The 57,750-nt window shown below is 36.2% G+C and overlaps 3 protein-coding genes across 4 annotated transcripts; 2 read left to right on the forward strand and 1 right to left on the reverse strand.

The window, feature by feature from the left end:
- The first annotated feature begins 478 nt into the window (after window positions 1–478).
- On the forward strand, window positions 479–30,374 carry LOC121415591. Its single transcript, XM_041608860.1, has 4 exons — window positions 479–908; window positions 5,594–5,823; window positions 25,633–25,782; window positions 28,559–30,374. The coding sequence occupies exons 1-4, from the start codon at window positions 514–516 to the stop codon at window positions 29,653–29,655; spliced, it is 1,872 nt and encodes a 623-aa protein (XP_041464794.1). The 5' UTR covers window positions 479–513; the 3' UTR covers window positions 29,656–30,374.
- On the forward strand, window positions 18,135–22,549 carry LOC121415592. 2 transcript variants are annotated; one of them, XM_041608861.1, is made up of 4 exons: window positions 18,135–18,297; window positions 18,598–18,763; window positions 19,873–19,991; window positions 20,882–22,549. In XM_041608861.1, the coding sequence occupies exons 1-4, from the start codon at window positions 18,151–18,153 to the stop codon at window positions 21,194–21,196; spliced, it is 747 nt and encodes a 248-aa protein (XP_041464795.1). In that variant the 5' UTR covers window positions 18,135–18,150; the 3' UTR covers window positions 21,197–22,549. The 2 variants fall into 2 exon arrangements, with proteins under 2 accessions (XP_041464795.1, XP_041464796.1); XM_041608862.1 differs by having other exon boundaries at window positions 19,876–19,991.
- A 6,031-nt stretch (window positions 30,375–36,405) lies between the features above and the next one.
- LOC121414917 (galanin receptor type 1-like) lies at window positions 36,406–37,587 on the reverse strand. Its single transcript, XM_041607964.1, has one exon. It carries the CDS (start codon window positions 37,585–37,587, stop codon window positions 36,406–36,408), a length of 1,182 nt encoding a protein of 393 aa, XP_041463898.1.
- Between the last annotated feature and the right edge of the window lie 20,163 nt (window positions 37,588–57,750).

The raw sequence follows: 57,750 nt of genomic DNA on the forward strand, positions 1-57,750 counted from the left end.
GTCATGGCCATGGGGGGGGGGGGGGGCTGCATGCAGGGAAACGAGGACTGCGAGGTGCCCAAATTTCCTCGTGTATTGGTAATTTTATGACCGAATGTATAATTTCTGCACGCGTAAGTCACATCATGTAAAATACTAATAGAAAAAAAATGTTCGGTCGCTTCGCTTTATCGAAAATTAAAAACTGTGCAGTTGATATTTGGGCAAGCCGATGATTATCCCCCCCTTAAAAAAATTGTGTGTACGGTATACGTCCGTGCCTATTACCCCCCCCCCCCCCCCCCCCCCCCCCTTTGCTCATTCTTGTCCTGACGAAATATGCCAGGTCCGCCACTGATGCAAAATCTATTCCAAATCGATGATCCGCGTACACCGGTCGACGAACGCTGGGTCCCGGCACCGGCCGGCCGAACGTTGGGTTCCGGCGCCGGCCCGGCCGGCGGCTGGAGGGCCGGCCGGATGCCGTGCATGATGCGATATACCGGTACGCTAGCTAGCCGAACGAATGTAATAATGGCTGCGGATTGTCAGAAAACGAAAATACTCCTTCACTGTGCGTATGACTTGTGGATAGAGCACAGGAAAGCATACGCGAGTAAACTGGATAATGCAGCGATGGAAAGTCAGAGTTTGAATGAAAAGTTTGCCTTTCATCTGCTTGAGCTTCATACACTTTGCAATTCGTGTTTCGGACCGCCAGGCGAGTCGGTCAGCAGCGGGCTCAGATTGTGCCCGGCTGCGCCGGCTCCATCAGCAGAGGTTGACTCTGATAATGATATTCTCGTATCGGCGATGAACATTGACAGGGAGCTAGAGTCGCCAGGTTCTAATCTGGAGCCATCCATATCGTCCAAATGCAGATCATCAAGCATCAACCCTTATTCTGCTTCCGCATCAGTTAAACATAGGTAAATCAGTGAGGCGTAGCCGTAGGTAATTGCCTGGCCTAGACAGCTGGCAGCCGTCTGTTTCGAGGAGTTTTTTTTTTTTAAATAGGGGGGGGGGGGGGGGGGCCTATCTCCTCTGTATTTGGTAAGTGAAGCCAAGTTCAGCTGAACCAACATTAACAGACCGAAGCTTTTGGTCTATGCCTGGCGCTGGCCTAGACCAAAACTTCAGTCTCTGTATTTTTGTTCCGCTGAACTGCATTGGCTCCACTCACCCACTCATTCAATGAACAAGGTTATGATACATAATTCATAAACCTTGTTCTCAGTTACATCTCCATGTGTGGCAAAATAAGGTTGACAATGACAATGTTTGGCTTAGTTTCTCTTTTTCTTTTGGACAAATGCTTGATTTTTTACACTGTCAGTTTCCATTACAGCTTACATTATATAACTTAACATAATATAGCTCTTTAATAAGTAAATTTGATTCTTTAAATTACTTTTTCTTCATCAAAAATAGTGCATGAAAAATGACAATTTTCTTGCCATATTACTTTTCACCAGTAGAGGGCATACACAAAAATATGCCCCAAATTTTAGTTTTTGAGCACTCTGGTGAATACAAAAATTATTCCCAAGTTACTAATGAAAAATATATTGCAACTCTATGGAAATAAGGCCAAGTAAAAAAAGAAAGTAGTTGATCGTCCGGGTTTTTCGAGAGCGGTGATGAGGGAGGTCCTTACTATTTGCTATCTTACTATTTTTTTTAAAAACAAGGAGGCATTTTCTCGGCCCGTTTTTTGACATCAGTGATGAGGGAGGTCCTTACTATTTACTATTTTTTTTGCTATTTTTCATTCAAATGGTTGTCAGGCCATGTCAAGCTTGAAATATGTGATCGATGCATGCTCAATATTAATAATAAATGAGTAGAAATGTACATTCATGATATATATACATACAATTTGATTGGAAATCTCTGGAAAATGTATTATACGATAAAAATCTATTGATGTATTTATACTGATGTATACCGGCCGTATTGTAAAAAAAAACACGTTCATGTCAAGTAAATGATTTAAACATTATTCTATATATTGTAAAGGTAAAAAATTAATGGGGGTGGGGTCATTTTTATTACAATGGAGCCATGTTTAGTTTTCCAGAGCCAATCTCTTTTTTAGCTCTGGGCATGGTTTTGCATCGCAGTTTTCCAGCTGCTTGTATATTCATTTAGCCTACATGTTGTTTAATAATGTTCAATTTTTATTCATTTTTAATTGATATCAAATGTTAAATGATGATTTAATTAATGATTAATTGTTCACATAATGTTAATTATTTCATGTTTGTAACTGTATAGTGTAAGTGTTAGATCTATTTACTATTTTTTACAATTTTCCATCAAATTGAATAGCTCAAGGAAGAATATAATTTATCAAATTTGAACTGAATTGGCACTTCTTGGAATCCCATTAAAGATTTTCAATCTTCATAAAGAATAACCCACTTGAAATTATTTTTTTTTTTGAATATTCAATGCACTGCCTGCTGACGTTAGTAAACTCGCCAGAAAATCGGGCAGAAAATTCAATTTATTTCACAAATTCACATGTTGCGTCAGCACAGTCAATAACATCATTCCAGCACACAAGTCATGCATTGCATTGAGAGTCACAACAAGCACAGTCAATCACCGTAAACACACATCGAATTACAGGTGCTATCACTCACCAAAAACCCCGCCGAAATACAAATTTACGTCATTAAAATTGATTTTTCTGCTCCATATTTCCAAAGCATGCGACAGATTAGTTCAGATTCAGGAAGCGGGGTCCCCGAAAATGCGCTAAAAATGAAGAAATCCGTGATCTTCCCCGAGTTTGCAAACTTTATTTTCTTGCTAATTTATGATGGTATCTTCAAAATTCCAATAGAAAACCAAATCAGATATTTTTTCTTTCTTGCAGTTACGGCAATATCGGACTTTGCAATTGTTTTTGAAGTTGCGAGAGAGATCCCAAAGCACATGAGAGCAAATCGCTCGCTAATTTTGTGTTTTTTTTCGCTATTCAGCAGCCATAAAAATAGTAAACATCAAGAAAACTGATGCTGCAATGAAAAAGGGAACATCAAAAAAGGAACATCACGATTTTTTTTTTTTTAGCCAATTTTTGAAAATAGTAAATATCAAAAATTTCCATGCGGCGGCCAAATCAGATGCGCGCGAGGACGATCAACTACTTTCTTTTTTTACTTGGCCTAAGTAATCTTTGTCACAAAAGTGATATTCTAATGATTTTATTAAAGTGTGTGCTATGTACAGCATTTGCATACCATAGTCCTACCTGTAGATTCCCCACAAGCAGGATGGTTGCAGTGAACAAGTACACTCACCAATGACTGGGGATTAGGCCCCATAGTAAAATGTCAGAAATCGTTAAATAAATCCCCAGAAACGACGGTTATTCCTGTCTAGGCGGACTAGGCCTGGCCTAGAAAGCTGGCAGCCATCTGTTTCGAGGAGTTTTTTAACATTAGTAATGTTTTAGACTTCTCCTCTTACACACAGACGGCTTGCTATCATGCAGCCACCATTTATTTAGAGGGTTAGCAGTGCAAAATCCCCCCAACAGGGCTTATAGATTTTTGTCTATATTTCATAAAAATATATAAAAAGAGCTGTACCAAAATAAAGATTGTCATTCCGTTTTTGCCTGAAATGCATCAAAACGTGGGAAAATAATCTTAAAAGGGGGAAAAACAGTGACAAACAGCTTACTTCGGCTGTTGCGCAACTTCACTTCCCTGTTTTACCCAAACTTAATACATAAACATATGGCCATTGCATGAGTCCCTGTACAGATCGAGCTAGAACTTTGGTCCCTGTATTTGGTGATTGGAGCCAACAGAGTTTAGCAGAACAACTAACATAACAGAGACCAAAGCTTTTGGTCTAGGCCTGGCCCTGGGTTGGGTCTCAAAATTTCCCAGATAGATCTAGTCTCTACTCTTTCTAACGTTAGGCCTAACCAGTTAGGCTAGACTCTTAGCTTAACATTAGGCTAGAAAGAAGGTCTAGACTCTAGACTATTCAATATCAGAAAGGAAAATTCATTCACAAATCACAATTGATATTAAAAATAAGGTTCTACTGGTAATGACTACCAAATTGCCGGCAATATTATAACATGAGACTAAAAATTCATTCATTGATGAAAATGTGTAGTAACTTAAGGGGCTTTGTAGGTATTGCGATCTCGAAATTGCATGCTGTGCTGGAAAATTGTTGCGAAACGTGTGGTCTAACTTCCCAGAGAGATTTAAGCAATAAATCATGCTCAAATTTAACAAAATAATAAGTGAGATAGGTCTATGTCTAATAAGAAGTAAAGTGTATGCCTACCACTTTTTGATCACATTTTTTCATGATATGTATTAAGAAAAGAGCACAGGAAAGAGCATTGTATGATTTGTATCCAACGTACATTTGTGTAAACCAGTGAAAAAAGAATTTCCTCTATGGACAATAAAGTTATTCAATTTAATTCAAAAGGAGACCCAGAAATCCTTATTCACTACTTCAGGTTAAAGCTTGTTCGATTCCCTTCAAAGATTCATTACATGCCGCCGCGCACAGAAAAATCAAGCCATAGAAGTCTTGTGTCCCGGGGGGGCCACTTCCATTCACAAGTGGATACCATGCGCGACCATGGGGTCTCGAAAAGCACCCTAAACACGTAATTTCCATATTCTGAAAATGCACCCCTTAACAAGTATTGGCGAGTGAAACCCTACCCTTAACAAGTATTGGAAACAAAACGATATACTCTTGGCAAATATTCCCTGAAATGAACCCCTAAACAAGTACAGGAATGTTTTATTGTTACGGGTCCTTAATTCGGTCGTCGGCTTTACCTTATTTGGTTTAGTACGACCCCATCTTCTACACATCGCGCAAATCGGACTCTAAACACGAAGTGTTGGGGCGAAAAGGACATCCTTTATAAAACATTTTAATTTTGTTTTATCAACCCCGCAAATTCGACCCTAAACACGTAATTTTCCTAGCGAAATAGATACCCTTTTTTCATTATTTTTGTGTTTTTGACACCCTTATCACGTTACGTACGTAACGTGCCCTATCGTGAAAAAGACATCCTTTTTACGTGTTTTTTTGGTCGCGCATGGTATCCACTCGTCAATGTAAGTGGCCCCTCCGGGTCTTGTGTTGTGGATGCCACTTCCAAATGCGGTTCTTGGTGTGAGGTACATGTACATGCATACTAACCTGGCTCAAGTGGTCCAATGTTACAGTTACATACATGTATTGTAGGCGCTTAGGTTGTGAATAAATAGTATCCCTCGTAAATGAAAAAAAAAATGTTTGCCTGATAGCCCCTATCCCCACATACAAACACACACACCCACAAACACCCAACAGTACTAGCCAGGGTTACATGTAATCATACATGTAAGGTCAGGGAGGGGTAAGATGGCATAAAAAATGATGAAGAAAAACAAATGAAATGATAAAAGAGAATAAGAATAAACTGGTTGCATACATGTACATGTACTGATAGTTCCGAAGACCTTGTTTTTCTCTCTGCATGATAAATCATAGTGCACATGTAAGGACGTGTTAGGGTGTAGAAAATAAAAGTTCACAGTTTTTCAATTATTTCCCCCAAATCAAATAGACTCGAAGCTCCAGTACACAGAGAGACACGTCCTGCAATAAAGAGTAAAACACCATCACCTGGAGGTACTAGTCCAGGAAAGAGGATACGACTTGATCAACCCTCTGAAAGTGATGATCTGTACCAGGTCCTCAACATCAAGGAAGAAGAACAAGAGGACTGGGCAGAAGACGCTGGAAACAATGAACAGCCAACAGACCTGGAAAGTACCACTTCGGATCAGTACCTAGGTAAAAAAAAAATATCAATTTACCAGTCCATAACTATGAAAATATATACTGACCCATTGATTAAGACAAACTTTGCAAACCCATTTTCAGCAGTCCTGGAATTAATCGGCGGCCATGACCATGGATGCCTCTTCGATTGGCTGTTGTGCCCTCTAGAAAAGTGATAGTGTCATGGCCATAAATTTACCTGCCCTTGTCCTTTGAATTTTTGTTTTATAAAAAAATATGAAATTATGTCAGAAATGTCACTTACCAACACTTCCGTGACAAGTAAAAGTATACTTTGCCACTGTAGAGGCAGGCAGCACAGCGAGTATACGATGCGAGAATTGGTTTGGATAATTCCCCAATAGATAGAGAAGAGTCGTGGGGAGGGGGGGTAGAGATTTGAGGGAAATTATTAGTTATTATTAATTATTATTTATTGATAGTTTCACATGATTAATACTAGAGAGATGTCTTTTTGCTTTTGGAATATATGAAAAAAGTCTGACTCAGTACTTAAGCATTCAGTTTAGCAGGGATGGGAAGATTTCTACCCTCCCCCCATGCTAGATATCTGCTCTATACTGCTATCACAGCCTGTGCATGAGTGTGTGTGCGGTGTGATTGATGCTGAGCTGTGCACATCGTGAGGTGATCTACATGTACAATAGGTTTTTTTGTGGAATGATTTTTACTTTTATCCATATTGAATTCTAGATGAGGTTGATTTACAAACAATTTTGGATATTTGTGAATGTTACTGCCCTCAATTTATTGCTATTAATAATACAACAGTGTTGAATTATTATTGCAATAAACTGAGGGCAGTATTGCATAAATTTATTTTACAGGCGCTAAAGAAAATTACAATGTTTCAACTTACCCCATGTTCCAACTAACCCCGGTTTCCCCTACATATCCATTAGGTATTACATGTAGGTAATTGATGTTCTATTTCCGAAGAACTGTGTTTTTTGGCTTTTTGCGCAAGAGTGCAAATGTTGCACCGACAGTCTCCCCACTGGTACGTAGCGTGATGCTACGCCTGATTCTCCTGCCGAGCATCCGCCAACGGCCCGCTCACTATCACGCTAGTATATACTGTGGCCTGGTATGGGTACGTCGACTTAAATTGAAACTGTTTTCATCAATGTACGAACGTGAAACTGAACGAGCGTTGTCATTACTTCTGGTGAACTAAGACTACGTTACAGTCGCAGACAATCGAAAGCTTAATATTTAAAGGACAAGTCCACTCCAATAAAAAAGATGATTTAAATAGAAAGATAAAAATAAGCAAGCATATAGCACTGAGAATTTCATCAAAATCTGATCTAAAATAAGAAAGTTATGACATTTCAAAGTTCCCATTATTTTCACAAAACAGTTGTATGCACATTCTGGTCAGTATGCAAATGAGGGGACCGATGATATCACCCATTTACTTTTTCTTTTGTATTTTATTACATGGAATATGAAATATTTTCTACTCATTGTCATGTGAAAGAAAGTTTTATTCCTCCCTGATCATGTAGAATTAAATTATTTTAACATTTTGTTGTTCAAACATTAGTAGGCCTAATTGTCAAATCTGTAATGTATAATTCAAACAATAAAAAAAAGAAAAGAAATAGTGAGTGAAATCCTCGACACTCATTTGCATATCGGGCTTCCCCTTTTGTGTCCATATAACTAATTTGAAATTTTCAAAAGAAATTGATCCAAAACAATGCTTCTAGAGACAAAAAGTACTTTGTTGGGCTTGTCCTTTTCAAAAATTTTGACAACTCGAAACATTGAACAACTATCTTTCACAAACATTTTGTAGCTTCCATTCAGGAGAAATGAATGGAAGAAGTGCAACCAAGTATTTTCATGCCTCAATGCTTAATCACTCTATTATCAACATTTCTTTGTATCTTTAAGATTAGTTAAAGGGGAAGTTTACCCTGATGTAAGCTTTGTTGTAATAATAGCAGGAAATTTATGAAAAATATTGGTGAAGAATTGAGAAAAATACTTTTAGATATTAAGGAAGTTAAGTTTTGGATTTGCTCATAAATGAGCAGCTGCCCATATGTTATGCATTTATTTCAATTCTTATTAGTTCCTGATGGCTTTTTTCCCCCTTATAATTATCGGGTGTAAAATAATTTTTGTCTATTGATATATAAATGGTACAGTGAGAATCATTTTCAATTTTCTAACGATATAACATTTCTTTGATATTTAACTGTTCACTTTGTAAGAATATGAAATCACAAATTAAATAATTGAAATTCTTATAATTGTCATTCTCTGCTGAATCTATTTTTTCTTTTGTTGCTATTTTTACATTAAACCTTTTGTCAGGGTGAACTTCCCTTTGAATCTTCATACTTAACTCAGTAATTAGAATGTTGCATGAAAACATAGTTAATATTGAGCTTTGTTCTTTTTGGTGAAGTTTTGAGTGAGGAGACAGTTGGTTATCTAACATGAGAAAAATCATGCTATCATCTTGGCTGTGCCATTTAATTCTATTTTCTTATACAGTATATATATTGTATTTTATTGTAAAATGTTGGGCTTGTCTTTTTCAAAACTTTTGACAACTACCTTTCACAAACATTTTGTAGCTTCCATTCAGGAGAAATAAATGGAAGCAGTGCAACCAAGTATTTTCATGCCTCAATGCTTAATCACTCTATTATCAACATTTCTTTGTATCTTTAAGATTAAAGGGGAAGTTTACCCTGAGGTAAGCTTTGTTGTAATAATAGCAGAAAATTTATGAAAAATATTGTTGAAGAATTGAGGAAAATACTTTTAAAGATTAAGGAAGTTAAGTTTTGGATTTGCTCATAAACGAGCAGCTGCCCATATGTTATGCATTTATTTCAATTCTTATTAGTTCCTGATGGCTTTTTTTCCCCTTATAATTATTGGGTGTAAAATAATTTTGTCTATTGATATGAAATTTCACAAACATTTTGTAGCTTCCATTCAGGAGAATTGAATGGAAGAAGTGCAACCAAGTATTTTCATGCCTCAATGCTTAATCATTCTATCAGCATTTGTTTGTATTTTTGGGATATGGAGAAAACTGTGAAGAAAATATCTGCCAGTCTCAAAGAATTGTGACGAGTGAAAAAATGCAATCTATAAGAAACTTGACCTTGTATTTTACACTGCCAGACTTACATTTCAATGATAAATTGATATTGCAGTTGCTTGCACAGTGACAAGAAAGGACCAGAAATATTTCACCAATATATTCAGTATATATGAAAATGTTGTGGACAAACAGAACATTGGAATAAAATGTCATAATGTTGACTGAAAGAAATTATGTGTTAATATTGTGTATCCTTACCTGTATGAATGTGCTCTGTATGAAAATTTTGTATTTATTATTCACTTGGTGCTTAAATCAATAGCAAATTGATAGGACAGAACTACAATTATCTCTCAATTAAAGCCCATGTAAAAGGTGTTAAAAGGGAGCCCTCCCTGACATGGTAAGCAGAATATTGCAGCTACATATGTTGTTTGTAGATAATTGTGATCCTTTAAAATCAACCCATTGGCATTTCGTATAAATTACCGAAGAAATTACAAAATAGAGAAAGGCCAAGTGCGACAGTGTTAATTTAGCAATGAAGGCGCTCTGAGAATCTGGACTGGAAAGATCGATCTGCCCTTCATGCAAAATGGTAAGTAAAAATTCTCTAACTTTAATAGTGGAATACATGTAGTTGTACCTGAAGAATATTTGTCTCCTTTGTTTTTGTGATGGACAGCATTTCACGGGCGCGTGGTGGTCTAGTGGTTCTGACTCTCGCCTTTCAAACAGAGGGTCGTGGGTTCGAATCCAAACCATGGCATGTTTTTCTTCAGCAAGAAATTTATCCGCACTGTGCTGCACTTGACCCAGGTGAGGTGAATGGGTACCCGGCTGGATTAATTCCTTGCATGCAATGAGCGCCGGTGATGGTAGCTCGTGCTAAAGCCGGGTCAATAATAGCAGCGCTTTGTATCCTCAGGCAAAAGGCGCTGTATAAATACAGCTATCATTATTATTATTATTATTTATATTACAATACAGTGGCAAGAACTGTATGTGCTTTACCATACTATGCGTGTTAGTCAGAGGTCTATTATAGTGGACATGTACATCTAGTTTGTGCGCCATTTTATGACCAATTTTTTTTTGTAATACAGGAATTCTGGGAGGTGTTTCACAAAGATTTAAGTAGGACTTAGAGTTGCACTTGAATACTGAATTGTGTCTGGTATGAAAGGCATGACCACATTGGTCAGAACGTGTCATGAGGACGCGCATTAAGTGCGCATTGATCAATAAGATTGCACGTTGCATAATCATGCACGCATCGGCATTTAAATGCGACTTAAATCTTTGTGAAATAGCCCCCTGGTTTATCAAATGATGAAAAAGGGACAATGGGATGAAAAAAATTCTATTAGAATTAGATCACTATTCGAAACTGTCCAAATTGATGCATAACATTTTACACATTTCATATCTTTTTTTCGTCTTCAGATTGAATCGAAAGAACAATTTGTTATGATCAACCCAACCAGGTCATGTCCACCTTTTCTGCAACTACTACATGTACATGTCCAGCTCTATGTAGATGTCACAAAGTGGACCAACTGATACAGACCATTAGCAATAGTTACAAGCATTTTTACAATTAATTATTTTTCATATAGATTCTAGTTTGGTCAATATTCACCTTTCAAAGAATGCATCAGATATTGAATTTTGACATATATATATAGCCTACAGAACTGAATTATTAATGGTGAAGATGAGTGTTGTATTATATCATGTTCAAAATGAGTTAATAATGTTTATGATGAGTTATTAATTACACATGGGCTGCGGAGTAATATTTTTTTTTTTGGGGGGGGAGAGGTGGCTTTGTGGCTGAAAATAAATAAAATTACAATTTGATGGTCATGTTTTTGTATGTTTGGTTCTTCTGCCCTGATATAAGTACCCATGTGTGCTTGTTATTGTGGGATACTAATTTTCCATCTACTTTTCATTATATTGACTTTCTGATAATTCACCATGGTCTCAAAGACTCCTTAAATATTATTGCTTACTCTGATGTTGGCTTTGAATTGTGGCAAAAAAAATGTATTTTCTTTAACCAGAATCCATAAGCTTTTATTACATGTATCTTCTGAAAGATGTTATTGAGTCATTATTTCATTGATATGCTTTTCAAGAGTGAAAATCTGAGTACTTGAATAGAGAACTCTAAAGATGCCCAAAAAATCAGAAATAGTAGTAACTGCATTTATCGTACAGTTTATGATGTACACACTTAAATTTATGTAGACATGAATGAAAAAATTGCACCACATATAAAGTGCAGTGTAGACTGATCTGTATGATATTAAGATGTACTGTAGGCCTATTGATTGCTTATTTATCTTTTGAGACATTGAAAAAAAATCTTTTTAAGAATATACATGTAGTTTCACCGCTTGTCTAATTATTTCTTGAGAATTTAATATTGAAATAAAAGCTCATATATTATTCATTCCAACACAAATACTGCCTGCAGTGTTCTACTTTGTTCTTTTACTTGCATTTGATGCTGGAAGAAGGGGTTAGTACTTGAGAATATTTAGTGTAATATTGACCTAAAAACAAAATTAAGAAAGCATCTATGAGACATTCAAACATGCTACTGGTGAAATATAGGTAGTTGAGCAGATTTTTTTCTTATTTGATATAAAAAAATACCTGTCATTAAAGGATAAGATTATACAGGGAATTGAGGTTTTTTCTTTCTTTTTAAATAGCAAGTTCTATGATTGTTCTTGAATAAAAAGAAATAATTGCTGTATTTTTTGTGTTGAACTGCAGACGATGACATCAATCAAGATGACTATCTCCAAATGGTTGCAGAACCAGTGTACGTTGGCTCGCATACGGGGTCTATGCCAAACAACAAAAGAAAACAAGCTCTGCAACCAAGCAGATATTCAACCCTAACAAAACAGGTGGGTACATATACATTGCTATTTGTCAAATTACTCTTGAATTTACTCTTGATGATGGCAAGCCAAATTGAGATTCTTTACTTGTTGTTAAATGTCAGCTGAATTTTGAATGTGCATTGATTTTGCCTTTACACATGGATTTATGAAATACATCTGTATATATGGCAAGCCAAATGGAAATGCTTCATAATTATTAAGGGCACACCTTTTTTTCTTCCCATCTTTAGTACAGTATAAAAGATTTTGTACAGCGTATACATTTAAAGTTCTCACTTGTATTGTTGAAATACATACCTCTCCTGTCTTTGCCCATTTTGTTTCATTGTGGCTCTTTCAAATGAAGAAGTCAATAAGTAATATATTTTTTTATTATACACATGTACAAGATGGATTTACAAGTGTCAGATGTAGATTCTAATCAAGAACTTCAGGTTCAACAGAAGAGAATGAAACAAGCAACAATACACAATGTTTCATTTGTAAGTATTTACTTTCCAGTATAAAACCTTGTTTCTAATATTACTCAACTCTCCATCCAAAATTACTATTGGTGCAGCTGTCTACAGCACTGAAATTTAGATGTACATTGCTAGTTTATTTTATTTCATTTCATACAAGTCTAGGAATTTAGGCAAAGTCAGAAAATCAATCATACACTCCAAAACAAAAAAATAAAACAGCTGTCACGTTTCTTTAAGAATTGTAAAGCCATTGTCTGTAATTAGCACACAATTTTAGGCAAATGCAGATGATTTAGAATACATTTCCAAAAACAAAAGTACAAAATCTGTCACATTCTTCAGGAATTGTTGAGCCATTGTTTATTTAGCACACTATTTATTTTCAGTTGGACAAGTCCATCCCAACTAAAAAATGATTTGAATGAAGAGAAAAATCCTACCAGCAAAACACTGAAAATTTCATCAAAATCGCATGTAAAATAAGAAAGTTATGACATTTTAAAGTTTCACTTAATTTCACAAAACAGTTATATGCACATCCTGGTCGGTATGCAAATGAGGAGACTAATGACGTCATCCCCTCACTATTTATTTTGTATGTTAGTATTTGTATATTATTCTAGTTTTCTCCTCATTGTCGAGTGAAACAAAGATTAATTCCTCCCTGAACACCTGGAATTAGCATTATTGTATAGTTCAGTCAAGTTGGTTCTGATTGTCAAATCTGTAAAAAAAGGGAATATTGTAAAATTCAAACAATAAAAAACAAGAAATAGTGAGTTAGGGACATCATTGACTGTCTATTTTGCATGTCACTGACTTGTGCATATAACTGTTTTGTGGAAAATAGGCGAAACTTTAAAATGTCATAGCTTTCTTATTTCACATCAAATTTTGATGAAATTTTTCAGCATTTATGCTAGTTTAATCGTTCTCTATTTAATCAAATCAACATTTTTTTCTGGGGTGGACTTGACCTTTTAAATTCATGCTGAACACTAAGCCAAAATTGAATGCTAGTCCCTTGTATCATTCTCATACACTGTCAATTAGTACAACCATGAAATATTTGTTTTGATCTTTAAATGTATAATGAGTAGTAAAAATGGAAAACCTTAATATTTTATATAAAAGTTCATAAATTCTGTCATTTTGTTTTTCTCAAAAAATTAAATGATTTGTTCCCAAATGATTTCATTTCCATTTCCATATACTGTACACTGTAAGAAAAATAATTTTGTGGTAAAATCTATACAAATTATAGTTATTGGTTTGAACATTATTTCAAACCTGACCCCCAGCTTGCAAAATAGAAGAGAAAGAAAAAAAATATCCTTAAATAGCCATTTCATGCTCTTTATATTAATCACTTTGGAAAAAATTCAAAATGAACAGCTGCTACTATATGTCATTCATCTATTCAGTGTATTTCATGTTGCTTTTACTATTTTTTTCATGTATTTTTTGAATTTCAGGATGTGGAGCATATTCTGCGAACAAACGCACTAGGTGGTGCAGCCCTAGTAGATAAAATGAAGAGGCAGCGAACCATTGACCGGTCTGGGAATCGATTGTTTGTTCAAACCCTCGTCAGCTACCTCATTGCAAATTATGGATATAAGTAAGTGACTTCAACTGCAAGGAAGTACTACAAGGGTCCAGAAATCAGTGTCACTAGCAGATAATTATGATAGGAATGAATCTAAGATAAGTTTTGGTCTCGCTTGCGTTGCAGAGCGAGACTACAAGTACAGGCACCGCTTTTCCGAGGGCGGGGGCGTCAACATTGAAATCTTAACCTAAGGTTAGGTTTTTAAATGTCACAATAACTTAGAAAGTATATAGACCCGGTTCTGGAAACTTTTTTACATCAGGGTAATCAAGTAATTTTGAAGATCCTGCCTGAGTTTCAGTCACATTACATGTACCTTGGTCAAAGGTCATGTAGAGTCCATAAACTTAGACCACGTTGGAGGAATCAGCATGAAAATATTAACCTAAGGTTAATTTTTTTAAATGTCATAACTTAGAAAGTATTTAGACCTAGTTCATGAAATTTGAACATGAGTATTACAAGTATTACTGAACTTCCCGTGGGAGTTTCAGGTCATGTGACCTAAGTTAAAGGTCATTGAAGTTTTGCCCCGTTTTGGGTATTTGCTGAATTGCCATCATAATATGTTTAAAGTTTTTGGATCTAGGTCATGAAACTTGTCCATAAGAGTGAACAGGTATCACTGAATATCCCTTGCAAGTTTCAGGTCACATGACCATGGTCAAAGGTCATTTAGAGTCAATGAACTTGATAATGTTGGGAAATCAAAACGAAATCTTAACGAAAATTAAGGTTAATATTTTTGAAGTGTCAAAAGTTTGAAAGTAAAGCCAGTGAACACTTTTTGCGAGAGTGATCACGAATTTCCTTGTTGACCATAGTAGATTGCGAGACAAATGAATACCCTCTAGCAATTATTTCAATCCGCAATAATGAACCTATTTAGTACATGGATCTAGTTTATGAAACTTAGGCAAGAGTAATCAAGTGTAGGTAAACATCCTGCATGAATTTCAGGTCACATGATCAAGGTCAAAGGTCATTTAAGGTCAATGAACTTTGGCCATAGTGGGGGTATTTGTTGAATTTTCATTTTTGAAAGTAAATGAATATAGTTCTTCCAAAAATGTGGACACAGGAGTAATCAGGTGTTACTGATGATCTTGCACAAGTCTTAGGTCACATGATCAAGGTTAAATGTCTTTTTTTAATACAGTCAATGAACATTGTATTCTATTATCATATGAATGGTGTTTTTTGTGAATAATTATTCTTTAGTCAGCACTGCTGCTATATTGAATTGCATAATGCAGCGAGACTGCCAGAGGCGCTCCAATTGTTTGAAATGTTGGACATTTGAATTGAATTAATGATTGTTTGGCATTGGTACAAAAAAAAATCAAGTAAACTATTACAGCATTAAACAAAAAATATTGAATTTCCAAACTTTGTAGGATAGATATGTGTTTGTATGAGTTGGGTTCTTTCGTATTGATCAAGGTGAAGATACATATCTTTATTCTGTACTCACAAAACTACCAAGGATACATTCTCTGACACCAGAGAATGTAACCAACCATTAAAAGGTAGTTTTGTAAATATAGCTATAGGACGTTCTTCACAAGACGCATACATGAAGGATAAGCAAAAAGTTTGATCTTGATTTCAGTGCATCTGTGCTTAGAAAATATCTATTTTGAAATCTATCTCTGAAAATATTATTTTTCAGTAAAGCCTGTATTAGGATCAGGGCCCCATAACACATGGTCTTGCAAACCATCACAAAGTTGCAATGGGCACACAAGATCATTGTTGAATGGGCATTTGTTTAATACTTACTCCCCCCCCAAAAAGTGCAGTTGATCTCAAACATTATTTGTTATGATGATCTGGGAGTGTTTCACAATAATTAAGCTTGACCTAATATTTGTGTGCGCATTAAGACACATCAACAACATTGGTCAGAGCATGCGCAGGGGGTATATACTACTGTGTATTAGTAATAAAAATGATAATATAGGATTTGTATAGAGCACAAATCCACTGTGCTACATGTAGGTGCTCAAGGCGCTCCTATATCACCCCGGCTATAAAGCTAGTCTATCGATTCCGGTGCACACAACTTTTTGAGGAATTACTTCCTGGTACCCATGTACCTCGCCTGGGTTGAGTGCAGCACAATGTGGGTAAATTTAATGAGATTCTGTGTTAAATATCATGTGCATGCTGGCACTTAGGAAGATGACTTATGAAGAAGTCACACCTTACAACTCTTTTTGAAACCAACCCGGTGGGTCATTTCATCAAGCTGTTTGTAGCCATGTGTGACTGGTAACCCTTTCTTGTGTGAAAAGATACAGTGTATTCCTATTTAACTATACAAATAGCTTTATGAAACACTGCCTAAGTGGGTGTTTCATATAGCTGTTCATAAGTTACGAGCGACTTGCGAAAGACTGGTGATCATTTCCTGTGGTAGATGATACCAGGTGGGTGTTTCATAAAGCTGTTCGTAAGTTAAGAGCGACTTAAAGAACGACTCGTGATCCTTTCTTGTGGAAAATGGTAGATTCATTGGCGATGGTTAAGCGCATAAGAAAGGTTCACCAGTCATTCTTAAAGTCGCTCTTAACTTACGAACAGCTTTATGAAACGGCCCCCAGGTTTATGTTGGTGTTGCTTTTGTCTATAAAAAAATTGTCACAAGTTGCTCGTAGAGTCGCTTTTAACTTATGAAACACCCTCCTGATCTGTTGTATTCTGAATCTTCTAAGCTATGTTTGAATATTTTATAATAATTGCCAATTCTGTCTCCCTTCAAGCCCATCTCCTGATATCAAGGCAGCATTGGCCCAGAGTATCATCAACCAGTTTGAATTTCTTGGTGACAAGAACGGGGTCACAGGATATGTAAGTTGAATTGCATTAACATTGTATATACAGTATATGATAATGATAGCACGGTCAACTGGCTTTTGATAGTGACCGCCTGTACCGAAGGGACCCCATGTCTGTAAATACCACCATTTCTTAAATTTCCTTTAATTTCCTTAAAATGAGATACTCTCAGGGGGGGGGCTTCATGGCCTCCCTTGAATATTTTTTCTTGATAAAATAAGCTGTGCAACATTTTCTGACCATGCCGCTCGCTATTTCTTTCAAGCTTATTGACATGGAGCCTTTTGTAGAAATAGATGTGTTTAAACTCAAGTTACATAATGAAGCACAAGTTTCAAAATGTGAGCTATTGGTTGGTTAGAAATCAGGATGTGTTCGAACACAACTCTCTCTGTAATGTGCCCTTGCTAGATGTGCAGATAATAACGTTTATCAACGATCATGTTCTAGGAGCAATGGTTTGTAAGAGGAAAGAGGAGTCTTCCTGCCACTGGGAGTTTGGAGGCAAGACTGAGGTACATCCGTAGAGTGCACTTTCCAAGGGAGACCAAGAGGAAGCCAGCAGATCATCAGAGGGAGTATTCTGTATCTTCTAAAGATAAGAAGACTCGAGTTGATCCCACCATTCTTCCTGAGGTGCACGAAGATGAAGGTACCATAGCAACTTGTACTTTGAAAGGATTTTTCTTTTGCTTTTAAAGTTTTCTTTCCTATTTTCATAGATTTACTTAGGAAAAACTTATTATTGTTTGTATTTTCTCTAACTTTCGAGGCGTTGTACAACACAAATAGCGAATTTTCTAATTCATGCAATGGTGCGATATTTTGCATTCGGTGAAAGAAAGAGACACTCTACATGTATTCAACAAGGCGTAAGCCGAGTTGAGTAGAGCATCTTTCTTTCACCTCATGCGAAATCTCGCACCATTGCACTCCTGCCTATTCTCTATTTGTATAGTGTACATATCCACCTCGATAGGTGCTCAAGGCGATCCTGTATTGCCTAGGCTAGTATCAAGCTAGTCTACTGATTCCAGTGCTCACAGCTTTTTTTGAGGAGATATATTCTGCTGGTATCCTTTTCCCTCACCTGGGTCGAGTATGGCACATTGCAATCAATCCTTGCTGAAGGAAATTATGCCATGGCTGGGATTCGAACCCCCTCCATCTGTTACAAATTCCAAAGACTAAACCTCTCGGCAAAAATGCTCCCTATATAATGACCAAAATTGCAATAATAGTTTGAAGCTCCTGAAATCCTTCAAATTAACTGGCTGATTGTAAACTTGTTACAGAAATTGCGCATTTGTCATTTTAACAATTCTATATGAAACAGGACCCAGAACTGAAGTCTATCTTTGATATAAATTCATATTTTCTTTAGTGAAGGCAGCTACGGTTTGGATGAAGCAAAATAGAGAACCAAAAGCCAAGGTAGAAGAATGCATGAGAATGACTTGCAAACATCGCTATGACTGGATTAGAGCAGAAAACCCTCCAACAATCACAGAAGTACTAGATCGGTATCCACGCCTTCTAGATCCTGGAATTGTAAGTATATTTTGCTTTACTAGACTAAAAGCAATACAAGACTATCATTATGATAACTATGTGAATTTATTATTTTTAATGAGTTTAAAGTTGTAAATGATCTCATCAATTATAATGAAGAGGATGTGATTATAAATTATTAAGTCTTATCAGTCTTATTGCCATGGTTACTATTTTCTTAATTGTCATTTTTACTAGAACCAAAACAGTCTTTGTCACAAGTGCCCTCTATGTATTAATACTTTGAAGTGTCCATAACAAAAATGTCATTTTTAAACCTCTTCTGTGTGCTAATTGCAGATTGATGCTGACTATCGGCAAGCAATATCGGAGAAGACTGCCGACAGTTTGTATGCCAAGTGGCCGAGGATTGCGCCAAGGATTCTACAATATGCAAATTTACAGGAGGTTAAGTGGAGGAAGGAATTGGGAATGGAAAATTCTACCAGCAGTGAGCTTTGTGAAGGTACAGTTTAGTCTTCGCAATCAAGCTGTCATAAGTTAAATAATGGCTCAAGTCAAAGTAATCTTGAGACGATCTTATGCAATAATAATAAATAGCAACTAGGCATGAGTGCAATGGCGCGAGATTTCGCATGATGTGAAAAAACGATGCTCTATTCAACGAGGCATTAGCCGAGTTGAATAGAGTGTCTTTCACTGAATGCGAAATCTTGCACCATTGCACGAATAAGAATATTTGCTATTTGTTGTACAACGTCTCTGAATTTAGCGAAAATAGGAAAAAAAAACAATTGTTTTCCCCTGGAGTAATCTATGAAAAGGTAGCAAAAATCTTGAAAGTAAAAAGCAAATCCCACAAGTGCACATGACCTCGGCAGCATTGAGCATGTAGCCAGCAAGCTATATGCGTGTATTTCACCTTAAATTTTTACTGAGCGCAAAGAATTGAATCGTATTGTGACATCACCTAAAGCTGTGCAACTGTAGGAATGTTTGACATTAAGTCTCCCATTTGCTGGCGTACAACAAGCTAAGTAGGCGTTGTACAATACTATTTAGCTTCGTTTTCTTTTATTTCTTTGACTCTTAAAACACAACAAAATGAACTGATTCTTTTGTTCTGGGTTTCCTTAAAATGCTTTTTTATACAACATCTTAATACTAGCTAATATTCTTTGATTCTCTGACACCCTGAAAATACAGCAAAATAGGTCCAAAGAAGTATCCTGATTGTTCTGGGACTTTATATTGTTGGGGTGGATCAAGGAATGTGAGCTGGTATTATTCTGCAAATCAATGTCAGTGATTTTCCTAAAGCTGTTACTGAAAGCTTTGCATCTGATTTAGAGATAATTAAATTTTGTTTGTGAAAATCTCTGACCATATCATCGCTGGGTTGTTAAACTTAGTATCTCAAAATGTAAAAAGACAATAATGCCAGCTCAGGAAAAGCTTCATTTTAGAGTTATGACCGAGTGGCAACTTTCAATACCTAGATAGAGTTCTCTACAGGAATCAGGATACTGTTTTCAGACAATAGTTGTATGGTATGGCCTCTGTTTTGTTTTGACTTTGAATAAACACATTTCTTTTTGTCTTTGTTTCAACCAGAAGAGCAACAAATGCTAGCTTTCAGTATACTGCCTCTTCTGTTTATGGGAAGATGCAAAGATAAGAGTGGAAGGTGCTCTGCTGTGAACTCACTCAAGGCATTTATTGATCACATATCTGTAAGTGTATTTATATTTATCCATGGTTCCCAGCCCATCAGGGAATTTGATAAAAAATACCTCAAATCAGGGAAAAATGCCTGAAATGAGGGGAAAATCAGGGAATTTTGATCGGCTTAAAAGTCAAAAGTCTGGTAGTCAGTCAGACTCTGTTATATTTTGTTGTATATCAAAACAACATCCATTGAATGACTGGTTATGGTCGTACTAATTAGTTTTACATTATTGTTTTTATACTGAAAATATATTTAATTCACTGCAAAAACTTGGCAAAAACATGCGAAACTGGGAATTGGTTTAAATAATTATCAGGGAATCTTTAAACTTCATCAGGGAAAGATCAAGGAATTTTGTTTTCTTGAAAAGCTAGGAACCCTGTTATCTCTTTGTAAGATTTTATGAAATTTCATTTTTACAAAACTAACATGTGAATATTCAATTCCAGCACAGTACATTTGCATATTATTTTCTCTACATGCTTGATAAACATTTCCTTACCCAAATTCCTATGCCTAATGTAACTCGTGGTAGGGTCTGTAGGGAATGTGCATTTTATAAAAAAAAAAAATCTTATCTCATTTAAGAGATGCATGCACATATTGAGGAGGAAGTTGATATTTTCAAACCAGATATATTATACTGCCACTCTATATACACCCTAATCCCCTTGGCCACTTATGTGAATTCTTACCACCTTATGTTTCTTTTTTCTCAAAGAGAAATGAATATATATGAATTATGAGTGAAAGGATCTACTGCATGTCAATGCATTTGTGACCCCACCCCCCCCCCACCAACTTTACTTTCTTGCTTGATTGGAGAGTGTCCGTTCACACAACCACACCAACTATTTAAAGTAATTTTCAATTATTTTCTGATGTTATGCACAGGAGAGCACAGACATGCCACAGTACTTGACCGAAACCAGGGTAACGGAAAGACCACCTGTTTATATTCTCACACACGGAGGAACCCGGTGGAAACCTCAACAAACGTTCTTAATCCTTGAACATCGACCTGTACCATGCTCGTCTCTCATCCAAGCAGTGGACGTTTGCTTCAAAGCTATTTACATTCTAGACATTGAATACCACCCTCATACTTGTTCTGTGATGGAATTTCTCCAGCACATAATCTACGGCATTCCACCAGGTAGCCTCGTCAGAAGGGCACTGATTAGCTTCCGAACTTGGTTCAATAACTGAAACAACACTTAAAAATTGAGGTGCAAGGTCCCTTTGATGGGTCTATAACATGGGAACTTTTATTGTCTGTTGAAGAATGTTGATGGTACTTAGGCTGCGTTTATGTGACCTCAAGCCAGAATCATGATTTGAATCGTGATTTAAAACACAAACATGAATCACAATACCACAGAATCAGCGTTTAGACGACCTTCATTCCAATGCTGTTTATCCTCGGATTGGCGCCGATCCATTGCGCATCACAGTGCGCAGTTTGACAGAGCTTCGTCAACTTTTTCACACATGTTTCGGATTTAAAAAAAAATCAATCTTTTGCTTCCAGAATTCAATCTATTATACCTCATTTTGTTTACTTCATTTAATCTTGTCGGTTTATCGAAAATGGTGTTCGGAAGTGATTTTCAGCGCAGATCCAAATTTAATAATATTGACCGTGTTCATTTACTAGAACTTGAAGTTGCAGACATGGACAAAAAAATGAATAGCAGTGGATGATGCGATGACCAACACAGAACTTAGAAGTTAAATTCATGTAAAAAGAAATGCATACATGGCACATTATGTACATACACTGAGCCTAGCGCACACCTAATTAAGTTTGGCAAGGGTCAAACTGAAAGCAGTTCGACACAGTGACATCATGGAATTATGATTCAAATCACGATTGCGTTTATACGACTTATTTTCGTTTGTGATTCTACACAAATGTCTTTTCAAACGCCCCTTGTTCCGTGTTTCATGTTTCTGATTTGAAAGATGATTATTTTCACTTTTGACTATAATGCAATCGTGATTCTGCAGACTCATAATTTGAATCATGATTCTAGGGTATAAAGGTGGCACATAAATGCACCCTTAATCATTGAAAAGCTGTTTTGAATAGCCTTTGATCATGGTAAAATGATTTGATCACGGTAAAATGATTTGGTCACAGTAAAATGATTTGATCACGGTAAAATGATTTGACCATGGTAAGATCATCTGATCACTGTTAAATGATTGATTGCTCATAAAATGCTCAAATCTTGCCGCGTATGGTAATTAATGTTGATTTTGCTATTGATAGTAGCTTCTAATTTTGATTTTGATTGAATGTAGATCACTCTTAATACGGGTACTTTTTCAAAGGCTGCCTCCGACATGTTTGATTTTGATTTGATAAATGATTGTGGTGAATGAAACCTTACTTTAAAATGATTTGCCATGGCCAAAATTAAGGAAACTTGTTACTGATAACAACTTATTTGGATACCCTATTGCTATTGAGGGGATCAAATATATTGAAATACCAAAATACAGAGAAATTGCCATATCGAAGTTAACATTACAATGTTATAGTTATATTGTCTCAACATTCTCATTACTAGCGTACCTACCAAGGACGTATCCCTCCTGACGAGCTTGAAGACCATTTTTTTTTTCTTTTTTTACTTGTCAATTTTTTTTTCTGGTACGAAATCCTATATTTGTGGTTGAAGACCTATTTTTTTTTCCTTGTCAACTTTTTTGGCGGACGAATTTGCCCCCCCCCCCCCTCTGTGAAAAATCCTAGGTACACCACTGATTCTCATATATGGTCCTTGACTTTATTTTTTTTAATTAGACCGCGTGTACTCAATCCTGCTGTCTTTGGTATTCATGTGGGTAACATACCAGAGCATAAAAGTTACTATTTTGGTTTCTTTGCAATCCAATGCTAAGGTTATACATGGAATCCTTGAATTTGATTGGCTGTCGAGCCACAATCATTAACCATGATAGATACCATTGGATGGGAGAGTTTTCTTACATAACCTTTACACAATGGGACCACAGTGGGTTTTTTTTTCTAAAGTAGAATAAGTTTTAGTGGTGACCAGTTGAAATAATACCTGCATTTTACACTGTCTGTGTGAGTAGAAATTGGTATAAATATCCTGTTAAGAAATGTATATGTTTATGTTTTCAAATTCTTGGTAAGAGATGTGCTATGTGCCCAATATGTCCATTTGAGACCAAGAGACCAAGAATGTGTTAAAAGCACATTTTTTTTAACTCTTTGCTCGCCAAGGACCTAATATCTCCTCTGCCACATTAATTTTAAGGTGCAACCCAAAGAGGGGTTTTGCATGGACTTATGCTAATTAAGCTCCCAATATGTTTTGATTGGTTTATTGTAAAGAAAAGCTTTGTGTGTACACTGTACAATGCGATGCACATAGGCCTACCACTATTGTGCATGAGTGCACATGGACAATAGACTTAATTTAATGCACTCTGTGTGAAATGTGACTTGAGTCGTCCTTGGCGGTCCACTGTATGTGACTCTAGTCGTCCGTGGCGGGCAAAGAGTTAAAAACTGATTTAAAATTTTATAACCTACATGTACATGAAGAATGCTAGAAAATTGTGATGTACAGTTTCTACATGGAGCATTGTTTATCAAGTACAATGAATAAGAAACTACAATTCATTGAAAACTGGTGTGTGATAGTAGATGATCACTGTAATGGTATACATTATAGGAGGGGTTTTTTCTTTCCTTTTTACAGACATTTCTGTCATTGTTGCTGATAAGCTGTATGTCATTTCATACACTGTATATTGATGTACTGTAGTCAATATTGCTTGGCAAATTAATGTATTCCTTTTTTGAGAATAAATTGGTTTTCTTTATAAAGCTTTTAGACATTCTCCTCTCATTGTCAACTCTTCTCAGGGAGTGGGTATAAAGCTCTTGGATAATAGGCACCTGAAAATTATGAATATTTTCAGAATGCGTTAAGACTTTGAGTTGTGATTTTGACTGTATTAAGTTCTACTTTTTTTAGATTTGCTCAGATCGGTTGTGAGTTATACTGGAATTTTGGATCAAGAAACGTTTTCTAGCAAGGTGCTAAAAAGTCTAATATGCTGCTTTTCTAGTATTTGATACATGTATGTACATTGTACATGAATACCATAGAATAGGTGACGTAATTGACACAGTTCAGTGTTATTTTCATGGTTTATATCACTTGTTTATATTCATGAATGCCTTCAGGCTATAAATCAACAAATCATACATGTAAGTTGCGAAATGTAAACCATTCATTTGTGTTATCCAGCATCAATGTAGGCGAAAGGAAGCAGTGATAGATTGTTTCACATAGAAATTACATGTATATGATCAGCTGCCCCAATCTATGTATATTAAGTAATTGTCAGAATTCAATCAATAAAAATTACGTTTGTTAGAATGTCATTCATTGAAATTTCTTATTAATGCCTTTAAGTGTTGTTACGCATGTTAGACCAGTTGATCTGATATTTCAGAGAAGTTGTCGCAAATGATTTTATTTTTTTTCCAGAATGACTTGGGAATTCAAATTGAAACTGTTCTGGAATGCCATGGAATATTGGGATAATTTATACATATTTCATCTGTATACTGTACTTCAAACATCATAACTTTATTCATTGTTCAATTGTTTGATCCCATCTTGTACTTTATTCTATTTGGCCATCAACATTGACATTGTGCTACTGTTGCAAAATATGGCATTACTTCTGTTACAACATAGTCTTTCTAATAATATGTATGACTACTTATGATCATTTGATCAATATTTGGGGACAATAACGTCTAGGTTGAATAATCTGTTTCTAAACGAGCAAAATTTAGACGTGTATCTTGAAGACTGTACAATTGTATGTTCTGACCAGCAATTTGGTATCAGCTTTACTTGTTTTATGATGTTAAGAAAATCAGATTTCTGCCATTGTTTTTCCCTTTAAATTTGCATATTTGTTTTGAAATCCAACCTATTGGTTTCAATAAATGAACAAAAATGTCAAAAGAGTACATTGTTTTTCTTCAATATGTTTTGCAGTTGTGTTTGAAGGCACCTGAGAATCATTAGTTCTCTGTTTCTCATCAGTGATTGATAAGTATCTTTATTTACTTAGCTGTATTAATATGATGAAGGACCTTGGCTGAGTGCAAGCAATGTTGTTTTGTAACGTGTATGAAAAGCGAGATAGTAATTTAGAGTTATGTGAAATTATTTGATTTGATTCGTTATTCTTTTTGTTCATATTATGAAATTAAGGTTCTTTTTCATTCTGTGGAATAAAAAGAAAACAAAGAAAAAAAGGTAATTGTAGTTTAATTATTTTCCTTGTTTTTCGTATCCCTATGTCATGTAGCACACATAAATCTGTTTGAATTAAAAATGTTTTAAGTATGAAAATATCACTTCGTGTTAGGACACTTGTGGGTAGGTAACTTGAGGTCATGTCTTTGCTGTATATTTCCATTGCTGCACATATATTTGATGGTAATTTCGATTGGTATTTTGAAATGTTTAAGGAATTATTGAAATTACACAAGAATCTATTTTTTTTTGGGGGGGGGTTCTTATTGATGTTGAAGTTATAATGATCATTCATATTGTTATTTCTCCCATTTTTATCAGATGGAAATTCAAGCCTGGTGAGCCTCGATGTGAAACTGCCTCCTGAATCTCCAGAACAGAGCAGACTGGAGGATGATCCATGCCAGCTCAAGTCAGCTCAAGGGATCGGTGAAGCGATAGACAAAGGAGATACTGAACCTGTTCATGAAAGTGAGTTGGTACCTTCATGTTCTGAAGAGAGAGTGCAGGAGGGGGATGAATTAGATTTTTCAGAAATTCAAAAGAAGTTTAAACAGGAACCGACTTTTTCTGAAGAAGAAGAAGCAGAGGATCTGGATGATGATCATTCTGAAGATGAGTTCCAAAGGGCCAACCATGGAGATGCTCAGATTGAGCGCTCCACTTACAATGAGCAACTCCCTGGAAGTAGCGATCTGAGAAGACATATGAAAATCAATGAGCAAGAAAGGCCACATGAGTGTCCTTACTGTGACCAGAGATATGCAGAAATGCAAGATCTTACGGAACACATCAGAAAGCATGTTTGTTGTTCAAATTGCAGTAAAGTGTTTCCCAGTATAGCCCATCTAAATGAGCATTCGTGTGTGAGGGATGAGCAAACAGGGGAGATGGTTTATCGTTGCACCCGCTGCCAAGAAGAATTTTCAACGCAGAGTGCCCTTCAGGAACACATGCAAAGTCATACAGATCAGGGAAGTGTGTTCAAGTGTTCTCACTGCGACAGAAACTTTGCAAAGAGACGTGTCCTCAACCAACACTTGATGACCCATACAGGTGAGAAGCCACATAAGTGCTCTGTGTGTGGCAAGGCATTCATCAAGAGGAGTAATCTCGAGAGACACCTGAGATCGCACAGGGGGGAGAAACCATTTGAGTGTTCTGTCTGTGGCAAGAGATTTACAGAAAAAAGAACCAGCATCCAACACATGAGAATACACTCGGGAGAAAAACCGCATTGCTGTCCGGTTTGCGACAGGAGATTCGCAGAGAAAAGATATCTTACTTCTCATATGAGACAGCATAGCGGAGAGATGCCCTATGTTTGTCCTATATGTACAAGAGCATTTGCCTATAGAAGTGGCAGACATCAGCACATGAAAAGCCATTTATGAGAAAACCATTACTGACATGCATAATTGCTGGGATAGTGAGAAACAATTGTACTATTGTACTCCCAACTCTAGGGGGGTGTTGCAAGAAAATATCTGCGATCAATATTCTGTTGCAATTTTACATCTGATAGATCAACGTTAGCTGTAGCAGATCAGATTAAACTTCTTGTTTCAAGGAGCAAATGAGCAATCAATCACTAATTTAAAATTAACTGCAAGAGATATGATTGATTTAGGGACCAAAAATTGACTTGCAATTGATTGCAAGTTTCTTGCAACACCCCATAGGAGTCTTTCTCTGACAATGCTGTTTGGTTAACATGTTTCCCTACACCTACTGTAACTGCTGAACATTTGTAACATGTACACTTATGTGTAACATTTGAACTTGACATGACATATTAAACATACCTAGTGTTGACTAAATCCTGCAACACATTTTTTTCATCTTAACATAATTAAAGGTGGATGAAATCCATGGAACAAGTTAGCTTGTACATGAAAACAGAAAATTCATAGAATGAGATTGGGATAAATCCGCGGCGCAAATTTTATTACTTTTTACCTTTAAATATCGCGCAACTTTTGAGATCAAAATTGCGACCCCCAGGTAGTAGGTACGCTGTTCTGAAATTATGCAACATTTCGTAAGTGCATGCTGACCCAAAATTGCTCAAAAACGTGAATTTGTGTATAAATTCAATGCAAATGGTGTTTTTAGCCAAAATTCATGAAATGTATCATTATTTTACCTTTTACTGATTAAAATCAATTAATTTCATCTTGTTCATGATCAAAATAAAGTCCCTGACACTTACTATTGAAAAACAAAGTCGAAAAACAAAGAAATACATAAGAAATTTAGAAAAGAATAAAGTACATAAGAAAATAAATGTGATGTTGAAATTTTTACATTTGATCAGATTCTTTTTAAGAGTCTGAACAAGAACCAGCATTTTAGGGGCATTATTTAGTTAATTAAAGCAAACTTTTGATTTCACACATAAATTAGCATAATTAATTAGTACTGAGATTTTTCGCAAAATTTGATCTTATAGTTTTGTACTTAATGCCATGGGTAACACATGTGCCATCTCCACGTCTTCTTAGGCGTTGAAATATAAACCTAGTCTATTTAGGGTTAAATGTGAGTGCGAACCATCTGTACCTACATGTAGTTCAGGCTTGAGTCACTCTCATCTCCAAAGTCCCAGCCCTGTTGCCAACTTCAAATATTGTTTCCAATGCCATATTGTTATCTCTTTCAACTCGGGAGTCAATAGAAGTATCCTCACGTGTGATAAATTGTGTTATTTGGTACCTCAATCCTTTCAAATCAGTTGTGAAATCTGGGCTATCCTGTGTTTTGAAGTCTTTGACCATTACGATCTAAGCTACTATTCCTTAAATTTGAAAAATCATCTGAATCAAATTAATTTTACTATAAGGTGTCTACATATGATTCTTTTAACAATATTAATACAATTAATACATAACTTAACTCCAACCATTTGTTGGAACATACAAAAATATGAAAAAAGTAGGTTAAATTTGAAATATGAATAAGAGCCAGGAGGATCATTTGTCAATTCACTGAGAACATAAGAAAATGGTACATTTGTCTAATTTGATTCATCAGAGAGAATTGAATTGGAAAATAAACTTCAATTAATATGCAGAACATATTGTTACCATTGTTTTGGTATTCATTTTATGATTACTCATTTACATGTAGCACTAGTGATCATCTGTTCATGAGCTGATTTTTCTTCCAAATATGATGATGAAATCTATTCCTAAGAAAGAATAAGATTCATAATTCATTACTTGTGTGATTCCATTCACCATGGCAGCTCGGACACCATACAAGCGTATCTCTGATGATGACAGACGGCGCGTGGTTGAAGCCTTTGAGGGAAATGAACAAGACTATCTAGAAATGGCAGATAATCTTGGAATAAAGAGGTCTACGGCTCGTTCTATTGTGCGCACTTATCTGGAAACGGGTAGAGCTGTAAAGCTTCCGAGGGGCGGAGCCCGCAACTCCAAGATGGATGAAGAGGTAAGAAACTACCTGCGGGCTGCTGTTGAATCCAACCCACGACTTACACTCTCCCAGATGAAGGATAAACTGCAGGAAGATCTTCCTCAGAAGCCAGATCTGTCGATGTCGACGATTGCCAGAGCTCTTGACGGGATGCTTGTCTCTTTGACGCTAACAGAGGATGCACATTGTTCAAGGAACAGCCCAAGGGTTCTCCAACAACGAAGGGAGTACGCAGAGTGGTTCGTCCAACGTAGTGTTGTTGCTCACTGTGTGTTCATTGATGAGTATGGTTATAATATATGGACACGTCGCACTCAAGGAAGGAACCTACAGGGTACTTCAGCTAGGAGGATAGTACATGGGCAAAGGGGTCATAACTGTAATGTAATGCTTGCAGTTTCTGCAACTGTTGGTCTTGTGCACAGTGAGATAGACTTTGGTACGGTCACCCATGAGCGGTTTGAGCGCTTCCTTGGAGCCACATCCACAGAGTGCAACAAGTTGTTTCCTGAGAATGCCCAAATTGTCTTCATCTATGACAGTGCCAAGCCTCATCTGAGAGCTAACCTTCCAGTCAACGTCCATGCTGTCATGGAAGCAAAAATCCTTCCACCCTTCTCACCATTCTTAAATATAGCTGAAATGGCGCATTGTGCGTTCAAGGATGCAGTGATGACATGTTTAGCGCAGCCTGCATGGCAATGTAGGATTGAAGATAAGATGGGGGCTGAGCAATCTGGAGTCAACCTTCAACAATGGCGATCTAACCTCCTGAAAGAGATTGCAGAGCAGTGTATCGACACCATTACCCCTGCTAAATGCACCCAGTGGTTTAACCACTCCAAGACATATCTGCCAATGTGCCTAAATAGTCAGGAAATCACAGGCAAACTCTTAGAATAAAGTGCAATTTAGAGAAAAACTCCCTGATTAATATGAAAAAATGAGATATATAATAAGTCTATGAATGAGTTACCTATTCTCTACATTATGCTCACACTCGCAGACTTATACCCTCAAGCTTTTTTTTCATCTTTATTTGCAAAGTGGATGATGATAAACAAGATGAAAGAATCTCACCCAACCATTTAGTTTTAGGATAAAAATAGAATTAGTCTACATTTAACCTACAAAGGTATTCAATGAGAAAATATAAAGTGTAAGACAAGAAATTTGAAAAGAAAAGATTAATTTTGATTGAAAATTTACATTTATTTAATAAGTGATTTAGGATTATAAGAATAGTGAGTGGTGAATACATGCATACCTCAACTGAAACTAATGTTCAAATAACAGAGAGCTGAAAACTATTAGAAACAGTCAAATGTTTGAACTGTGAGTTTAAAAGTTTTCTTTCATCAAATATCTTAGTGCAAACCTGTTGCCTGCATGTACAATAAAGAGGAATTGTTGATCTATATCTGTGACAAAGGAAACAATTTTGTGAAATGAGTTGCCTAGTAAATTAAGAAACATGTCATTGTTTTATGTTAGAATTATATTGAGTTATTTTGTTTTGAATCGTCTACATGTCATCAGTAAGGGGCAATGTGACTCCACTGCTTAGCATTGATATGAGCATACAGAAAGTATTCAAAATCAAGGAAAAAGGTCAATTTAAATAAAAGTCAGTTGCTTCCTTTTGTCATTGGATAGTAGTGTTCTTCTTCCATGTGAAACATTTCAAAGTTGAATGATACCTCCTTTATGCAATATTCAATAGAAGTGCGTCATACTTCTTTGCATTCGATGGAAATGCCATGTTTTAAAAAAATGATTGAAGAAACTCTAAGGTTGAACAAAACAAATGAATAAATAAATAAATGATAATGGAAGACTGGTTGCTTGAAAATTTATATAATTTTTATTTTCTTCAAATAAAAAAATGATTTTTATCGAGTCAACTTTGGCTAGAGAAACTAATTTGGGTATGTTGTTTATACCTGACAAGCAAATCATGACCTATTCTTCTAAAAGAAAAAAAACATTTCCTCTTCATTTATATATCATTTTATATGGAAACGGTCAACTTAATCTGATGAAAATTATCATGTTATTAAGTTTAGTGATGGACATTTTGACTGTTATCAAATATACTTTGAACTAAATTTACATTCGTTTTTCGTAATCTGTGGTTTAACAAAGTGGAAACGGGTATGTGAAACTTTGAAAGGGATTTGTACAAAAATATTTTTAATTTTCAAGAGATCATGGTTGTGTTCATTTAGGTACATTTTTTTTCAAGAAACCAATAAATTGTGTTCCAACTCACGCATGTTCTTTCTTTAAAATGTAATTACCTTAATTTTTCAAAGCACCTTTTGCATTTACTTGCAATGGATATGGCAATACATATGTTAAATTTTATGTATCATAATGATTACATGTACATGTTGTATAAAGTCAGTGGCCTAGTGAGCAAAGGGGTGTTATGATGCTAAAATATTGTTTCTGATACAGTGCATGGTTTCAGTACATAAATATGAACAAAACAAACAAATAAAGATTGTCTCTTTAAAGAATTGATTTCTCTCATAGATTTGTTAGCTATTTTCTGATAAGCACATTAGAGCAAAGAGATATTTTGAAGTAATGAATAATTATTTCTGTCAAAGATTTTTATTTTTTCTCCCTATGAAGTGAAAGAACAAAGATATATGACATACTTGAATAAGTAATGTTTTCTACTAGATTTGGTCAGTAATGTATTTTAAATAGTTCTCTTATGACATTAAAACAAGAAATATAAGATAGTATGATGTCAGGTTTGCCAGATTTAAGGAAGTGTGAATGTATGTTTAAAAACAATACAGTTATTTCACTAACTCAATAAATATGGGCCAGAGATGCACAACTCCATTTTATATCATTTATTTTTACATTAATTTATTTGAAACAGACTGGAATAGAATTCTTTCATAGGGTGGCGTGCTGAAATTCCTATAGAAACAAGCAAAAGAGTTTGAGTCTTGGTTTGAGTGAAGTATCAGTACTTTATTTTCAAATTGTGACAGTCATTTTACTTGGAAGCTCTTTTTATGTCAATCATTTTCTCGTAATTTTCAGTATTAACTTGCAATATAAGACATGATCATAATGAACAATGTGACTTTTCTCACTATATAAATATGTCAGTATATCCTTTAAAATTTCCCGATATGTTCTCGCCCGTTTTATATTGTCTTGTTATATCTTAAAATGGATATACTGTGTTTGTTTATATTTTTATTTTACATTATTAAACATGTGTAATGATAATCATGAATCTGCAATTGTGATCGATTTTATTATTGTTACTTTGCAAGTTTATCAATACAATAGACAAGAGTCACATGGTTTGTCACCATTTTGTTCAAATTCCCAGAACATATTCCATATTCCATATTGCTCTTCAATCCAGTGACCAGTTGATTTGATACCTATTTTTAACCACTTGCTTTTAATTCCTAGGAAAGTGGAATAATTGACCTTTTTTGTCTACTTATTTTTCCTTCATTTCGTCTATCATTTGGTCCATTACCTGTTTAGCTTTAAATCAGATAGCTTATTTATAAAGTGGTATTTTGCTAGATGGCAGTTAGACCAGAATAGTAGACTAAATGGATGTAGACACAGTGGTATTAGAACAACAGGCAAATCAAGGAGAAAGTTCAAGAAACAAAATAATAATTTTACCATTACCATACATTGTAATGTAAACATGCACTGTAAAAACTGTGGTGTTAAAACTGACACCAATTGGTGTTAATAGAGGACCACACCCTGAGGTGTTAAAATTACACCCTAAAGATTGAACATAACACCAAAGAGTATAAATGTAACAACCAAAGGTGTTGTAATAACACTTAAAGGTGTAAAACTGACACCACCAATTTAACACCGGTGTAAAATAACTGGTGTGGTCCTCTATGTACACCGGTTAACACCACAGTTTTTTGCTGTGTGTCATGTCTGGAAAAGCTATGACAACCACACACAAAAAAGAGCCAATTCAAAATGTGAATTGTGAAGAAACTTAATGAACCTTTTATTGAATCTTTAATTATCAATTCTAATCAAGTTAATATTCCAAGTACAGTATTTACATGAACGTCATGTAATTTGGATATGATGGTGAGGAAAGCTTTATATATACTCACTGTGTTAGTCCAAAAAAATAAATGAATAAATAAAAAAAAACACTTGACACCTCACGAATCCCAAATTTCAGGACAAGATAATGTCATGAGCACGTAATCATTATGGCCTGAAAGCATATCCTCTCCCTAAATAATTGGATACCATATGTATGTGATAACGCTTGGATAATCAGGAGGTATTTCGGTGAATTTAGAAGATGTACGATGAAAAAAAAACCACCCCTTAACCCTAAAAAGCCCGAGGGTGGATCCCCCTACATTTTTCATGATAATTCCGCCGCGCGAAATTTTACAACTGCGCCGCTCGTTGACATTTTGCTTTCGAATCTCGCACAACTTTTTAGTTCAAATTTGCGAGGCCCGGGTACGCGGTTACGAAATTACGCAACATTATGTAAGTGCATGTCAGACCAAAACTGTTCAAAAACGTGAATTCATGCACAGATCCAATGCAAATTGTGTATGAAGTCAAAATTCAGAAATGTATCATTATTTCTATTACTGATTAAACTTAATTAATTTTGTCTTGTTTATGATCGGAATCAAGTCTGCAACGATTTCTATCGAAAAAACAATAAAAATCAAAAAGTCTAAAAACAAAGAAATACGTAAGATATTACAAAATCCAAAATGCAAAGAAAAAGAAATATGATACCAAATTTTTTTGGAAGTGCATTTGATCAGGATCCTACAAAGAGTCTGTGGATATAAAAATTAGCAGTTTTGGGGGCCGTTTTAGAGCAAAGGTATTTCATTCATATTAGCATACTGTAATTAAATGAAAAATCTTATTTTTTTGAATAATAAGATTTTTCATTTAATTAATTCATGCATATTAGCATAATGGTAATTTGCAGCAATGCTTGGTAGTGCACCTGTTGGACAATGTTCAGTATAGTAGGTGTGATAAATGACTGAGAAAGATGAAAAGAGCCCGAATGACTAAGCTATTCAGAACGAAATCAAGGAGATGTGCACGACGAAGCAGGGGACTGAATCCGAAGAGGTATCCTGATCTGAAAATTCGCTATGTTAAGTAAATTATACTGCTGTCACTCCCCGAGAGCCTAGATGTGATGTATTAAAACTAACAAGTGGAATGCCTCTGGCCGTCTCACCTGCATCACGCAGTTCAATATAGCAGCAGTGCTGACTTTGAAAACTACTCTAACTCGCACAAGATGTTCAGTGATACATGGTTACTCTTATGTCCACTTTTTATGCACTAGACCAATAAACTTACAGAGATATGATGGTTATTCAACAAAAAAAACTCCAACATGGCCAAAGTTCATTGACCTTACATGACCTTTGACCTTGATCATGTGACCTGAAACTCGCACAGGATGTTCAGTGATACTTGATTACTCTCTTATGTCCAAGTTTCATGAATCAGATCCATAAACTTTCAAAGTTATGATGGTAATTCAACAGATACACCCAATTCGGCCAACGTTCATTGACCTTTGACCTTGGCCATGTGACCTGAAATGCGCACAGGATGTTTAGTGATACTTGATTACACTAATGTCCAAGTTTAACGAACTAGACCAATAAACTTTCAAAGTTATGGTAATTCAACAGATTCCCCCAATTCGGCCAAAGTTCATTGACCCTAAATGACATTCGACCTTAATCATGAGACCTGAAACTAGCACAAAATGTTCATTGATGCTTGATTACTATTATGACCAAGTTTCATGAATCAGATCCATAAACTTTCAAAGTTATGATGGGAATTCAACAGATACCCCCAATTCGGCCAAAGTTCATTGACCCTAAATGACCTTTGACCTTGGTCATGTGACATGAAACTCTAATAGGATGTTCAGTAATACTTGATTAACCTTATGGCCAAGTTTCATGAACTAGGTCCATATACTTTCTAAGTTATGATGTCATTTCAAAAACTTAACCTCAGGTTAAGATTTGGGTGTTGTTTGAAGGTTTGCATGATGGCATGTACAATTGCTGATATGGTTTACGGTACACCATGTGGAGTGTTATAGAAACAGTGGATAGAAGAAGAGAAGAGAAACGTCGAGTCTCTCTACTACTCATCATCTCTACTCGCCGACTCAAGCCAGCATCTCCTCATCAGCTCTACTACTCAAGCTGTTCTCACTCAACATTCCTTCTGGTTTACAGTCCTTTTCAGGACTATTTTCAAGAAAGAATACTCTACTCTCAAATCTCCACTTTCTCGCCTATCCACTTCTTCTCTTCTTCTATCCACTGTTTCTATAACACTCCACATGGTGTACCGTAAACCATATCAGCACGTTAAGATTTGATGTTGACGCCGCCGCCGCCGTCGGAAAAGCGGCGCCCAAAGTCTCACTCTGCTATGCAGGTGATCAAAAAACGACGTTTTGGGGCTTTATTTTTGTTAGAACTAGTTATACGTGATTGTAAAACATGGACGTAAAAAAATACCTCTGGTGAATAAATTAGTATATTCATTGATAACAGTCAATTTTAACTTTTGCATTTTTTGAAAATTTATCCATGAAGAGAATTGTCAAAATGATTATGGTACAACTTTGAAATATTGGAATCCTAGAATTTGTTGCCAATCAGTGGCGTAATTAGCAAAAAAAAAAAATGAAGGGCCAGAAAGGGCTTATGGGGCAAACCTCCGAGCGGTGGAAAATGTTGACTTTTAAGCAGAAAATGGAATATTTTACATCTTTCCATTTTCTTCCATTTTTCTCCCTTTTTCATGGTTGAAAACTTAAAGGGACAAAAGCCACCCCCCCCCCCTTCATCTGCACGCCAGTGCTGCCAATATAAGTTGGCCTAAACCACTCGCTGTTCATCAGATGATGGAGGCAGACGATTTTTTCTTTTCAAAGGTGGTGCTTCATGAAACCTGTTCGCAAGTTATTTTTAGCAAAATAGTATAACCAACCGAAACGAATGCATGAAGTCCTGTAAATGGATATCTTAAGAACTCTATTGATAAATCCGTAATGATAATATACACTCATCTGATTCGTTACGTAAAATATAACATATACCTCATAATAACACAAAAGGTTTGCATGCATAAATAACAAAATAAATACAAAATTACATGCCGTATCTTGTACCGGTATACCACATAAATCAAAATAAAATCAAAGCGATAAGAACGAAGGATTATGTAAAAAGACCCCTCCCCCCTATACTGCCTTTAAAGACAGCCCTTACTAAATTCCCTCCCCCCAGGCGGCCAGAAAGCGCGGCTTGCTTCCCTCTCTATGCCCTAAAATCCCAATCCCCACCCTGCATGACTGTTCCATCATTACTGATATCGCTATCATTAATGTATGAAGTTACTCTCCAAATGAGGGGCAAAAGGTAGGCCTATCCATGAAGGATCCACATAACCAATCATATTGGGTAATTCAGATTAAGTGTAAAATTGACGTGCCTGCTCCTGGAAAGAATTCAGATAATTCATAAAGTCATATATAAACCACGATTGGTCAGGTTAAATCTGTGATTAACATAAGATTTCCCGTAAGTGTTCTTAAAGTGTCTTCCTTCTCCATCCATCCTCGGTAAACTGCAATGCAAACAGGTTTTGTAGATTGATTCGAGAATCGGTTCGAGAGCCGGGAAACGACCTGGTGGAAATGGGTGTGTCCGGACAACGATGGTCAACATAGTGTTGCTGACCCCTGGGCGGTTTGGCCGGGTTAGATTGCGGACTCCTGTTCTTCTTGAACCCGTTTCTGATCGATTTTATGTTTGAGGATCTGCTCGGGATCAGGTCGGTGACCATGTTGCGAAGCTCGCTGTAGAAAAAGATGTACAACATTGGCTTGACGCAGCTGTACGCGTAGACAAAACATGTGATGGTGAAGAAGGATTCTGCAGACTTCTTTGGCACCAGGTTTTCGGTGTAAATTTCCCTATAGAAAGGTGTGATAAAGTACGGAGCACATAGTCCGCCACCGGTGAGGACAAGAGCAATGATCAAGTTGACCAACTCTTTGGTTTTCTTGACGCTATCTGCCGAGGTTGGTCTCCAGAGTTTCTCACTCGAGTTGATGAAAATGCCAGCGATGCAGCATAATGATGTCAACAGGGGCAACCCCATCGCGAAAACCAGCCCATAGACTGGAAACGAGATGGGAAAGTGGTCCGGCCATGAGACGGTGCAGATGTTGCCACGAAATGCAGTTGGGCGAACACGAGAAAAAACCCATACTGGCAAGGTCAATGCAATAGCCACTGCCCAGATCCCCACGATGCATCCTCCAGTCGTTCTTGCGTTTCTTTTCTGTTGATACCTCTGCGGATCTGCCACGGCAAAGCATGTGTCAATACATATGAAGCAAATACTGTAAAAAGACACCACCATGTTGGTGAAATCCAGAGGGCGCATGACTGAACACAGTGCTTGGCCGAATGTCCAACTCTCTCCCGCGAACTCTGCTGCAAAGATGGGACAGACAAAAACTAGTAGAGCCAGATCACTCGCCGTTACGTTTTGTATCACCCAGTGGAGGAGACATGGAGGGGTGTCTACCTTGTTCTTGGCGGCCAGGAGACCGAGGATGATGAAGATGTTTCCTACGACACCAATGAGGATCACGAGTCCGACAACGCATGGTGCGACGAATCGGACAGCGTCACTTTCCTGAACAATGACAGTTGGTCTTTGGGTAGGGAAAGAGTTTGAAACGTTTGAAAGCAGCAACGACATGACTGATTATGGTGGCTGAGAGATGTTACCCAGAAGTAGGACAGTCTACTATTTTTGTTCTGTTTTTGTTTTCTTTGTCAATGCGTCAACTGTCTTTTCTGATATCCCCTCTTGTTTCCTCCCCTCTCCTAGTGATCTACTTGGAACACACAGATGGTGTATTCACATAATAGGGACTGAAAATACATGAAGTTCAAACCTAAGCTCCCCCTTCAGATCAGGTCTCCTATGTCAAACTGAGATCCAATATCTCTATCTCGCGGATTCCTTTAGTGTTTCAGTTTCTTGTTGGATTCACCACGCTAGTTTTCACTCCCTTTTGTGAGACATCAATCGATCCGTCGCTCATCTGTCTTCCTAATTTTCGACAACAATATGTTGTGATAAACAAACCGGTTAGTTAAAGTATTTCCTTTGTTGAATTACAAATATTGACAACTGTTTCCCAACTCGAACTGTGCTGGTGATTCTGGTTCTGTCCCAATAGAGAAGATGTTAAACCAAATGGATAAGGGGTAAACCGTTTCCCACTCTTCGACTGGAAGGTAGAGCGTAAATATAAAACAAGATATGATACCTTACCCATCAGTGCCAATCTGTAAACTGAAATACAAATCGAATTTACACTGTCATGATTAAATGACTGCCATATGTCCACATATTTTCATGTATATGATTGTCGAGTATGCTAATTGCCCCCTTCTGTTTATGCCGAGAAATCGATTGTAGTTTTGTCAGCGTAATAAAGACAACCCATGTGTTTATTTCCCGATAAATTTGATGGCATTATAGTTTAACATTGGAGAAAATTGATAATTGATCACTCTTTCTTACTTTTTTTTAGTTGCATTCAGGAATTTAAAACAGAATGTTACTGATTCTAAACGAATCTTGGTGCCTCAATGCTTTCTGTCCGAGCAATTTTCTCAATCCCAACATAAATGTACCATGGTCCTTGGATGTACGGTGCTCCGTTCATCAGGCGAGACAGATCGATATTTAGGGCTAATTCGCCAGGCTGCCAGTACGTGATTACATAACAAGTTTTCTGTCCTCTCATCTGTCATCTGTGTCTCATTCAACTTTTCTATAACAATTCCCCTCGTATTTCCTTTTCTTATCTTGTCCATATCAATTCCCCTTTTCTAACTTCCATCTTTTCTCCTCTCTCTTCGTCTCTCTCATTTTACTCTTTAACTTTTCTCACCCTTTGATATTGTCAATGGGGATGGGGGGGGGGTGATAAAACATGGTACACATGCAAATTTGAGTATATAAAAAAAGATTTCTGCATCGTTTTTTAAAGCAAATAAAGGAGGATAATTCTCGATATTCTGGTAATAACCCTTTGTCAAGGAACAACAAATTTCATTAAAAAAAGATCACAGCAAAAGACAAAATGCGTCATTGACAATCATAATGATATGGATATATAACCCACGTCACCCACTTTTTGGTTCTGGGACTGATCATGAAATAAAACAACGCCAAATCAATCTTTTTGGCAATTCAAAATGTATAAAATTGCAAACAAATAGCCAGATAATTACAGAGAAGTGAAATACGTCCAAATAATGGGCAGTAGAATAATTTTTCAATAACTGTTGTGGCTGAAATCGCTCTCATAGCATAATCACAGTCATAATAGCCAAGTTCGAAAACATAATCTTAATCCTTTATCAAAAATTTATACCATCCAAAACAAAGTTATAGCCCCTCTGTGGCTCGGATTCCATGTCATCATTATTACGTATTTACAAAAATGATGATTGACCGCCATGGGGCAGATGATGTTTGCAATACATTTTCTTTTAAAGAAGGAAGAAGGGTTATATAACAATATGAAAAGAATAAGAAAGGAAAATATAATGCACATCGGCTTAGTTATGCACAGTAGTTCACTTGACAATCGGCATGAAATTTGTTGTTAACCGTACGAAAGCGAGGTTATGGAATCCACGAAAACACATTTGTATATTGAAATAAAGGAAATACAAGCATTGTTTCAAAGAGAAAGTATACGTTGATATTTCGTGACCATGTTATGCTGTTGTGGCATCAAACTTAAGAGCAGGTATTGAACTTTTTGTACAAATGATATTCTTTTGAAATTCAGATACCACCAGCCAAGTGACTTTTTTAATACTCTTACTTCGATTTGGGTATTCTCAGTATGAGGGAATTAGGAATCATCTAAGATGTACTCGGTTAAAGAGGGGACCCTATAGCTTTACAATAATAGGTCATTTGTTTTTTTTTTATATTAGACTATAATAAATCATCAATAATTCTCGTTTCGTTTTTGTGGGACTATACTCTACACGCCGAAATAACAAATGGCAGAAAGACTTTCATCACATATTTCATCACATTAATTTTCCAAAACTTTGCTTCTTTGTTTGGCAAGCAGATAGGAATATAGGTCTGATACCCCCTTTTCTTTTTAAATTTGCTTCTCGCAAACTGGGGGAAGGGGCAGGTCACCTTAACCACCTGACCCACTGCCTGAAACCCCCCCCCCCCACGCTCAGGCCCACGATTAGATGGTTATAGCTCTGGATGGTGGTATGTGGCAGATGTTGATATCTTGGTATCTATTCTTTTGAGAATTAGGAACTCATTTGCATTAATTTTCGAAACATAGAAAGAAACCCCCCTTTAGAAAAGTTTTATCAGGGGCTGGGTCCGCACGCAACCGCCTCCTAAACTTCATATATACATGTAGTTCTGGGCTTGGACCAAACTAGTTAGGCCAAATTGAGAGTAAACGAGAGTGCGTTTAACAAATAATTGTTTCAGACGATCTGAAGATTTTACCATTTGCTAGTGAAACCGGTATTGGAGATACCCTGAAATTGCTTCTTGATAATTCCGGTGCCGCCACGAGTATATAGGTAATAACATCGGGGTATATGCAAATCAACTTTTATTGATTTTTCGTAACTCGTCCCATCTTTTCAATGAATGGCAATGAATCGGGGAATTTGGCTAATGAATATTGATCAGAATGATCATAATCAGGATTGATACATTATGAACGTAACTTTCATGTCGCACATCCTAAATAAATCGATTAAACAACTTTCTATATCGTTTTGGGCATTCGATCGATAAGAAACGAGATATAACATGATAAACCCCGCACGCCCCCCTCTCTCTCTCCCTCAATCCCATGTCTTTCATGCACGCACACAACACACATAATTTACTACATTTTTTCTTCAATTATTCCTTTGTCTCTCTGATCTACGCTAGTATATGTCTGAGCTTAGTTCTGATGTCACTTTTGACAGTCGATTGGCGACTGAAGACAAAACTTTTTTTTCCGTGTGCAACACAAAGATCATATTATAGTTATCCAAAACCGTTTCAATGATTACCTCCTGTGAATAAAAATACAATAGCTCTCATTGCACTTGATATTATCAAAGGTAAATTGGATTGATTTATTTGGGTTGCTGTAAAAGTGTTTAGAATGCTGTTGAACAGATCGTCGAAGTTCAATAGGACCAGCGGAGATGCCCGTGTTGTGCTGGAGAAGGAATTCGATTCCAGGTAACGTAGACAATAACATTTATTAGAAACTTGTATGTTTTTTCGTCTTAAAACGGCAACATAAACTTGTTTCAGTTTCTTTGCCATTTAAACGATATTGTTGCTCACATTCTTGCATAGCTAGTATGACACTTCAATGGCTGAAAAGAAAAAAAGTCATTGATGGCGTTTATCAGACGTGACGTGCTTCCTGGAGGAGGGGGGGGGGGTGCAGGGCAGAGTGGAATTGTGTTTGGAGTGCATGTCCGCAGAGTACTGTGTAACATGGGAGAGTGGAAGTATCCCCAAAGCTCTGTGCGTTTTCTATCCCGCATTTGCCTCCTTATTTTGACGAAATGATACTTTTAAAACGTTACATAATCATAATACAAATGCGCCAGGTAAAAATGGCAGAGATGAAAATTGCAGAGGTAATAATGGCAGAGGTTAATAATGGCAGAGGTAAAAATGGCAGAGGTTAATAATGGCAGAGGTAAAAATGGCAGAGGTAAAAATGGCAGAGGTAAAATTGCGCAGAGGTATAAATGGCAGAGGTAAAAATGGCAGAGGTAAAAATGGCAGAGGTAAAAATGCGCAGAGGTATAAATGGCAGAGGTAAAAACGGCAGAGGTAAAAACGGCAGAGGTAAAAATGCGCAGAGGTATAAATGGCAGAGGTAAAAATGGCAGAGGTAAAAATGCGCAGAGGTATAAATGGCAGAGGTAAAAATGGCAGAGGTAAAAACGGCAGAGGTAAAAATGGCAGAGGTATAAATGGCAGAGGTAAAAATGGCAGAGGTATAAATGGCAGAGGTAAAAGTGCGCTGAGGTATAAATGGCAGAGGTAAAAATGGCAGAGGTAATAATGGCAGAGGTAATAATGGCAGAGATAAAAATGGCAGAGGTAAAAATGGCAGAGGTAAAAATGGCAGAGGTAAATATGGCAGAGGTAAATATGGCATAGGTTGATAATGGCAGAGGTAAAAATGGCAGAGGTAATAATGGCAGAGGTTAATAATGGCAGAGGTAAAAATGGAAGAGGTAATAATGGCAGAGGTAAAAATGGCAGAGGTAAAAATGGCAGAGGTTAATAATGGCAGAGGTAAAAATGGCAGAGGTAAAAATGGCAGAGGTTAATAATGGCAGAGATAAAAATGGAAGAGGTAATAATGGCAGAGGTAAAAATGGCAGAGGTAATAATGGCAGAGGTAATAATGGCAGAGATAAAAATGGCAGAGGTTAATAATGGCAGAGGTAAAAATGCGCAGAGGTATAAATGGCAGAGGTAAAAATGGCAGAGGTAAAAACGGCAGAGGTAAAAATGGCAGAGGTATAAATGGCAGAGGTAAAAATGGCAGAGGTAAAAATGGCAGAGGTAAAAATGCGCAGAGGTATAAATGGCAGAGGTAAAAACGGCAGAGGTAAAAACGGCAGAGGTAAAAATGCGCAGAGGTATAAATGGCAGAGGTAAAAATGGCAGAGGTAAAAATGCGCAGAGGTATAAATGGCAGAGGTAAAAATGGCAGAGGTAAAAACGGCAGAGGTAAAAATGGCAGAGGTATAAATGGCAGAGGTAAAAATGGCAGAGGTATAAATGGCAGAGGTAAAAGTGCGCTGAGGTATAAATGGCAGAGGTAAAAATGGCAGAGGTAAAAATGGCAGAGGTAATAATGGCAGAGGTAAAAATGGCAGAGGTAAAAATGGCAGAGGTAAAAATGGCAGAGGTAAAAATGGCAGAGGTAAATATGGCAGAGGTAAATATGGCATAGGTTGATAATGGCAGAGGTAAAAATGGCAGAGGTAATAATGGCAGAGGTTAATAATGGCAGAGGTAAAAATGGAAGAGGTAATAATGGCAGAGGTAAAAATGGCAGAGGTAAAAATGGCAGAGGTAATAATGGCAGAGGTAAAAATGGCAGAGGTAAAAATGGCAGAGGTAATAATGGCAGAGGTAAAAATGGAAGAGGTAATAATGGCAGAGGTAAAAATGGCAGAGGTAATAATGGCAGAGGTAATAATGGCAGAGATAAAAATGGCAGAGGTAATAATGGCAGAGGTAAAAATGGCAGAGGTAAAAATGGCAGAGGTAAAAATGGCAGAGGTAAAAATGGCAGAGGTAATAATGGCAGAGGTAAAAATGGCAGAGGTAACAATGGCAGAGGTAACAATGTCAGAGGTAACAATAGCAGAGGTAAAAATCGCAGACCCAAAAATGACAGAGAGAAAGATGATAGAGATATCGTTTATAACTATCATCCTTGACCGGACTCTTGTCGACGAAATGGGCTATGAGAACTGATTAGATATTATTATGTTCTTTTTCGTCATTTTAGGTCTATGCTTTGTCGTTTATATGACTAAACTCAAGCATTTTCATGCCAAAATGATTCAAATGGTGACTGATGAAAGGATCTGAAGTTCGTAAGTAGAACAGCATTTCACCATATTCACATGCAAAACCAACGATTTTTTAATGTAAAGACCAATGTGCGCAGCCTCGGAAACAGACAAGTTCGGGACTACTTCGAACTTCTTACATGATTTAACCTGGATAACAAAAAAAGTATAATTTTCTTTATTTCAACATCATGATGGATCATGATGAATAGATATTGACGTCACTAGCGGATCTAGGGGGCACAGCAGGCCCGCTTATGAGGTACAAAAAGGTCTTGGCAAATATGCGGTTCTTACACAAGGGTGCCCCCTTTTTCAAGCGAGGACATTTTTTTTTGCTTGTTAATGATTTTTGTGGACGAATTACCTTAAATTGTAGGTGAAAACTTTTTTTGCGTGTCAAATATTTCAGGAAAATGTGCCCCCTCCCCCTTGGAAATTCCTGGATCCGCTCCTGATTAATGTGATAAATGTAAATGATACAATTATTGTTTAGTCTTTAGAGCAATACCTCGTTGCAGCTTGTTCAAGTGGATGTCAGGTTCCCAAACTAGTGCATACATGTATGGTAACTCTTATCGCATGAATTTTGAAATATATCTAGCGAATTATGAATTAAAATGTATGGGTGTTTCTTATATAGGTACCATTTTCTGGACCTGTATTGAAGGGGAAGTTCGCCCACGCCCCTCCCCCACTGTTATTGAGGGTACGCCTATGCCCGTTCTCTCCCTTTGAAAGCACCCCCTGTCTCATGTCTGCCAAAATTTCGGTTACACTTCGTAATTCCGAAGGTTCGTTATTCCGAAACAGGTAAAAGGGTTCGTTAATCCGACCATTTGTGGCGTTATTCCAAAGGTTCGATAATCAGGAAACGAAATAAGGTTCGATCCGGAACAACGAACCTTATTTCGTTTTCGGATCAACGAACCTTCGGAACAACAAACCTTATCTCGTTTTCGGATTAACGAACCTTCGGAGTTATGAACCTCATTTCGTTTTCGGACTAACGAACCTTCGGAAATACGAACCTTCGGAATAACCGAACCTTCGGAATAACGAAGCTTCGGAATTACGAATGTATGCGAAAATTTCTGAACCCCCTTTCGCGGGCTTTTCACAGGCTTTTTCCTGCCGTGGAGACCTCTAAACCCAGAACACTGCTAATTGTACTTCCTATCTCAGGACAGACACCCCCCCACTTCATCTAGCTCAGGTAAGCTGTCATTACAAGAGGTACCCTGATGTCATGATGGAGGACAAAACAATAGCAAAACCATGAAAACAATGACTTTTCATGGTCTGATGCACAGGTTTTTATTGTTTGTCCTCCAATATGGCTGCTTGTTGGAACCCTCTGTACCGTAGGAAAGATTTTTAAATTTTTCAGGAGTCCAAAGAGAGAGAGAGAGAAAAGAAAAAACACCCCCTTTTTGATAAATCTTCGGGTGAAAAGTCAAATGCAACCCCCTTTTTTTGTCCCGCGAAAAAAGACCCCTTTACCGGACATTTTGGGAACACGCGCGTGCGGCCAGATGAATAATAAAAAATTAGCAGAAAATATATTGGTGAAGGTTTGAGGAAAATCCAATAAAGATTTTTAAAAATATTAGAAGTTTAAATTTTCAGTCTGTTACGTCATGTACGGGCAGCTGCCCCATGACATTTGATGCACTACAAAATAGTTCATAATTGTTGAAAAAAAAGTATTTCAGGAGGGTAAGTGAAATGATTTGTCGTTTTATAATACTGAAGATACAATAAAAACCATTTTGATTTAAAAAAAAGAAAAAAGGAAGAAAAAAATTACGTTTCATTCATTTTGGGGGAATACTGCTCGCAATTGATGTCACCATTAAAATATAGAATTATATTTTCAATCTTTGATAGATTTCCTAAAACCCTCAACTATATCATTTTATTTTTTCTGCTATTTTACAATGAATTTTATGTGAGGTTGAACTCCCCCTTTAATGAATTAATTACAATTGCGATTCGAAGTGTGCTTCAAATTTAAATATTAGTAAAGCAATTTGACATGAGAAAGCCGTCAATTAGAGTCCAGAAAAAATAAGATATTCCAACCAAAAGGTTATCAATTTGGTGCAGAAGATATATCTATGATTTAGAAAATGTTACCCTTTCCATTATTTTAATTTCTAAAAATTTGTCATAGTTAATCTATGTAGGACCTTCATGCGGGTTTTTTTAATAATTTTTTTTTTGCATGGGGGTTTAAGACTACCTATTCCATTATGACCTCTACCATTTTTACCTCTGCTATTTTTACTTCTGCCATTTTTTCCTCTGCCATTTTTACCTCTGCCATTCTCGCCACTGCCATTTATACCTCTGCCGTTTATACCTCTGCCATTGTTACCTCTGTCGTTATTACCTCTGCCATTTTACACCGAGCCAATACAAATGACCCCCTGGCAATGGCAGTGGGTGCACTTTTGAATTAAATAACCATATATGTTTATTGGCCTTGGTGATAGCTGGCGCATTTTCTTTTCTTCCCTCCCCCCATTCGTGCCATTAAAAAGAAATCTTCGCGCTAATAAAAGTGGCATTTCGCTTTAAAAAAAAATTGAAATTTAAGTCCTGAATATCCATGTACATAGTTAGGTTTTCCTGTTTAATGCTGAATGTGTGAATTACATTCGAGTATGGTTGGTTAACGTAGAGGTGGGTAGGGGGCTGGAGGTAATGACCGATTAGTTTGATTTCTTAACTTGGTGTTTTATGTATATATATATATATTACATTTTTATATTATATTCGTGATGCTGCTGAGTAGGGCCATCCTCCCGTTTTTCTTTATCAATTTTACATGTATTTTATGTGTATTATTTCTTTTTTAACGGAAAAATTCAGTTTAATTCAATTCAAGTAGATAAAAGTATTGTCAGAATATGACATAAATAAAGACACATTGTCGTGTCGTTTTAAATCATTAAACGTCGCTGCCACTGCCTCTGCATTAAACAAATTGATTTAAGCTCTACTGCTCTAGGGACGGGACAATATGCTTCAATGACATTGCAACCATACCATTATCCTTCAGTCAGTGTCAGTTAGCTTGTATGTAACACAATATTAATTAATTTGCTCGAGGGGTTAAGCGACGATGCGACTGAATGGTTGTTCATTTATGATCCTTAGATAGATTAAAAATCATCTATTAAGATTACCGACTTATCAAGACGAACATAGAGGCTCACAACAAAACGTCTTCTCATCGTTTTCAAAGGATGATTTTTGATAAAGGATTCTTTAAGGTTTTTTTTTTTTTAAGGTTTTTTTTTTTTTTTTAAACAAGTGCACACCTAGTTAGCAATAATGCATATAGCATTTCCATTTATTTGAAAGCAGGATAAAAGAGCATTGCAGATTAAATGCCTTGCTCATGGCGGGGCTCATGGTCATAGGTGCCACGGCCGGGATCGAACCCCGGACTTTCCATGTATAGCCAGGCGCCTTAGACCACTCGGCCACTGCACCTCGGCCATGATTTTTTTTTTTTTTTTTTTTAAGGATGTTTTATTATATTCTCTCAAATCAACATACATAATCAGATTCTATAAACAATTTGTACAAACTATTTGAAACATAATTATAAATTATACAATAAATCCATTACAATATAATTATACAACTTATACATCAAACTTCAAAAATACTAGAAATTAATATACTAATGCGTTTCAGCAATTACAAAATGAAATATTAACAAAATATATGACATGATCAGAGAGAAAAAAAGATAAAAATGTTGTTCCACCTCCCACCCCCCCCCCCCCCCTCCCCTCCGTCCCCAGGTTAGGAGCATTCTCCCCTTTATGCCTATACTCTACATGGAAGGGACTGCAATTCTCCGTATTGGTTTTTTCTGTGTTTTTATTTATTTTGTTTTGTGGCTTTGTCTCTCGTATATATACCTTTGCCTCACTCTCCCTATTTATTCTTTTAATTAAGATTTTCCCATTTCCTTAAATGAAGAGACATCTTGCCTCTACCTAGCGCCAGCCTTCTTTCTTCCCATTCTTCTTCTTTAAATTTCCTTTTAATTTCATCCATGGTTATATGTGCACCCTTTTCCCTCCCTTTGAAGATTAAAAATTTAACAAAGATTAAAAAGTGATTGATTAAGCGTTCTTTTCCTTCGTCCTTTAATTCTACCCCTACAAGAATTTCCTCCCAGCTTAAATTACCCGTAGAAATAAAACCAAACATCTCCTTACAATTATCCCCAACCAGACAAGCATATTCACATTCCAAAAAAAGATGGCGATATGTTTCCTCCTCTTTTTTACAATAACAACAAAGGTTATTTTGTGAGATTTTAAAACGGAACAAGTGATGATTTGTGTAAGCAATGCCGTGTAACATTTTAAACTGAAATTCTCTTAATCTACTGTTCAGAGTACATTGTCTTGGTCTCATAAAAATGTGTTCAATCTTTTCATAAGAGAAACTATATTTGTTTTTTAACCTTTCGAAAACATCAGGTATTGAGAAGTTGCATTTCATAAAATTTGCATAAACGTTTTTAGATACTAACTCCTCCATTGACAAAATTCTTTTTCCAGATATAAATGATATTTCTTCCCTAAGAGAAGCCTCTTTACTATCTATTTTCATATTTCGTTTCCAGCTGACTGGAAAAGTTTTATAAATTGACTCTATCAGATGAAAATCATTTATGTTTAAACCCTGTCTTTGGAAGTACGAAAATGGCCTTAAGTTTCCATCATAATCCATAATATGTTTCAATCTGTAAATATTTTTTTCATATATTTTTTGGTTAAATATGCATTTCCCTTCAATTCGTACAAATTTATTGTTAAAAAATATCTCATTTCCTTTAAATGTTTCAGATTTTAAACGAAAATCCTTCGTCTCTATCCATACTTCTAACAAATCTATATAAAATTGCGGCAATGCTATCTCCAACAATCCAAGCAAGTAATCACATGAAAATATAAAATTTCCTCCCAGATGTTTTGTGGCATAATTGAAATATTGTTTCCATTTCATTGTATTATTTTCTTTTAGTCTTTTAATCCACATAACTCTCTGTGCCTTTATTAACCATTGAAAATTCATCATTTTTAAGCCACCTTGATGGTAATCTAAGTACATCGTTTTTTTGTTAATCTTATTTCTGCCACCCCACAAAAAAGTAAAAGTCAACTGATCAAGCTCAACATAAACCCATTCTGGAATTGGTGTAAGAGATGCCACATATATGAATTTTGAAAAGATAAACTGCTTTAATAGTTGTATTTTGCCCATCAAAGTTAAATCTCTTTGCTTCCACCAGTTTAACAACTTCTTTATTTTACTTAATATTTCTTTATAATTCAATCTTTCTTTTACTTCTACATCTAAAGAAAAAAATACACCGAGAATCTTTATAAAATCCACCTTTTGGCCAAAAGATAAATCATATGATTTTCCTGGGAGGAACCTAATAATAGAACCTTCGTCTTATCGTTATTAACTTTGAGTCCTGACACTTTTCTGAATTTTTCTAAAATTTCTATTACTTTTCTTACTGAATCTAGATCTCGGACAAATATAGACATATCATCTGCATACATAACCTGTTTTACTTCTTCCTTTCCAAAGGAAATTCCTTTAACATCATTATTATATCTTATATTATGCGCTAATACTTCAATACATAAAATGAAAAGATATGGTGAAAGCGGATCTCCCTGCCTTACCCCTCTTTCAACATGAAAATAGCTTGTAGAATCCCCCCCATTAAAAATACAACTTTGGCTATTTGTATATAATATTTTGACCCATTTGCGAAATTGCTGGCCAAGACCGAATGAACCTAATGTTTGATGTAAAAATTTGTGGGATATCGAATCAAAGGCTTTTTCTAAATCAATTGCTATCATATACCCAGGGATATTATTATATAACGTATGAAAAAGCATATCATCAATTAATCTAATAGCTTCTCCTATATTCCTGTTTTTAATAAATCCTATTTGATCTGCTAACACCACGCTCTCCAAAACCTCTTTAATTCGTTTTGCTAAAACTTTGGATATGATCTTATAATCTGTATTCAATAACGAAATGGGTCTATAATTCTTTACGTAATGTGGGTCTTTCCCTTCTTTAGCTAATAAAATAATAATTGCTTGTTTTTGTGATGCCGAAAGTTCTCCAAGAACAAAAGCTTCATTGAATGCCCCAATCAATACATCCTTTATTTCAGCCCAAAATGTACAATAAAATTCAACTGTTAACCCATCGTTACCAGGGGATTTATTTTGCTTCATTTCTTTCAGTACCGAAATACACTCCTCTTCTAGTATATCCCCTTCACAGCTTTCAGAATCTTCAGATGATAACGTTGGTACATTTTTAAAGAAATCCCTAAAATCTTCCGTGTGTTCCCTTGCATAAAGGTGGGTATAAAATGATTTAATTTCATTTAAAACTTCCTTCTTATTTTCAGTAATTTCTCCGTTGACCTTAACTAATTTTGTTATAGTACTTTTCTTTTTGTTAGATTGTAATAGTTGACTAAAGTACCTTGTATCCCTTTCTCCACTTTCGTACCATGTCGCACGAGACCGAATTTTAATACCTTCATTAATGTAATCGTAACTGTCTGCAAGTTCTTTCCTTTTCTTTTCTATCTTTTTGATTAATTCTTCATCTACTGAATTTACGCAACTACTTTCTAAACATTCCAATTCCTTTTCGAGAGATTCTTTTTTATTCTTTTTTTTCCTTGGCCAGTTTTTTCGAAAAAGTTCTTGTGAAAGACATTATTTTCATTTTCAAATAATCCCATACAACTCTTCTATCTTTAACTTCTGTTTTTATTTTCTCCTTTAATGTAAGTATTTCTATTTTCATTTTTTTCACATATTCTACATTACCACAAAGGCTATTATTAAATTTCCAATAAGAACCATTCTTTCTACGCATTTCCTTCTCAGTTTTATCATACAAAAACATAAATATAGCTGAATGGTCAGGAGCTATAGATGGTAAAATTTTGCACGTAATAACATTTACCAAATCATCTGATATTAGCCAATGATCTAATCTACTTTGCATAAATGGATTATTCTTAGTGAAGGTAAATTGTCTTTTCAATGGATTTCTCTCCCTCCATATGTCTATCAATTGTAGTTCCTCCATAAAATTTTCTACTTCTTTACTAACCTTATCATGTAATTTTTGTTTTACTGTTCCATTATAATCTAAATCAGAATTCATTATAATATTAAAATCTCCTCCCATTAAAACAGGTTTGTTACAATTATTAATTTTTTTAACTCTATAATCATATCCTTTAAAAATTTTATTTGATGATTTTCTTTATCCCTCGTCGGTAAGTACACATTACAAAGGACCATTCTATGTCCTTGGATTTCACAATCAATGAGTATGTATCGCCCTTCGTCATCTTGTTTTATATTTATAAGTTTAAAGTCTAGCGAAATTTTGATAAGAATGAGTACTCCTTTACTGTGATTTGTTCCATGACTATAATAACATGACCCATCCCACCCAGAACTCCATCTATCCTCTACTTCTTTTGTACTATACGTCTCCTGTAAAAAAATTACATCCCCTTTTTCTTTGCACCATGAAAATATTCGTCCCCTTTTCGCGCATTCTCTTATTCCTCTAACATTTAAGGAAACAAAATTACAATTTAAACATCTATTCATTAAAAGAATCTAAAAAGATCATTCCACCATTTTTTTGTATAAAAACTAAGATTTTCACTATGCTATTTATAGGGAGAGTGAGGATTGGATTTCCTAGTGTAACTGCAGTACATAATTGAATAATAAAATCTAATTTATTGCGCCATTGTTTAAAACAAAAATGAATGTCGATCAATTCGAGTATTGTTATCCCTTCCATGTAGAACATTATCTCTAAAAATCCTAAATAAGTTGCTCGTAATTCCTGCAGGTAAAAAAAGAAGGGAAGGAATCCCATCTATACGACCCTCTCCAAAGCAGCACTCCCTCACAGCTCACCCTACTTTACAGGTTGCTGTAGTATTTCCAATAGTAAAAATCTACCCCTTCTTGACTTTTTTTCTTTGTCTTATTAAATATAAAGAAATAGCTGTAAATGAAATTAATAATGAAAAAAAAAAAAAAAAAAAAAAAACTGGCATTCAATCAGCATATACCACATTAATAAGTTAAATTTTAAACTTATATCTACTAAGCCAGATTTTTTTTTCCCTGTTAATAAGAACTTATATGATAGAAACAAGGGGACTAGGAACGCCCCGGGACCCTGCTCGGCCGCACCAACTCAAACACGTACGCACCACTACCCCACCCGCATTGCCTCCGCCGGGATACACAGGCTATATCCCCGACAAAAACAACACAAGTAAACAATGACACGTGCTCCGTTGATACATAGCCAAACAAGGCCCCAAGGCACTCCCAACCCCCTGTCTCTATAGATAAAAAAAAAAATCAAACAGTCCTGAGATTCACCTTTCTGTAACTAAATACCCAATCCCTATATAACAATGTACAAAAGCTAGTCCTGATATTGGATTCCATATTAGCACATTAAAGGTGTTATACTTAAAAAAAAAAAACACACACTAGTTTCCATATTAATGTCAGGAATAAAGGACAAAATACTTATGAGGCAATAAATTCCAATGCTGGTAATGTACCTAATCATTGGTTCAAATCAACAAACCATGCAGTTTTGGACATTGTATCGAGGATATCCTCCTTTTGACTATTTAGTTCCATCTTACATAAAGGAACACCTGGTATTCCTTTCTTTCTTAAAAACTAAGCAAACAAACACTTGGAGCATACACGAGCCAAAAAATATGAAAAAGCAAACTATTTCAATAATAGGCCCGTTCCACATCTTGAAATTGTTATACATCTCTAAACTTTTCCTTTTTAAATGTATGAATGCTCTATACAAAATGTCTGAATTGCGGTATTCAACATGCTGTTCTTTTGTAAGAAACTCAAGACTTACGTCCCTTTCTTCTTGTGAATGTGAGAAACAAAGTCAGTATTGCTCGTTGATATAATTTCACCAAGTTGTATACACATTTTAGTTTACTTAATTAATGCAAGGGTGAAAATGAGATACAATCTTGCTCCACTCACCAATAATGCTTTCATATATTGTTGTTTATACCCCTACTAATCAATCACTCCATTTCCATCATGAACACAAAAGCAATCATCGTGTCCCTCTTTTCAATGTTACACAACAAGCCTCTCGTTGGTGAGGATACACTCTAAATTACAGTGATCCAAAACAAGTCCAACTGGACCGCAGCTAGGGACCAGTCGATTTCCGGATCCAGTTCCAGTCCTAAAGACTAAAATTTAAATCTCAAATGATTCAAATTCAAAACTTTCGAGATCCAAAAATGAATCTCATGGACCCAAACCAAATCCGGACCTCGACCGGCCCCCAACCACAGTCCACGCGGACCCACTCCAAATCCCTGCAATTTAGAGTGTATATCATGGCATTGCCCTTTGATTGTTTCAGATTCAAACCTGCATTAATAAGAAAATCTTTATTGTTCCCTTTTGAAATCTAAACAAGTAAGCCCTTGTAATATACAGAAAGTATACAAGTAACATTATCACAAGACAAATTTCAAACCTATGGTTGTTGGACCATGGTCAGAAATAACATTTCTACTTCCATTATGCTCAATATATATATCATTGCAAAGTTGCAGTAATGTTGCAAATGTGGTTGTTTCTAAGAAACTCAAGAATTGTGATTTTTTTTTCATATTGCTAAAAAAAATAGAGACCCAAACTGTTACTTATTTGTTTGAATTCACTTTGGTTTACCCAACCGATGCAAGCATGAACAAGAGATGTGAACAAGAGATGCGACCAAGCGCAACTCCTAACGCAAATCACCATACCTCAATCAATGCCTCATGTTCCTTTTAATAAACAAAAAAAAAAAACTTCAGTGTCTCTCCTTTGGTATTTGTGCAACATTCCTAAAGCATGTGAGCATGCTGATCGCCATTTCTCTAATTCTATTGGCCTAATTTGTGTAATGAAGAACAAAAAATGCTTGCTTATAGCAAGCAATACAATACTTTGTGTTCCTAATCAATGCTTCAAGACAATAAACTTGCATTTCTTAATACATTTCAGGCTACTCTTTTATTTCAAATTCATCCTTGCATCAATTGGGGAAGAAGAAAAGGAAACACTTTGTTGTTCCTTTTTAATAACCAAACATACAGACACTTAAGCATACATACTCCTGCTATTCAAGTATCTATTAAACACATTACAACATGAAAGCTTTCCATCTTAAGAATTTGCAGTCCTTTTCAAATTCTCTTTTTTTAATTCTACTGTACCATAGTACAAGAATGACTGGACTGCTTATTTTTTGTAAGATACTCTCAAGAGTTATTTCTTTTCACCTACTGGATGTAATAACGCATTGAAAATTCAAGGTGTTATTTGTTTCTATATAGTGTCACTTTGGTAATTCATAGAGGATGAAACGAGAAGCGATCATGCGCAACTCACCATACAATAATTTTAGTCAAGTTAATGCAATGTTTTGTACCCAATCAATGCCTCGAACTCTCCAAATTCCATCTTATGGTTCTACTTATAAACAAAAACTTAGTATTATCCCTCCTTGAATATGAGCAACATTCCCCGGGACAAGCAATATTAATAGTGTTGATCCTGTATAAATAGGCACTCCAATTCTATAGGCCTTATGAAGAAAGAAATGCTTATCTAACATTAAATACTTCTAACAATCAATACGATGCTTTACGTTCAAAATAATCCGTTCTTCAAAAGAATAAACTTTGCATTTCTTGGGAAAGATATTTCAGGATATCCCCCATTCAGATGTTCCAAATTCATCATTGCATTGAATGGGGATAAGGATACACTGTTATTCCTTTTGATTTTGAAATCTAACCAATTAGGCACTTGCAACTATTCAACAAACATAATAGGTTTACATTTACAACAAGAAAATTTGCTATTCTTGAGGATTTGCAACATTTTTCAAACTTCTCTCTCTTATTTTTAACTGCCACTATATGCCTGATACAAAAAATGGCCGGACTGTGTGATTTCTTTTTACAAATACTCTCAAAATATATGCCCTTCTATTCTACTGGCTTTGAAAATAAGCATAAAAATGTCATAAGAGTTGCTCATTTGTATCAATTCACTATAGTCTACTCAGATAATACAAGGATGAAAAGGATGTGCAATCATGGGCCACTCCCTACCGCAAGTCACTATAATGCATGCGATGTTCATTCAATACCTGAAACATTCGCCATTTCGCCCTTTAAACAAAACTTCGTTGCATACAACAGACCTCTAACCCGATAGCGAAATAGGCCTATTGACAATTTTATTCTTCATTTTGGTTTTTATTTGTTCAAGCAAGGATGAACAACAACATACAAGCGGAGGTTATATGTATATTCAATATGATACCCAATATTGCAATGAACACATCCATTTCTAAAGAGACAAAGTAATATCTTCTGATACTAGTTACCCTCCAAAATGTGCAATTTTTCTCTGAAAAGTATAATTTCTACTAAAACACTAAAATTATCCATTTCAGTAATCCTTGCCTGAACCAGGCAAAGGGGCGCCCTAAATTTCTCTTTGGGATTTTAAAACAAATTGCCCAACGATACGAAAAACATGTATCTCACAATAAAAACAAATGACTTAAGTACTGTATACTTAGCAAGCAAATGAAAAAAAAAAATATTGTACAGCTATCAAACAGCACTTCCCTTTCTGTACAATCCTTTTTACTCTTTTTTTGGGATGTTGCTACAGTTTACCAGGACCTCCATTGCCTATACACATCAGTTTCATTAATAAAGGATATCATATCTAAAATCAAATCTCCCTTTTTCCTAGATTTACCTAAATAGACTTTGCAAATAAATCGTTCTTTCTATCTACGTTTCCAAGCACTTTCTTTCTCTGGCAATTTCCCAGAAACTCTTTTAACTTTCTTATTAAATAAGTTTCTTTTCTGTGTCCACCATACTGACCCCCCAAAAAGTTTTAAACATTTGGTCTCATTATCCATGTTATCTAGTTCCATACTAACCATCCTGACCAATACTCAAACAGATATGAATAAATGTCTATTATACTCTCAAATAAAATTTATATCTCGCATCTTGAAGCAAGTTTCCTTTTGATACTGTGTGTCGAAATAAACAAACTTCACTTACAATGTTTCAGCATCTCCGTCTTCACAGTTTATTTCCAACGATGTATTTCCCAAGTGCTTCAGGAGACCAAATAATCTGATGGAGTTGAAGATAATTTCACAGGATTTTCCTCTTGAATTTGAATATTTTTAATCGCTTTTTTTCCTGCATAATCTAATTTACCTTTCACGCTCCCCTCGTTATTACAGCAAGGACAACTAAAAAAATAATTACTGCTTTGCTGCTTCAATCACATCATTTCCGCGTGCTCCTTGATCGACCACCATGGGTATTCCTCTTCGTTGGACTACGTGATCCTTCCCTATCTCCACCCTCCTTCCTAGCTTTTCGATGAATCTCGGTTGGTCTTTCTTCGGAATCCAAACGTGGTCAACTATCAACTTCGTCGGCTCAGCCCTCGAAAAATAGGCGAGTTTCCCCGCTCCTCTCGCTGCCTTTAACGCCTCGACCTGGCTCCTCCTTTCCATTCTCACCCTCCGAGATAGATCATCCGTTATATACATCCTCGTATTTTTCAAGAGATTCGCCCTCTGCTGAATAGACACCTTATCCGCATAACGTAGATATCTTACTTTGATTGGCCTTGGTGACGTTCCGGCTTGGACACGGTGTATACGTTGGTACTCGATACCTTCCACCTCCTGCTCTGTGAACTGTAGTTTATTTATCATAAACTCTTTCATTGTTTCTTCCACATTTTCCTTTCCTCCTTCTCTTGTTACCTTTTCAGGCACCGGTACATTAAGGAATACCAAGTTCTCTCTTGCTACATAGGTTTCCATTTTGTCGAGCTCCTCCTTATTTTCTTTTTCGGCGATAGCCATTTCTTCTTTTAGCTTTTCCATTTCCTGTTTCATTTCCTTCAGCTCTATGGAATGATGTTCAACGGTGGCAACCACCTCAGCGCATTGTTCACGTATCAGCTTAATTTCTTTCAAAATTTTGTTTTCCAAAACCGAAAAACGATTTTCAAATTTAGTTGACTGTTCATTCAACATAAGCTGAATAGCCGGTAAAATTGCCGCCTCAGAAGAAAGAGGGCTGGTTGGCGTTTTAGCAGGGCGCGGCCGCTTCCCCCTTCCAGATTCCATAGTTCTCGCTCTTTCACTCGTGTTGCCGCGTGTTCCTCACAAATTTTTCTTATTCAAATTACACGTGGGTGAGCTGTTTTGGAGCCGCTGCAAGGTTGCGTCTTCACTCGGCGAAGGTCATGATGCGAATGCATGATGAAAATAATGATCGATCATGAAATAAAACAATGATAAGTGCATAATAGTAGTAGAGATCAAAGATCGATATTCATCAAATTACACGCATCCATTTTCTTTTCTATCACTAGCGTACCTAAGGGGGGGGCAGTCTGCCCCCTGACGAGTCACAACCCGTGCAAGGGACGTACCCTTGGCTCCCCCCTGACGAGTCACAACTGATCCCTGACGAGCCATAAGTGCCCCCCTCTTTTGAACTTGAAGACCTTTTTTTTTGCTTGTCAAATTTTTTGGGGGACGAACCCCCCCCCCTTTGGAAAATTCTGGGTACGCCAATGTAACGTTATCATTCTTTTTTTAAGATTCATGTTGATCCTAACTTGAAACCGCCTCGGCTGTAATTATATGATTATATTGACGTTTTGTCTCGCCTGCAGCAGAGCGAGACTAAAGACGCAGCTTTTCCGACGGCGGCGTTAAGTTTTTGAAATGACATCATAACTTAGAAAGTTTATGGATCTGGTTTATGAAACTTGGACATAAGAGTAATCAAGTTTTACTGAACACCCTTTGTAAACAAAGGTACTGTAAACAAGCCTGTGAATTATGATATGGCAGGATAGTATTTGTTGACATAATCAACAAGAAATAGACCAGATTAGACATGAATCATGGCACTGGATAAATATTTTGAATAATGAAATTTATTTAGATTGATGAAGAAAAAAGGAAAAGAAAACTATGAATATGA

This window comes from Lytechinus variegatus, chromosome 5 (genome assembly GCF_018143015.1).
Source record: "Lytechinus variegatus isolate NC3 chromosome 5, Lvar_3.0, whole genome shotgun sequence".
NCBI lineage: Eukaryota > Metazoa > Echinodermata > Echinoidea > Temnopleuroida > Toxopneustidae > Lytechinus > Lytechinus variegatus.

Bases quoted from the DNA above. Each gene is read 5' to 3' on its own strand.
- LOC121415591 (XM_041608860.1), top strand. From the start codon at position 514: ATGGCTGCGGATTGTCAGAAAACGAAAATACTCCTTCACTGTGCGTAT. The intron at 909-5,593 runs GTAAATCAGTGA...CAAATCAAATAG, and splicing joins TCCGCATCAGTTAAACATAG to ACTCGAAGCTCCAGTACACA. The intron at 5,824-25,632 runs GTAAAAAAAAAA...CATTTTTATCAG, and splicing joins CACTTCGGATCAGTACCTAG to ATGGAAATTCAAGCCTGGTG.
- LOC121415592 (XM_041608861.1), top strand. From the start codon at position 18,151: ATGAAGCAAAATAGAGAACCAAAAGCCAAGGTAGAAGAATGCATGAGA. The intron at 18,298-18,597 runs GTAAGTATATTT...TGCTAATTGCAG, and splicing joins GCCTTCTAGATCCTGGAATT to ATTGATGCTGACTATCGGCA. The intron at 19,992-20,881 runs GTAAGTGTATTT...TGTTATGCACAG, and splicing joins CATTTATTGATCACATATCT to GAGAGCACAGACATGCCACA.
- LOC121414917 (XM_041607964.1), bottom strand. From the start codon at position 37,587: ATGTCGTTGCTGCTTTCAAACGTTTCAAACTCTTTCCCTACCCAAAGA.